Source organism: Chiloscyllium plagiosum, unplaced genomic scaffold, assembly GCF_037043375.1.
Source record: "Chiloscyllium plagiosum isolate Xiang-an unplaced genomic scaffold, Cpla_swu_hap1 HiC_scaffold_16, whole genome shotgun sequence".
Taxonomy (NCBI): Eukaryota; Metazoa; Chordata; class Chondrichthyes; order Orectolobiformes; family Hemiscylliidae; genus Chiloscyllium; species Chiloscyllium plagiosum.
In genome coordinates, this window is record NW_028270154.1 from 38,254,370 (window position 1) to 38,326,458 (window position 72,089).

Genomic DNA, 72,089 nt, shown 5'->3' on the forward strand with positions numbered 1-72,089 from the left:
CATTGGCACAGTGTGGATCCAGGGCCTGGTGTGGACTGGAGGCTAGGTGCCAGCATGGTCTGTTGTACTGAACTTTTATTTCTATAATGCTGGACGTTTCATTTCATTATTGTCTAAGATCTTGTGACAAAAGAAGCCGTGCCTACATATTTTTGTATCTAAGTCTGCACTGTAAGTGGCAATATATGAACTTTTCTCTATCTCATTGACTATCTGTGGCAATAAAGACTATTCTATTCTTAGTGTGGTTGTGGTAGTACTAACTGCCTCTTCTACCTTCTTTCCATTTCAATGAAGTCCGCTGCTGCCATAGATCAATCAGTCAGAAAGTCGTTTGTAAACAAGACATAATCTATCTACATCTGTTCGCAAACTCCTTGAGTGGGTGGGCAAAAATCTGGCACATGGAGAATTATGTGGGAAAATAGGAAGTTGTTCACTTTGTCAGGAAGAATAAATAAGCTGAATATCATTTAAATGGAGAATGACAATGTAATTTCTAAGTGCAGGGAGATCTCGATGTTCTCGTGCATATGTCACACAACATTAATATGCAGTACAACACATAATCAAGAAAACTATCTGGATACCCTCCTTTAGTATGAGAGATATTGAATATAAAAGTAGGGATATTATGCTTCAGTTATACAGAGCATTGGTGAGAATTGGGCTGGTTCTTATAGGACCTGGAATGACAGGGGTGATGGTGACTTTAATGGGAGAAGTACACATGAAGTTCCATCAAGACTGATCGCAATGTCAGGAGCAACTCGCTGCATCCTTTATGCATTTGCTGTTGTCAAGCCGAGTTTCTTTCCATGCAGAACTGAGTTGTCTATTCAGGAGAGTTATTGCACATTAAGCACCTCATTAACTGCACATCTCATCTCATTAATATGCACCTTCCTATCTTAACAACGCACCAAACAGACTAGTCACAGAACTCTCAGTATGGAAGTCAGAGCTGGTACTCAGTGACTTCAGCTCAAAGTTTGCTGCAAAAGAACTCTGTTGGAAACCGGGCACCAACATCTCTGGGCATGCCCCATGGGCACCTGACACCCCCACCCTTCCTCCATGAGCATTGGCATTTGACATATTCCCAATTTGAAGAACGTTCACATCACCTGTCTAGCTAACTTGTAGCATGCTTCTGTACTTAAATGCTGCAACTTGGGTTACACTGACAACCATCATTGTAATGCTGTAGCAAAGACATTGTATGCTTCGGGACATACACTCCAGCTCATGGACTGGATTGGGATGCATCTCCAGCTTGTTTGCTCACTGTCATAGTGCTCACTCAATCTGAGCCTCCCTAGATGCTGGCAACATCCCTACCTCACCTTGCTTTAACTTTCTGCACTTTGCCGCTTCAGCGAGAGGTACCACCCCCACAGTTCTGCTGTATCACTGTGCTGCTTAGCACAAACCCAATGCCAAGAAGCTTGTCATGGTCATCAGCAGACCTCAGTCAAATCCAGGGAGCTAGCATTTGTTCAAGGCTCTACACATCGAAGACAGCCTCTGATACCAGTCTGAGGGCTTGGACATGGTCACTTGGTGTGGTCAGAGTGAAAATGCTGTCCACATAAGGAGTGAGGGACTGAATGTCAGGCAGCCCACCACCCATCTTGACTCTTTCTACCCTATTGTCAGCTGTTTTCCTCCTGGAATGAGGGAATTGCATGTCTTCAGGGAGAAGAAAATGGGTGACAAAATTGTGACTGTTAGTGAGGTATTCTGAGTGAGTGAATAGCTAGTACTGGGGCAAACAGAGTCGTGGTGTCAGGGTTGTGGTATGTGACTGTAAGTGAGGAAAGATATTAGGACAATGCTGTGAACATGCACCTTCTTGGGAGGGTGAATACCGTTAAAGAGGAGAGAGTGTCAGATTTCAGAGATTTCACTTACATTGGCAGAGTGGAAAACATCATTCACCTTCTTGCTACATTGCTAGGCCTCCTTCAGGAGGCTGAGACTGTGCTGACCTGGGCAACAAACCCAGACCAGACTGGGAACTCGACCCCTCTAATCACAAGAGGGAAAGCACCCCCCAGTCCTCACCTTCCACCCCACCAACCTTCACATACATCGCATCATCCTCTGCCACCACCGCCATCTGCAATTAGACCCTACCACTGGGAAATATTTCCTTCCCCACCCCTATCTGCATTGCCTCTGCGACTCCCTCGGCAGATCCATGCCCCCCACCAGTCCACACACCAGCCCACAACCTCCCAACCCCCAGCACCTTCCCCTGCCACCAAAGGAAGTGTAAAACCTGCATCCACACCTCCCCCCTCACCACCGTTCAAGGCCCCAAAGGACCTATCCGCATCCGACAGAAATTTACCTGTACTTCCACACATGTTATCTACTGTATCCATTGCACCAGATATGGTCTCCTCTACACTGGGGAGACAGGACGCCAACTTGAGGATCATTTGAGAGAACATTTCTGGGAAATCCACACCAACTAACACCAGAACCCTATGGCTTCAACTCCTCCTCCCACTCCACCAGGTCTGGGGCCTCTTCCATCACCAAACCCTTACCACCCGGGAGGAAGAATGCCTCATCTTCTGCCTTGGGACCCTGCAATCTTATGGGATCAATACAGATTTCACCAGTTTCCCCATTTCCCCTCCACCCACCTTCTCCCAGTCCCAAGCCTCCAACTCAGCAACACCCCTTGACTGGTCCTACCTGTCCATCTTTCTTCCTTCCCACCCAGCTCCTCCACCCACCTCTCTGACCTATCGCTTCCACCCGCACCTTCATCTACCTATCACATTCCCAGCTACCTTCCCCCCAGCCCCACCCCATTCCCATTTATCTCCCAGCCACCTTGGCCTATAAGCCTCATTCCTGATGAAGGGATGATGCCCGAAACATCAATTCTCCTGCTCCTCCGATGCTGCCTGACCGGCTGTGCTTTTCCAGCACCACACTCTCGACTCTGATCTCCAGCATCTGCAGTCCTCACTTTCTCCTGGCATAGTCTAGTATCATTATCTCCTCCATTGGTCCCGGAGGAAAAGGGTGTCCTAACTGTGCAACATCCCATCCACCAAGACCTCCAGTCCCTGCCCACAAAGCGAGTTGCCAAATTTTCCTTCTCTTCCTCATTCAGGCAAATGTCAGGAACCACACAGGACAGCTCTGGGCTGGCAGTACTTGCCTGGGTGCAAAATGGCCTTTAAAGATGGTGCCAGCATCAGAGATCCCAGTCAGTTCTGGAATATCTTGAGCATGGCAAATTGTTCTGCGAATGGTGCATGGTAAGATAGGGCTGGAATCAGGCAAGAGAAGCCACATAGGTGTGGGGTAGGTAGTTAATGAGGCGAGTTTGGTAAGATACGCTGAGAAAATACTTTGAACCCACTGCAAAAAACCCTCCAGAAAACTCATGCAACCGCCACTTAGTCTAAAAAAAATATAAGATTAAGCTCCACATCCTGGATACTGTGCAGTTTTAGTCTCCCTATTTAAGGAATAAAGTAAGTGCTTTGGAGGCAGTTCAGAGGAGGTTTACTGGATCCAAAGCTGGAAGGAATGGGTGGTCCAATGAGAATATGTTGGATAACCAGGTTTGCTTGGAACAGGGTTAAGGGTAACAGCTGACTTGATCAAAGCGCACAAGATCCTAAATGGTCTTTACAACGTGAAGATGGAAAGCATGTTTTCCCTTGCAGATTAATCCAGAAGTAAGTGGGGACTTTAAAAAAAAATTAACAGTACCCATTTTAGAACTGAGATAAGAGGCTTGTTTTTCTCTCAGAGGATTGTGCAACTTTGAAACTCTGCCTCAGAGGAAGTGGAAATAATTTATTGAATACTTATAAGGTCGAGGTAGGTAGATTCCCATTAGCTAAAGGAATCAAAAGTTATCAGCAGTCGGTGGGAATGTGGAATATGAAACCCAAGCTGATCTGTCCCGTTCTTACTGAATAGTGGGCTCAAGGGGCCAAATGGCACATTTCTGCTCCTATTATGCCTATTTGTATACATGTTCAATAATCCAGCATCAATTACTCTCTTTAAGTCAGAGGCAAATGTAAGCAAAATGCTTTTGCAAATTTCCATTTTAGAATAGGCTTTCTGTATACACATTGTAATTTAATGAGGCTGTGAAAGATTGAAACCTTGTTTATTGAGGCTGTCCTTGGAGTGATTTGAGTAAAGGAAGCAACTAGGCTCTCGTAATAGCTTTTGTTTTGTAGGATGATTTCAGAAACATTATTGATGGGAGGTCTTCCAGGAAACAAGGTTAGTTTTTAATATATGTAAGCATAAATTGGAGCATAGATGTTAGAATATTCTTAGGGTGAACCTGAACATGCTCGAGGGGCAGTAAGGCCATTTGTATAGGATGGGCCTGACGGGCTAAAATTGTTGGTGATATTCAACAACTGCATGACCTTGAATGAGTCCTGTGAACATTCCTGTATGGGCTGCAGACAGCATAATCTAAATTGGCTTCCTATAATTGCAAGCAGCTTGTTTTCTGTATCTGCTTTTCTGTGCTGGCTGTTTGTTATAGTTTAAAATAGAGAGAGGTTCATTCCAAGTTTTTGGACTTACCTTCAGACTGGAATCATGAACAGTGCTGGGAACAAACCTAAACATCCAGACCAGCCATCAATTGAGGGATCCCCAGTGTTCAGGAGGGCATGAGGCTCATCGCTTTCTTTTCCTTCCTTTCTCATCTTCATTTATTACTTAACAGATGGTTATATTTCAGTCTTTCTCCCCCTGTATTTCCATTTTTATTATTATTTAATAAATGTTCATATCTAAACAAATTGCTATTGTTTCCTTTCTTAACTACATTTAACCAAATCCGATAAGAATTGCTTGGATACACCCTGTGAAAGACACCATTCGACATTGATCAGCTCAAAAACTTGCAGATGTTATCAAGTTGAGTGTTTTTTAACTGACTGTGCACAACATATTTCTTTCACCTTGTTTCTTATATTGCAACTTTAATAACATATAAGTGTAAAATTAATTCCATTTGATTTTGGATGCAAAGGCTGTGATTCACATCTGAAAATTAAGCAATTAAAGGACAAAATTCATCTACCCAATTCATTCCCATGATAGAGATGTGGCCATGAATGGCTTCTGTGCAGCCCAGAAATGAATAGACGGGATCTTACTACCTTAGAGACTGAGCAAACATTCTCTGTCTGGACCCAACTCTCCAAATGGCACATCTGACACTTTATTTTTACCAGAGCAAACTTATTTTCAGCACACTTAGACCAGGGGGATCTAGCTCACTGAAAGGTGAATTCACAAGTGAGTCCTGCTACAGAAGACCAAGCTGAGGATGACAATGGGCCAGAATTCAAATGAATGCTGACAAACATGTTCGCAGACACACTTTGTGCTTTAGCATGCCTGCCACAAGTCTGGTATCTCTGTGAAGGAGTAAGGAGATCACGCATTAAAATTTGGTACAGAGTTTAGCTCAGAGCCTGGAACCTCAGCTTTCCAGCACGGAAGTGGGAGTTAACCTCAAGACAGCGATTGCAGACTTAACCAGTATGTAGCATCTGTGGTCAATGTCTCAGCTTCAGTTGCTGAAGTCATCCAACATTGTAATACCGCAGTGAAATTTCAATTGAGTTCACACTTGCATGCTGGTTGCCAAGCAAGTCCAATTTATTGCCATTCAGGCTTATATAAACTGTCACGATTCCAGACTCTCACAGCAATAGCGATCTGCCCTCCAGCAGATTGCAAGGAGTGCCCAAGTTCATCCTAGGACATTGAATGTGAAGCACAAACTTGCTGTTTTCTCACAGGATTACAATGACTGTGCTCCCTATCCTCCACTCTGTCAGCATCCCTGTTATTTCCAGCCAGTCCGGACTGCTATGCTGAGACCGTATCATCTGTAACTGGGCTCTTAATAACAGAGTTGCTTAAGGTCATCCCAGAAGGTAATCTGCAGTTTTCTGAATAGCCACTGTTTCACCATTCATGGTGTAGAAGCTCTGGAACGAAGGTACTCACAAAATAAGCACAAAAGAATACACAAGGATGATCAAGTTTTTATGGAACTTTTTTTTGTTCAAGCAGTTGTTTTGCTAATCCTTAGTGCAAGGAGTGAAAGATGAAGAATTGTGGATCGGTAGTGATAATGGGACATAATGGAAGGAGAGACTCAGTAAATGAGTGAATCACTGTGCATTTTTGAAATAAACAAGGCGTATGGATCACTATCATTCACTAGTTTTATTTTCCTTCAGGGTGGGAGTGGGAAGGTAGGAAAGGAGAGTTCTGTCCCACGATTCATTGCACCCCCACCTTCAATCTCACTCTGAGTTTACAATATGGCCCAAGCCAACACTGATTATCCACTTTGCCAATTAGAAATTCCAGCTGGCATGAGAACAGCGCTTGAGTAAACCCTGATTAAAACTAATTGGCAGCCCATTGCTCTCTAGCAGGCAACTGATCGAATCCCAACCTGCCCTCATTGAAATATCATGGCGAGAAACTGACAGGAAGGCTGTTGGTGCAAAATTACAGACATGTCCACTTTCAATCTTACCACAAACATTATAAACATCCTGATCCATATTTCTGAATAATATATTGTAGTAAAGTTTTCTGTGCAATACATGATTGCCTTTGTCTGTACCTGACCATATAAAATGAAACAAAAGCAATTTAAATCAGAACAGCAAATGGCCAGGAGAAATATGCACCGTTATCAAAATTAAAATTGTATCTAAGACCTTGTGGACCAACTGATTGCTGCTGGAGATAATGACAGAGATGTAGTAAAGAAAATATTTTCTTGGATTATATCTGTAATTTAAAACCGGTCATATCAGGAGACCGTAAAGCACATAAGCAACATAATGGCGACATTTTTGTAGACAAGGGGATATCTTGTCTTCAAAGTCATAGTTACACTGTGTTATCATGTATTTCAGGTTTGGGACTTCCTACTTTCCCAAAAAGATGCTGCTCATACTCATGGTTCTTTGAAGCAAAAACTGTTTGTTTACATCAACATCCTTACAATGCCTATTGCCTCACAACATATGGCTCGTCCCCTTCACAATGATTTTCCTCTTTGCATCTCAGCATTTTGCCTCTGACCCCCACACAACTTGATAATTTGTTCAGAACACAGACGCCTGAACTGACTGTGGTCCACCCACCTCAGCAGCCACAACTGATGAGTGATAAACATCTGACTGATTTCTGTGTAGCTCCCTGTCTGATTCACCACTACTCCCAGGATTGGAAGGACTCAATCTACTGGATGGACAATGGCGCACTTCCCACATTGGAAGGAGGTCATTACTCAGCCCTGATCACACCAAGCTGCCAATTATCCATGGCCAAGCCCCTGACTGACATCCAATGATATCCTTGCCTGATTATGGTTGCAACTCCTGCCTGATCATATCCCCTTTCACTGGACTCAAGACTACACACCTTGGAGTTTGACACTTGCTATTGGTTGAAGCACATGTGTCTATCATGTTTACTAATGCCGCTTGCTGTAGGTGCCGTGCAACATCTCCACATCCTTAACTGATCATTGCAAACAAGCACGACAAGCTGCCTAGCTCTCTGTTTGTGATAAAAGGCAAGGCAGGACAGAACTCCTGTAGGCCTGTAAGTTCTCAACGTAGGCAAGGCAAGGTAGAGGTACTGAGAGCATCCAAATAAGCACAACTTGCATGAGTGTTAAGAAAGCAATCTAACATGCTCTCCATTCTGATGCATGTGATGGGTGCTTGTCCCTGCACAGCAGCATTGCAATTGCAGGTGTTAGTGAGATCCAAAGTTTGACGTGCTGAATTATCTAACAAGTTCCATGATGATATGGTGAAGCTGGTGTCTTGCTAATGCCAACCTCTGTGGATGGTGGGTGCACGTAATTACTGCCCGTAGAGCATGCCCTGAGATGTTGGAGAATGTTGACCAACTCGGTGGTGTGATGGAGCCATCAGCACACCACTCTGACCTACATGTCAGGAATTAGCTCCATTTAGTTTCTCTCTACTAACTTGGAAAATGGAAACCTGGATATAAATGAGGTGATACCCCAAATAATGAAATGTTCGCCCCTTGCCACTCACTAGTGAGCCTGTCATCCTGACGTGGAAACCTTAATTTGAAAATTGGACTTTTTGTCTCATTGAGAATCTCAATGTTTCATTTTCATGGAATTTTCCTAACTGTCTCATCATTTCCTATATTGTTTAGGAGCTGGGAAAATACACCCATCATAACTATTCAGATGAAGAGGTCACAGCAGCCACTGTGCACAGCAAGATCTGACAAACAGAATTTCACAGCGAATACCTCCTTCCCAATTGCCTGACTCAATCTATGGCATCCTTGGGATGGCATCACTGGGATTTTCGACTATGACAGGCTGCCTCTTGGTAGAGATAAGCCTGCCAAGAAATTTACAGAATAAACCTTCACCCAAGAAAAGTCATGTTGGAGTTATGAAAGATTTAAGACAGTCGGAAGTTTAGCCTGAAGTGAAGAATCTGAGTTGACATCTGCACCTGAAATGTTAATTCTTTAATGAAGAGTTCATTTTTTCAGTAACACACCTTTGAATAACTCAGTATTCATACTGGTCAACAAACATGATGTTTAATCTAAAATTTTAATAAGCGAATAGCAGAACTGGATTTTGTTAAAATTTCAGAGACTGTTCAATTTTCAGAGACTGCCTTAACATCTGATCAGCTTCAGTGCACCCTTCTTTTATTCATTCTAGCCCCAGGTTAAGAAGATCATACACACGTACACATTAATATTACTTCATTTGAAATGCTCCTGCCCACAGTCCACTTGCTCATAATTGTTTCATGTAGCGATATTACAATAGCAGAGCAGAATAAAACAAACTCCAGGATAGTTTCCTTAGTAACATGATCTTCTGCCAAGTATTTCAGTTTAATCAACAGATGCTGAATGACATTAGAAAAACAAAAACTTAAAATAAAAATGTAATTATCGTATGTTGTAAAATGTCAATGTTACTGGAGGTGGAAGAGGTGACTGTGAGCTTCATTGTGTTTCCTGATTGTTACAGACAGTTGTGATTAAACAAGGAGACAGGGAGATGACAGAGTGATTAAATTATGAACTATGAACATGGTGCATGAAGTCACTGAGGACTGTTGGAGATTTTCCATACTGCATCACAATATTAACAGAATAATGTTATCTTTCAGGCAGTTGTTACCCCCAGTCCTAATTGCACTAATGTGCTAGATGAACATCATACAAACAAAAAGATTAAATATTTATCCATTGCCATGTTGAATAGCTGGCACAACAAATTGTTCTTCTCTTCTTAAACAGTCCCCCAGAATCAAGGATGAATTGTTTTCACAGTCATTCAACGTATTCGGAGATAGTCAATAAGCTTAATGTATAATCAAACTTTGCCATAGATGAGTATGATGTCGTTGAAGGCTCAAGTTGATGAACTAGTAGGGGATTTGTGTCATCTCTTTGCCTCAACTTCACATCTGCATGTTCAAAAAATGTTTCTAGATGTGGCTAGTATCTTGTCCCAAATGAAGCTTTTCCATTTTGATTGATGTGATGAAAGTTTCTGACCTGAAACGTTAATTCCCCTGCTCCTCTGATGCTGCTTGACTTGCTGTGTGTTTTCCAGCTCCACACTTTTATCGACTCTAACTTTCCGGTATCTGCAATCCTCGCTATCACCATTTTGTTTGATGACAGGCCAAAATACCTGTGAGTCAGCAGGGATTTGATCCAGGAGGAAAACACTGCAGATGCTGGGGTCTGTACTGGAAACAACAAATGCTAGAGATAACAGCGGGTCAGGCAGCAGCCATGGAGAGAAAGCAAGTTAACATTTTAAGTCTCAATGACCCTTCATCAGAGCTGAGGTGAAGTGTGGATGGGACAGCATTTGTGCTTATTGGAGAGGGGAGCAGTGGAGCGCTGGAGGAGAAAGGATGTTGCTAGTTCAGTCTAAGTAATCCTGGGTGGATTTGATGCATGAAGGATGAAACTTGAGTTGAAATTCATACAGGGTAACTCTGAGTCATTAGCAGCCACTGAGAAAGGAAATATGACTTCAAAATCAAGGTTTGGCAAACACCTTGTCGAACACCAGCAGTGAAATGGAAAGCAGCGAAGATGTACACGGTGAAAGAGCCACCCAGAATTCTTGGTGGACATTCCTTGAAGAGATGTGGCAATTGATTAAACACAATGTTGGAGCAAATCATTGCAGATGCTGGTATCTGTACTGAAAACAACAAATGCTGGATATCACAGAGGGTCAGACAGCATCCATGGAGAGAAAGCAAACATATTTGATCTCTTTAGGGATAGTTTGAAGACATCCCCAAAGCCTGCTTTTCCCATCGGAGCCTCCTGCAAGACCAAGTTCTGTCCACACCTTTGCTTCTGACGCTTCTGGGAAACTGGTGTCAGGAAAATGAACAACATGTCCTGCCCAACAGCAATGGTTTTGAGTGATTAGCACCTGAATGCTGGGCACATTGGCTTGTGAGCAGACCGTTACAGAGCAAGTAACTTTAACCTCACTGAAAAATAGAAATGTCGTGTGTGTGTGTGTATAAAAATTGTACATCCTCTAGACTAAGTGGTTATAAATGTGAACTGAATAGAAAGAATAATCTCCTCAATTCATGCAGGAAAAAGATGAAAAGGCTCATTGGGTGTTCTGAATATAGGAAAATGCAGAAATATGTTGAAAGGGTGATCTGAGTTACAGAAATATTTAGAAATACTATCGTGGCAGAGGCTAACATAACAGAAAAAAAATTTCCACACTAAAACAATAATGTGAGAATGAGGAATAGAACTATAAAAGTTAGAGGCTGAAGTTAAAAGCAAAAGGGTTCAAAATAAGGCTGAACACAAAATTACAAGTGAACTAGATGGTTATTTTCTCATTGTATTCACAAAAAAAACCACAACCACGTGAATCCTCCAAGCTCCAAATTCAAAAACCTATTATTTCCACAATTAGAAGAATATGCTCTTTTGATGGTTTCTCACTGAGAGTTTGCATGGGATAGGGACACAAACATGAAGATGGTTTCAGGTATAAAACCTCACAAGTATCTCCCATACACATATCTTATAATGTTTTATTGTTTGTTAATCAAGTGCAGTTCTTTGATGACACTAAACCACCTTTCATTTACAACCATTCAACACGTAACTTTACTCATAACATATTCTTCTTACTGGTCATGCACACAGATATTCATAGCTTTGGAGATTGATACCTTGATCTGTGCTTTTCAGTGTGGACAAAGTATTCACAAACCTATGGTAATGTCTTTTCATGCTTTTCTAATGCATGAGAGGAATAAACACAGTAAGTATAAATGTAGCTTTTTTTGTGTGGAGGGGGTGTTATCTGACACAAGGCTCCCCAATTCTTTTCAAGGAACAGGTCACCAAACTGGCAGGAGACCAATAGGAATATGCTGAAGGGGAGATTGAATATCTACAGCTATTGAGTGAGAAAGCCTCCAAACTCTTACTCCCACCTGCACATCCAGCACCAATGTCTCAATGCAATCATGGGTAAGGGTGTCAATTCATGGATTCCATTCCTTAACCAGGATAAAGAAAGGAGCTAAAGGCTTTAGGTCCACCTCTACCAGCCCCTTGAATCCTACCAATGAGAAAAATCTTCTCAAAGGATGTTTGATCTTTTCTCCCTATTTTCCAACAACACCGGGGCAGGTTCGGGGATCACACAGCTTTGTACTGACATGGGCCCATAGCTAGAGGAGGAAGAAATCTGCTAAGATTTCTAGCAATCACAGAGCTCATGGAGAACATGCTTCTGCTGAACCCAATACAGATGAAGAGCTTATCGACGTGGTTGCCAATGAACTGATAGCGATGCATAGACAAACAGGAAACTCTCTTAGAGAGGTGGCAGAAGTCATACATACACTGGAGAAAAGGGAGGAGTCTACCCATGTTCTGTCTGATATTGTGGATCCAGTATGCATGCCCATGTATGTCCATGAAATGGTGATAGCTGCCATGGAGAGCTAGGTCCAGCAGAAATTCAATGTCTGCAGATATCATGACAGACTTCATTCCATCACTCAAGCCATGATTGCATTGATTTGGTGGTTAGGGGAGCTGCAGATTGAGGATTCAAGTCTCTCTCTCTCTCTCTGTCTCTCTCTTTTTCTCTCTGTCTCTCTCTCTCTTTCTCTCTCTAAGCTATGGTCCCTTGTGGACTATGGACAATTACCTACAAGCTAATTTCAGGCATCAGAAGATACATGTGCAGTATCAGCCAGTGAAGTACAGGTAGGCAATCCTCAGGTGACTGTTAAATTATTTGCAGTTGTTCCAATCATAATCCCCAGAATAAAACATAAACATCTATGTCAGAATAGGGAACCAACTGCAAAATGAGATGAAGAAATTCGGTTTGAAAATCCTATGAGAAAGGTAGTTTCTCAATTTTTTAAAAGGATCAGTCAGTGGCAATTTGAAATTCTCAAAAAGTGTACTATTGGGCAGATTTTTGGCTTTATTTCCTAGAGTTTGAACATCTTTTGGAGAAGAACAGAAAGGAAAAGCAGACAGGAAGAATTGGACATTAGCACAGAGCCAGCCTAATTTTCATTATAATGAATTTATTAGCAGGAACGTCTGCCAGGCACTACAACAATCAACCCATCAGAGTTTCTGTTCTATATCCAGGCACTGCTCAGTGCCCGGAAAGGCAGAAAAGCACCACAATGTTTTTATTTAAATTCAGTTATAAATTATTGGGTTAGATCTTTAAAGCAAGCAGCAAAAAATTCATACATTTGTGACAATGGTGTGTGCATAAAATGAATGGTTGGTGAGGAATTTAGGTTGAAATTCATTTCCAGTGTGTTTCTACTCTTTTCTGATCACCTTTACAAATTCAGATGATAGTTGGGGAATGGGGTGAAAGAGGAACAGAGATGACTTGATCACCAGGACATTCCCCAGGCGACATTCACCCTATTAAATAAATTGCGGTTTCACAGTTAATCCAAAAAAAATCAATTTACTTAATATGTGTGATACTTACTGTGAAAAGCAAGTGTGTAACCCTTGCCATGATGAGTAAACAGAGTCATCCATACAGTTGTCATAACAAATGATTAGTGTGTTTAATTCTTATGCTAATTAATTTGACTGCATTTTCTCTTGTCCTTCAGAACAGCAGCAGGGTTTTTGCAAAAACTCAAATGCATAAAATGAAAGGTTATAGCTTTGATTCATGTGTAAGACATATTTAAATAAGAAAAGTTTACATAAATATATCATTCCTAACATGAGACTTTGTGAAGAATATCCTTTGCCCAAAAAATAATTTGCAGTTAAAATGTTTATATTTTTTCTGTTTTTAATGTCTTTTGTAAATTTAGTCCTGTCCTGAATGTTAGAAGGAGAACAAAGTTCAATTACTTGTTCAATTACAGGCATGATTTAGTGTTTTGGGTCCATAAGACAAAAAGACATAGAAGCAGAATTAGGCCATTTGGCCCATCGAGACTGCTCCACCATTACATCATTGCTTTCTCCTTGCAACCCTTGAGCACCTTACCGATCTACATCTGTATTAAATAAACTCAATGACTTGGCCTCCATAGCCCTCTTTGCAATTAGTACCTCTGGCTGAAGAAATTCCTGCTCATCTCAGTAGTAAAGGATCGTCCCTTCATTTTGAAGCTGTGCTCTTGGGTCCTAGTCACTCCTACTAGTGGAAACATCATCTTCATATTGACTCCCACCAGACCTCTCAGTAGCAAAAGTTTGAGATCCCACCTTATTCTCCTAAATTCTATCGAGTATAGACCTAGAGTGCTCAACCACTCCTCAAGCCCTACATTCCTGGCATTATTCTTTTAACTCTCCTGTGGACTCCATCCGACACCAGCACATCTTTCCTTTGATATGGGGCATAACCTTACACATTGCCACACTGTATTCCCTCTACCACTTCTTTGCCCACCCTCCAAACATGTCCAAGTCTTTCTGCAGCTTCCCCACTTCCTCAATACTAACCGTCCCTTCACCTCTTTGTGCCGTCTGCAAATTTAGCAACAATGCCCTGAGTTCCTTTATTCCAGATCATTAATGTATAACATGATTAGTTGTGGTCCTAACACAGACCCCTGCGGAACTTCACCTATTTACCTGCGAGGCTCCCCTTCCAATAAACTCTGGCTTCCATCCTGGAAAATACTTATTTATACCTACTTTCTGCCTTCTGCCAGTCAGCCAACTCTCTATCCAGACCAGCACTTTGCCACTAACACCATGGGCTGTTCTCTTATTCAACAGCCTCCAGTGTGAAACCTTGTAAAAAGACCTGCTGGAAATCTAAATAGATCATGTCCACTGAGTCTCCTTTGTCTAACTCATTACCTCCTCAAAGAATTCTAAAAGGCTTGTTGGGCTTGAGCTCCCCTTGACAAGGCCCTGCTGACTCAGCCTCAGCTACTTTGTACATCCAAGTACGCTGCAGTCTCATCCTTAATAATAAAATCTTACCAACAACTGAGGTCAGGCTAACCAGCCTTATAGTTTCCTATCTTCTGCCTCCTTCTCTTCTTAAACTGAGGTGTTACATTAGTCATTTTCAGTCCTCTGGAACATTGCAAGATGATTGTAGCTGCTGAAGGTCAATAATCTGAGCTCCAGGACATCTCTGCAGAAATTCCTCAGGATAGTGTTCTAAGCCCAACCATTTTCAGCTGCTTCACTAATGACTTCCCCTCTGTCATAAGGTCAGAAGTTGGAATATTTGCTAATGATTGCACAATGTTCGGCATCATTTTGACTCATCAGATACTGAAGCAGTGTATGTTCAAATGCAACAAGATCTGGACGATATCCAGGCTTGGACTGAGAAGTTGTAAGTAACATTCATGCCACACAAATACCAGGCTATGACTATCACCAGTAAGAGACAATATACCCACCATCCTCTAATATTGCATGATGTTACCATCACTGAATCCCCCACTATCAATATGCTGGGGGGTTATCAGTGACCAGAAACTCAGTTGGACTCACCACATAAATACAGTGGCTACAAGAGCAGGTCAGAGGCTAGGAATGAGTTACTGCGGCGTGTAACGCACCTCCTGACTCCACAAAGCCTGTCCACCATCTGCAAGGCACGCGTCAGGAATATGATGGAATGCTTTCCACTTGTCTGGATGAGTACAACTCCAACAACACTCAAGAATCTTGACGCCACGCAGGACAAAGCAGCTTGCTTGATTGGCACTACAAATATCCACTCCCTCCACCACCAACACTCAATAGCAGCAACAATGTGTACTATCTCCAAGATGCATTGCAGAAATTCACCAAAGATCCTCAGACTTCACCTTCCAAACCCACGACCATTTCCATCTAGAAGGACAAGGACAGCAGATATATGGGAACACCACTACCTTCAAGGTTCTCTCCAAGCCACTCACTATCATGACTTGGAAATATATTGGCATTTATTCACTGTCACTGGGTCAAACTTCTGCAATTCCCACCCTAATGACATTGTGGGTGAACCTACTGCAGTGATTCAAGAAGGCAGCTCACCACCACCTTCTCAAGAACAACTACGGATGGATAATAAATACTGGCCCAGCCAGTGATGCCCACATCCCACAAATGAATACATTTTTTTAAAAGCCCTCCTGACTCTAGTGGCTCCTGAAAGATCACTACTAATACCTCCATAATCTCCTTCAGAACCGTGGTGTGTACAGCGTCTGGTTTGGGTGGTTTTTCCACCTTCAGACTTCTCTAGCACCATCTCTGAATGATGGCCACGACAATCACCTTTGCTCCCCTCCCAAACTCTCCTGAAATTTTAATATGCTGCAGGTGTTTCCAATATGAAAACTAATGCAAAGTACCTATTCAGTTTCTCTGCCTATTCTTTGTTCCTCATTATACTTTCCTGGTCTCATTTTGCAGTGGCAAAAGTGAGGACTGCAGATGCTGGAAATCAGAATCTAGATTACAGTGTTGCTGCAAAAGCACAGCAGACCAGGCAGCATCCAAGGAGCAGGAAAATCAACGTTTCGGGCAAAAGCCCATCATCATGAATTTGGCAGGGAGCCTCCAGGGTGGAGAGATAAATGGGAGGGGGCGGGGCTCGGGAGAAGGTAGTAAAATGAAGCTTCAGGGCAGAGGAGATGACCTGGGAGTTGCAGTGAGAGAGAGAGACTCACTGAGATTCTTGTGGAGAGAGGAGAACTTCTTCAAGGTAGGCATCCTTATAAGAGGATTCGCAGTAAGGTTAAAATCAACTAAGCAAAAGTGAGGACTGCAGATGCCCAATGTCCAATTTTGCTCTCCCACCTTTTAGGTATCCAATAAAACTCTTGCAATCTTCTTTTCTATTACTAGCTGGCTTACTCTCATACTTTATCTTATCTCCCCACTTCTTGCATTTTCAGTTCTTCTCTGTTGGTTTTTAAAAGCTTCCCAATCCTCTTGCTTTCCACTAATCTTCTTTGTATTATGTGCTTTTTTTTTAATGCTCTCCTGAATTCCCTTTTCAGCCAGGGTTGCCTCAAACTCCCCTTAATATGTTTCTTCTTCCTTGGGATAAAATTCTGCTGTGCCTCCCTAACTGTAACCAACACTTGCTATAGTTCTGGTTACTAGGAACCACAATGGGATCCACCGGCTCCCATACCATGCAGCTACAACACAGCATCCGGCCCTCTATTTTATTTGCTTAGTTCTCAACTTGATTTTTGGAAACATTCTTACAGGTATTTTAGTTTGTAACCTGTAAATATTTCCTTTATTTAGCTTCGATCTGAAAGTAGCCTATATTGAATAGTCAAATTAGTGGCTGTCACCAACCAATGAAGTTACAGTTTATCTGTAATATCGTCCTCTTGCACTGGGCCCTGATCCCTGGCTTCAATTAATCCTGTTAAAGAAAACATTACAAACTAAGACCCAAAAAAGCACCTCGTTCCCCTCTGCACCAAATTCCCATGTTACTCCAAATTCCCCGAATTGTATACTCGCTTAGTCTGTGTCTCGTTCCAGGTGAGATCTCTCCTTTCTGACAATGGGAAACTTACTATGTTTCAAAATATGAATTACATTAAGTTGCTGACCCGATATTATGTCAGCAGCCATCAACCAATATCAATTTCCCTCAATTGGTCAATTAGTGTCAAGAGGGCAAACTTATCATCCAATTAAAGATGGCAGAAGGGTGGCTTGAAGCTGCCTGGATAACCAATATAAATTGTTCAACATGGAAGGAGTTGCAGCCCATCTCTTTCTAATGGCAACTTTTATCAACTTTCTTCATGAGATGTCGGCATTGTTGGCAGGTCAGCATTTATTGCCAATTCTTATAAAGTAAAATATGGCCATGGCTGTTGGACCACCATTGTGAAATGGTCACAAGATGGCCATAGATAGGAAATAGAAAGGGACATTCACAAAATTCTTTAGCTATTGGCTCCAAACTGGTCTGCAACCCAAAAGTTATCTCTAAGGAGCCACTGTCCTTCTGACATTGTCTGTATGTGTGTGTGTGTGTGTGTGTGTTCCGCAAACCAACTAGAAAATTCCAGTCACCCTCTAATCAATGTACTTGATTGGCATATTAGTTACCTTCAGCAATTTGACTCTATGTCAAAGTGAAAAACTTGCTCCAATTTTCTTCTGGTGTATCTGCATGGAGTAGTCCCTCAGAATGAGGATGATCTATGTTCACAGTTAGAAACTGCGCGTGGCATCTTTTAACATGGTAAGAATGTCATACTACATGTACCACATGGTATCTGGCTAACCAGGAAACTCTCCCATTCTTACCACCTGCTTTAAGCAGATCATCAGGACTTACAGATTGGTTTTGGTCACATCACAGCACAGTTTCTCTGGCCATCATGCTCTAAGGTGGGAAGTTAATTTGGAGTTTCTTATCAAGAGAAGGGATGATACCATTGTGACAAGCCCAAAGACCATGATTTATTTTTTTTCCAATGATATTAGCCAGTACCCAGGAACAACTTGAGTTCATCAAAGGTTAAGTTCTCCTTTATTAGCCATTTATCCTTCCCTTCAAGTGAATCGAAGGGAAGGCATCTCTACAGAACAGCATGAAGATAGTGACATAAATACATATGGATCCAGGTTGCTGCTCTTTGGTTGGAGCACAGAGTTGGGACATTTCCCAGTTCTCCAGAGCTGACTTGGACAAAGTGCCTTAGAACTTTAGATTTTCATTCCACAGTGAAGGCATTCCTTGAAGTTGACATGGATACCCTTGGAACGAGAGCGGATGTTGCTGTTTGCAGATGTGGCTTGTGCACAAGGCTTATATCTGTGACACAACAATACGTTGCCATTTAAATAGCAAAAACCAAAAACATTCCTTTACCCTAATAATGCCGCTCCTCATGCTAAGCCAATGCCACCTCATACCCACCAAACCAAAACATGCCCCTTTGCTCATCCGTATTTCCGTATACTTCAATGCTATCCAATGCCCACTACCCACACATATTTTACTATATCCCCTATGCCAACATATTTCCTTAATCATTCTTATGACCCTATACCAAATTAGTGCCGTTCTGTCTTTTTGACAATTCATCCACAATACACTATAGCAGACATCAGGAGGTATACTGACAAAATAATTTTGTCTACTGATAACATTGTTTTTAAAGTACTCATTTATTCAAATAAAATTTAAAGCATTGAAATTCCTTCAACAGATCTCATGAAAATGACATTTTTATTCTACAAGTACTTAGAGCTGTCCATCACCATATTCATTGACAGGCACTCCATTTTAAAGGTAAAATGTTACAAAATTAGTTATGCAACATAAATCATGCAATAGCTTAGTACACTGAAATTCTTAGTACTGTTTTTGTTTCAACACTACATTTTTGGTTGGATAGTACCTTGACAACTTTGACAGTCCTTAATGAGTTTATGCACATTCTGTATATGAGCATGTCTATTTTTAACAAATCTAAAGATCACTTCATCATTCCAAATGATACATTACCTCCATCAAAAGGCAGCTACCTCACCCAGATGTGTCCTGGTTCAAAGAGGCACCTTATGGCATCAGAGATCATCAGGTTTAGAGAAAGAATACCAGCCAGTGCAATCTAGAGATTTAAAGGTTTCTACCACCATTGTTAGTTCAAAAGGCACAGGACAATTCTGCATTGAAGAGTATGTGGGGGTGACACAGAGCTGGGACCTTACAGAGATGGGATGGAGTGAGGCCATATAAGAATTTAAAGTAATTGTAATACTTATTATTTACTGATACCAAATACAATAAACTGTAAACAAATTCTGCAATTCCATATTGAAATCTACAATATATAGAATTGCAGTCTCTTTTTTTGTTCATTCATGACATGTGGGTTTGCTGGCTAGGCCAGCAGTTATTCCTTATCCCAAATTGTTCTTGGAAAGGTTGTGGTGAGCTGCCTTCTTGAATTACTACAGTCTGTGGAAGCACACACACTACTGTCCAGGGAGGGAATTCCAAGATTTTGACCCAGAAACAAGGATGAAAGAATAATATAGATGCAAGTCAGGATGGTATGTAGCTTAAAGAGGAACTTGCATGCATCTGAAAGCTTCTAATTAAATCTGAAATTCATTATGAAAACTACTTACGATAAGCATTAGTTATATGATTATACATTCAGTGTTGGTGAGAGTTTAGTTGTTAATGAGCTGATAAAAAGCATGTTAAATATTTTAGGTTCTGAAATCCAAGCTAAGTGACCTGTTAGCCCTTTACTCACTGTATTTGAATAGCTGTTGCAGCATTTAAAGCCAGAGTTCTTCTGTAGGTTTCCTTTTCTGTAACAAGCGCGACAGTGGGAGTATCCAGTTAACCAGTCACATCGAGGCACATTCTGAGGTCAAAGTATTTTTACATTTGTAGGGTAATTTTATGATGCTGCTGGAGAATATATTTTGTTGAAGGGAAATTACTGTGGAATTTTGCTTCAGCAAAAGAATGGCTGGTGATAACAGCTCAAACCATTTTGGAAAACATTAAATGTTTATGATTCTGATTGTAATGAAAACATTCAGGCTCTGTGCGACTGAGGTCTCCAAGAGCTTTTGCACCTCAGGTATTATACAAAAAATGTAATTTCTTATGTTAATTCATGAAAAGGACTCTGCACACAAGTTTTTTGCTCTGTATTTGCTGATTTTTTTTGAGTGAGGAAGGAAACTCACTGCTGGATTCTCCATTTGTTCTCATCCTAAGGAGCTGATAAAATGCATTGACAAGTTCTAGACATAGAGAACATGTATGGATACTCCTCCCATACCTGACTGTGCATCGCAAGCTGGGGCATTATCCATATATCGCATGGACCACACAGCATCCTCAGGTAAAGCGAAAGGCAGAAGGATATACTTCCAAATCAACTCCTCCTGGTAGTCAGACGGTGCAAGCCTGGAAAGCCACTGCTCCCAAGAACAAGAATACCTGACAATAAAATGCCGTCCCTACTATCTGCCATGCGATTCACCTCTGCCATCCTGACAGTCTACATTCCACAGCCTAGATTAGAGTGGTGCTGGAAAAGCACAGCAGGTCAGGCAGCATCTGAGGAGCAGGAAAATCGACGTGTCGGGCAAAAGCCCTTCATCAGGAATAGAGGCAGGGTGTCTGCAGAGTGGAAAGATAAACGAGAGGGGGGTGGGGGTGGGGAGAAAGTAGCATAGAGTACAATAGGTGAATGGGGGTGGGGATGGAGGTGATAGGTCAGAGAGGATGGTGGAGTAGATAGGTGGAAAGGAAGATAGGCAGGTAGGACAGGTCATGGGGACGGTGCTGAGCTAGAAGGTTGGAGCTGGGGTGAGGTGGGGGGAGGGGAAATGAGGAGACTGGTGAAACATTCCACTCCAGGCGGTTGTGAAAAATGACCTGGATGAAATTTACATCAGCACAAACACTCCAGAGACAAAATTCCCTGAGGCCTTATTCATCATGGCCAGCGACTTCAACCTGGCCATCCTCAAGAGGGTGCTGCCAAAATATCACGAACGCGTGCCCTGCTCCACCAGAGGACCAAATATCCCAGACCACTGCTACACAACCATCAAAGATATCTACCGCTCCATTCCCCCATCCACACATTGGAAAACCAGATTGCGGTGCTGTGTTCCTCCTCCCAGATTACAAACAGTAAGAGTTTCCTTCACCGAAAATAATACAATGCTGGACTGAGGCAACAGAAAAGCATCTCCAGGACTGCTTGGAATCGATGGACTGAACCGTTTTCAAGTACCGAGTGGAAGTACGGCACAAGTATGGCACCACCGTCACAGACTTCATTAACAAACGCATGGAGGAATACGTGCCAAAGATGTCAATTAGCATGTTCCCCAACCAGAAACCTTGAATGAAATCCACTGCCGACTGATCTTCAGGCATGCAGTATTCAAGTTGGATTACCCAGACCTATACAGCGAGTCTAGATTTGACCTCCGCAAAATCATCAGAAATGCCAAGAGGCAGTACTGGACCATATGGGCACCTGCTGCCTATGGCAAGGCCTAAACAACATAATGGGATACAAAATGAAGCAGAGCAAGATAGGGGACAAAGACACATCCCTCCCTAATGCATTCAATGCGTTCTATGGTCGGTTCAAGTAGAATCCCAGTGGCCCGATGTTACCTGCCCCAACAGCCCCGGATACACCATTTCCTCCATCACCACTGCAGACGTTAGATCAGTCTTCCTCAGAGTCAATCCAACGAAAGTGATGGGTCCGGACTGAGTCCCTAGCTGTGTGCTTAGACCTTGTGTGGACCAGCTGATCGAGGTATTCACTGGCATCTTCAACCTCCCCTTCCTTTAATCTGAAGTCCTCACCTGTAAGAAATTACATTTTCAAGAAGACCACCATATTCCCAGTACCAAAAGAAGCACATGCAATGTGCCTTAATGACTACACTCAGAGGCTCGACCTCCAAATTCATAAAGTGCTTCAAGAGGCTGGTCATGGCCCACATCAAATCTAACCTCCCAGCCTGCCTCGATCCCCTGCAATTTGCCTACCTATCAAACAGGTGCACAGCAGATGAGATTTCTCTAGCCCTGAACTCATCCCTGGAACACCTGGATAACAAGGACACCTACATCAGATTCCTACTCACTGACTACAGCTCCACCTTCAACACTATAATCCCTACCAGATTAATCTCAGGAATAGAGACCTAGGTCTTGGTTCTGCCCTCTGCAACGGTATCCTAACCCACACACTGCAATCAGTGAAGATAGACAATAACACCTCCACCACAATGACCGCAACACTGGAGCCCCCACTGTACTCCCTGTACACCCACAACTGTGCTGCCAAATTCTAAACAAATGTCATCTACATGTATGCTGATGACACCATCATGGTAAGCCAGATTTCAAACAATGATGAGTCAGAGTACAGGAAGGAGATAGAGGGCTTGGTGTCATGGTGCAACGATAACAACTTCTCTCTCAATGGCAGCAAAACAACAAACTGATCATTTTAGGAGGAAAGGAGGAGAACTTGCCCCTGTCTACATCAAGGGAGTGAAAGTTGAGAGGATTGAGAACGTCAAGTTCCTAGGAGCGACAATAACTAACAACCTGTACTAGACTTCCCACGTAGGTGCGATGGTCAAGAAGACATAACAATGCTTCTTCTTCCTCAGGCAGCTTAGGAAATTTGGCATGTCCTCCTCAACCTTTACAGATATACCCTTAGAAAACTTACTGTACAGGTGCCTAATGCCCTGGTATGGTAACTGCTCTGCCCAGGACTGTAAGGAACTACAGAAGGTTGTGTACATAGTCCAGACCATCACAGAAGCCAACCTCCTTTCTATGGACTCCATTTACACTTCTTACACTGCTGCCAACATCATCAAAGACCCATCCCACCCTGGTAATGCTTTCTTACAACCTCTTCCATTAGGCAGAAGCTTGAACACACACACACACACTAAATGGTTCAAGAACAGCTCCTTCCCTGCCATTAATAGACTGACGAATAGACTCTCTAACTTCAAATAATGTTGATCTTGTTAACGTTGATCTTGTTTCACACACCTCCTGTGCAGTGTAACCTCTATGCCTCACTCTGTCTAAGCACCCTATGATCGGTATGTCCTTGCTCATTATGATCTGCCTGTACTAATCACAAACAAAGCTTTTCACTATACTTAAGTAAACGTGACTACAATAAATCAAATCCAATCAAATCAAAGAATAACATCTCATACTTAATTATTCAAAATAATGGTCAGCCTGTGACTTTAGCCCCAAATAAGATGAAAGCAGGCTGTAGCGAGACTTGATTTTTGTCTTAAATTGAATAAATGCTTTGGAGAACCTTTGATTATTGTGAAGGATATGTCTGAGTGAAGACCAAATGCTGTGAAAATGATTTACAAGGAAAATAATACATATTCATTGCAAAAAAACACAGATCAGAGGAAAAATAAGCATTGTAAAATGTAAATAGGTTTCAGAAAAAGATGTTGGTATTTGAACCTTTCTACTGAACCTGTATTAAAACAGAAATTGATCGCTTGGTTCATTTTCTGTTTAGTGGTGAATGTTAACCAGTGACTTTTAATGGCACCGATGGGACAGCATCTTATTGTTAGAGGTAGGAGGGCTAGGAATTTCAGAAAAGTTCAGAAAATTCCAAGTTTTCTATATAATCTTGCCAGAGGTGGGATTGTATCAAAAGAAGTGGATAAATGACTATGTGCGGTAGGTCAGGACTTTGCTGATGACAGATTGGTAACTCTCTGAGCCAAAGCCTAGTATGTGTCTGGAGGTGACTTCCAGTGACAAGCTAGGGGTCAGAAAGACGTCCTTTTCATTTACCTCCTAACCTTTACACAAAGGAACATAAGACTGTTGTGTAGAGTTTTATTGAGAGCATAGGACCCAGGGCTGCCACAAACATTTTCAGAGAAGGCATATCTTGATTAGGGGGTGACAAAATGAAAAGGAAGTAACTTGGAACAAAAGAAGGAGTTGAATTTCCATGGAGAATCTTTCACTTGTCCACCATCTGTTGCATTTGTTTATGTTGCTCTGAGAGGGATCTCTCTGGTGCCCACTTGCTCACATTGCAGCTACATCTCTACACCTTCCTTTCTCCTTCAGTTGCTACATTTAATTCTCTTCTGAAAGTACTAAAAAGGGTCCCCTCAAAGACCAATGTCTGATGTCAAAAGACCTTTAAGCATTAGATTACACCACAGCAACTTTGATTCATCAGGTAAAAAAATAAATTTGTAATGCATGCAAAATATTTTCCAAAACTCTCCATGGTCTCCTAGGAGGATGAGAGCAACTTATGTATGGAAGCAGCTTCAGCTCCAAGTTCCTCTCCTAGTTACACACCGATTCCTCCACCACCACTGGTCTCCTCACCTCAGGCTACATTGATTTCAAGGTAAATGTTGACAGCCATTTTTTCAAGACAATGAGCGATGAATAAAATATCCCACATTTGCCAGCAACTCAAATCTGCATGCTTAGGATGAATTTAAAAGAAACCATTTATTGAATTATAATCACCTTAAATAGACCTTTTTCACTATAAGCATGCAGTTCTCTCCACAGCCCAGTGGCCCCTTGCAGTGAGTCATTGACCAATGTCACATGGGATCAAGAACATTCACCACTGTAAGAAATGATACAATTGACATGTTGAAGATTATTGGGAATCCATATACATATTCAAGGACTGTGAAGGAACCTGGACAAGACAGACTTATTCAAACATATTGTGCATTGGAAAGGATGATATGATTTCTTGGAATTGTGTTCAGCAGCATGTGAGTTCTGCTAAACATTGAAGTCAAAAGTTTAATGTGTGCTAGAACGCACTGTTTTTCTGGACTTTGGAGAAGCAGACAAGAGTAATTTTCATGGACATCAGTTGTAATTCTTAGGGGAAAGAAATCTCTAGCTTTGAGAGGACTTGGCCCTATGCTAATGGTTGTCTAGCAATCCTCTCCAGCCTTAGAATGCAAAATCGAAAATCTTTGAGTAAAGAAGACAACCCAGAAGCCAGCTCTTGGAAACAGGTCAGCAGCTCCAGAGCTTTGCAAGGAAAACACTGCCAGTGATTTCATCTTTAAGAGGTGCAGCTTAACTTTAAATAGTTCATGCAAGCTATAAGTGATGTTTGCCTTATATGAACATGAGCTTCCCACTAATATTTATAGGTTGTAGAAAGCTCAGTGTCAGCTGCATGCCACAACAATTATAATTATCAGACAATTATGTCTTCAAGTGAAGTTTGTATGATGCCTGTATCAGTTTATAAAGGTGCAATTTAGCCCCCAATATCTATTGCATATGAAGAGTTTCAGATCAAAAAAAGATCAATCAGTAAGTGAATCTGCGTTTTGGACAGTGTCATAATTTCAGCTGTTAAATCACAACAGGATAGAAGTCACAACCCCCCTTTTTTCTTATCATTCCACACTCCTACACTAGTAACATTTCACCGTCTCTAGCATATTAGGTATAAGGCTTTCAATTAATCACCAAAAACAATTAATTTTTCTTATTTCTAATTGCTTCCAGTTCCAGTTATTTTTCTGGTGTGGTCTGCTGTGGAGGGCAACATATAGGACTAATCTGTGCATTAATCTTGATTCAGAAGTACATTATTCTGAGAGTGTAATCAAGAATACAGAAATGGATCCTTTGAGAAGGATTTAATTTTTCATTGAACATTTGAAATGTCTACAATGTAGTCGATCCCATTTTTAGGGCATCCCTATTTCCTAGTGTCTTGTGGAGTCTTAAATTTCAGTACCACATGACTCTATAGAAGAGTATTCTCCCTCTCTCCACCTTCATCATGCTTCCTTTGCTCTGCACCAAATACCATGGGCAAAATCTTCTAAGGCCCTGATCAACATGGGTTAAAGTGAGAAGTTTGGGGGAATTGCACGAGAAGTTGAGTGAGGCCTTTTTCAACATTGGGGCAAACAAGTCTAATTTTCCAGATGCTATGCAGCAACAGGCCTATTAACAAAGATTATCTCTCATTACCACCCTCATAGCTGCCTAATCTTGTTTAAATAATAAGCAGGCTCCTACTCCACCACCTGCTAAATAGAAACTCGATGCCAAGAACTCCCAACATGAAAATCGAAGCAGGTACTTGGTGCCTATTTGCTCCTCCGGACCTCCATTTTGGACACCTGACATCAACAACTCAGGTCATGCTCCATGAGTCACAACCACACACACCCCACATCCATGGACACTGTCATCTGATGCATGGGCAATTTTAACACCATCGTGAAAACATTCCTAATTCTCTAACATTACAGTTCTGCTCTTTAATGTTGCACCATGGAGCCGGCTGGTAACTATCATTGAGAAGCTGCAAGGACATTTACACACAGGAACAGGCACTCAGCTCCCAGACTGAACCAAGCTCAGGGCTGCTCACTCACTCTCTCAATACTCACTCACTCAGCCTCCTACCCAGATGCTCATAAGATCACTATCTCACTGTGCTTTGTGTCCCCTCCATCAGAGCTTAGAGGCTTACACTACTTCTGCCTTGACTTGCATTTTCACCCAGATACAAAGTCACGAAAGCTTGTTCATAGTTCAGCACCAAGAGCCTGGGATATCCCAGCAGTGAGGAGAACAAGCACGTGGTGAGGACAGGGCAGGAGAGAGAGAGAGAGAGTTACTATCTTTGCTGTTTTGAATTCATGTATCGCTGGACATCGGAGTATGCCTGGGAAAATTAACAAACCATGAAATTCACAAGTAATCTTGGAGGAACCTGTTTGGGTGAAGTTCACAACACAGAATCAGGTAGGTTAATTATTGTTTTAAGTGTGTCCAACAGAAAGGCTGCAGTAGTGAGTAGAGTGGATTCTTTCTTGATTATATGTTTTTAGAGATGTGTCTCTTTATTAAACTTAAAATATAAGCCATAACTATTAATCTAACCTGGACAGTGTTTGTAGAGGAATAAGATGGTGTTATTTTCCGCGTCTGTAGATTGTGAAGGAGCAAAAATGGCCTTTGCAGCGATATGTACTTCTTGTCAGATGTGAGAGTTGAAAGAGAGTTTAAGGGTTACTGTGGATTATATCTGCCATAAAAACTGTTGGATGCAAATTTTATCAGATCAAATGGATCAGTTGGAGATACAGACAGAAGCGATGAGGAATTTGCAACAGCAACAGTATGTGATTGATGGCAGTTATAGGAAGGGGGGAAAGTCTCAGATACAATCACATAGATGGGTTAACTCCAGGAAAGATAAGAGAGGTAGACAGCTAGTGCAGGAGTCTTTTGTGGATATACCCATTTCAAACAGATATGCTGTTTTGGGGGTGATGGATTTTCAGGGGAATGTAGCACAAACAGCCAAGTTTCTGGTATTGAGACTGGCTTTAATGCAACAAGGGATACGTCAGCTTCCAAGAGATCAATTGTGTTAGGGGACTCTCTAATCCAATGTACAGACAGACATTTCTGTGGCCAGCAGAGAAAAATCAGAATGGTGTGTTGCTTCCCTGGTGCCAGGATCAAGGATGTCTCAGAGAGGGTGCAAAATGTTCTCAACCGGGAGAGGGGTCAGCAAGAGGTCATTGTGCACATTGGAACCAACGACATTGGAAGGGAAAAGATTGAGATTCTGAAGGGAGATTACAGAGAGTTAGGCAGGAATTTAAAAAGGAAGTCCTCGAGAGTAGTAATATCTGGTGCTACGAGCTAGTGAGGGCAGGAATAGGAGGATAGAGCAGATGAATACATGGCTGAGGAACTGGTGTATGGGGGAAGGATTCACATTTTTGGATCATTTGAATCTCTTTTGGGGTAGACGTGACCTGTACAAGAAGGATGGATTGCAAATAAATTGGAAGGGGACTAATATACTGGCAGAGAAATTTGCTAGAGCTGCTCAGGAGGATTTAAACTAGTAAGGTGGAGGGGGGGAAGGAGGTGGGGATGGTGGTGGGAACCAAGGGAGATAGTGAAGAAAGAGATCATGCTGATACTAGTACAGTAGAGAACAGAAGCGAGTCAAACAGTCAGGGCAGGCAGGGACAAGGTAGGACTAATAAATTAAACTGCATTTATTTCAATGCAAGGGACCTAACAGGGAAGGCAGATGAACTCAGGGCATGGTTAGGAACATGGGACTGGGATATCATAGCAATTACAGAAACATGGCTCAGGGATGGACAGGACTGGCAGCTTAATGCTCCAGGATACAAATGCTACAGGAGGGCAGAAAGGGAGGCAAGAGAGGAGGGGGAGTGGCATTTTTGATAAGGGATAGCATCACAGCTGTGCTGAGGGAGGATATCCCTGAAATATATCCAGGGAAGTTATTTCAGATTTAAAAGCCCCATCTCAGTAAAGGTGTATGGAATGCTCAGCCTCCGATGCAGGCTCTCTGGCCTAGCTGTGGCCTACAGCTTTTTTGCTGACACTGCCACCTCCAATCGCCGGGAGGAGCTTTGCTGCTTTCCACTTCTGCATAAACTCAAGGAACAAGAAGTTAACTGTTTAGATACTTTGCAGCCATCCTTCATCATCATAGAATTCAACAATTTATGAAAGGTGATGATTAAGGTTTCCCCATTTATCCTCTTCTGTACACTAGCTTTTGTTTTTTTATTTGTTCCATAACAACATCTTTTTGCCTTTCACTATCTCCTGCTCACTGGTTCATCTTTTTGGCTTTCCACTGTGTGTCTGTTTGTTAAATTCTCCTTTTCCGCTTTCCATGCCTTACTTTAAAACTCATCTCTGAGCATTCCATTCCATGAGAATACCTTTCACGGTCACAGGAACTCCCAAGATGCTTTGCAACTATTTTTGAGGTGACCCTTCCTCAGAACTGACCCAAAACCTTAAGTCTGATTTCTCTCCACAGATGCTGCCAGACTGGCTGAGCTTTTCCAGCAATTTCAGTTTTTGTTTCTGGTTTACATCATCCGCAGTTTTTTTGATTTTTACTTTTGAAGTGTATTTTAGGAAATGCAGCAGATGTCAAATCCCACAAACAACAATGTGATAATGATCGAGCATCTGTTTGTTTTTCATTTTGGTTGCGGGATAAATTATTGTCCAGGATAATCAAACTCTCCACTGCTCTTTTTGAAATAATATTACGGAATCCTTTATATTCAGTCTGATGGGCAGAAAGAAGGCACCCAGAATAGTGTAGTACTTGCTCAGTTTCGCACTGGAATGATAATCTTGATTTTTTTTTTCTGCTTCACTCATGGAGTGTGTTTATGTCCCAATCGTGTGACTTCAAGAGCTGAGAGTGAAATTCCTTCCCAGCCACTGTGATGCACAGCAGTTCGCAAGTTCCTGCTCATGCCATTCACAAGTGCCAAAATGCCCTTGGACTCCAGAGAAATGAGTGAATATGTTATGTGAGAATAGTACTGATGCAGCCACAGCTAACACCTGCATACCAGTTTTAACCCCAGATCCTCCCAGAACTCAAAAAGAAGGAAGCATATGTCAGGTATAGACAGGATAGATCGAGTGAATCCTTAGAAGAGTATAAAGGAAGTAGGACTATACTTAAGAGGGAAATCAGGAGGGAAAAAAAGGGGACATGAGAGAGCTTTGGCAAATAGAATTAAGGAGAATCCAAAGGGCTTTTACAAATATATTAAGGACAAAAGAGTAACCATGGAGAGAATAGGGCCCCTCAAAGATCAGCAAGGCAGCCTTTGTGTGGAGCCACAGAAAATGGGGGAGATACTAAATGAATATTTTGCATCAGTATTTACTGTGGAAAAGGATATGGAAGATATAGATGGTGACATCTTGCAAAATGTCCAGATTACAGAGGAGGAAGTGCTGGACGTCTTGAAATGGGTAAAGGTGGATAAATCCCCAGGGCCTGATCAGGTGTACTCAAGAACTCTGTGGGAAGCTAGAGAAGTGATTGCTGGGCCTTTTGCTGAGATATTTATATCATCGATTGTCACAGGTGAGGTGCTGGAAGACTGGAGGTTGGCAAACGTGATGCCACTGTTTAAGAAGGGCGGTAAAGACAAGCCAGAGAACTACAGACCAGTGAGCCTGACCTCAGTGGTGGGCAAGTTGTTGGAGGGCTCCTGAGGGACAGGATGTACATATATTTGGAAAGGCAAGGACTGATTAAGGATAGTCAACATGGCTTTGTATGTGGGAAATCATGTCTCACAAACTTGATTGAGTCAGTACTGGGTCCTCTACTTTTTGTCATTTACATAAATGATTTGGATGCGAGCATAAGAGGTACAGTTAGTAAGTTTGCAGATGACACCAAAATTGGAGGTGTAGTGGACAGTGAAGACAGTTACCTCAGATTACAACAGGATCTGGACCAGATGGCCAATGGGCTGAGAATTGGCAGATGGAGTTTAATTCAGATAAATGCGAGGTGCTACATTTTGGGAAGACAAATCAGAGCAGGACTTACACACTTAATGGTAAGGTCCTAGGGAGTGTTGCTGAACAAAGAATCCTTGGAGTGCAGGTTCATAGCTCCCTGAAAGTGGAGTCGCAGGTAGATAGGATAGTGAAGAAGGCGTTTGGTATGCATTCTTTTATTGGTCAAAGTATTGAGTACAAGAGTTGGGAGGACATGTTATGGCTGTACAGGACAAAGGCTTTTCCCTGGGGTTGGGGAGTCCAGAACTAGAGGGCATAGGTTAGGGTGAGAGGGGAAAGATATAAAAAAGACCTAAGGGGCAATTTTTTCACACAGAGGGTAGTACGAGTATGGAATGAGCTGCCAGAGGTAGTGGTGGAGGTTGGTACAATTGCAATATTTAAGACGCATTTGGATGGGTATATGAATAGGAAGGGTTTGGAGGGATATGGGCTGGGTGCTGGCAGGTGGGACTCGATTGGGATATCTGGTCGGCATTGATGGGTTGGACTGAAGGGTCTGTTTCCATGCTGTACATCTCTATGACTCTATGACTTCTGGCTACAGTGAGTGGAAGAATTGGGCTAGCATTGTACATAAGAGACATCATAGATGCAGCTAAGGTATTTAATGAGGAAAGCCTTTCACAACAGCAGGAGAATACTCACTGGCTCTTACTGAGAGAAACCCTCTATGAAACTTTGTTAAAATATGTTAAGGTATAGTTCCATTTATATGCAGTTCTATGATTTGCACTACTGGGTGGGTTTTGTACTGAATCTTGCAACCAGTGGACCTAATTAGACTTACACATCTTGCCAGGTACCCACACATGCCTACTTCATGAGCCTTAAGCTTTGCACTGTTTTTACTAGAGGACTGGACACAGGTCAAATTGACAGCAAACCTCAAATTGACAGTTTTCAATGAAACGGTCAAAACAGAAAATAAATTCAGATGTCACAAAATATATAAATGACATTCTTTTGGAAAGGACATGTGGCTGAATTTTACAAAACAATCGGTTGTGTCAATTTTGGGGTTTTCGTAACAGGTTTCTCTCAGTGAGTCCGCATGAGATATCTCACGCTCTTCTTCAAAACTCACCTCATTAGGTCTGCACCACATTGCTGTGATGCCTCGCTTCATTCACTATGTACCACGTCTGTGTGGTGTCTCGCATGTCCTATCTTCCCTCTAACTGAGGTAGAAGTATTCATCACTGTTGATACCTCCTGGGGTTCACGGCATTAGAGCCACTTTTGAAAACCCAGGCATGCACCTGACTGAGTGCTGTCAGCCAGATGTAATCTTTCACATATAGTGCGCATAGTGGGAGGAAACTGAAACCAAATGTTTCTGAGAGTTGATGGCTGACAGAGCTGACGCATCATTGCAAATACAAGAACACATTTAGAAACCTGTTGCTATTTAGGGACCAAACTACACAGGTTACTTTGTCTTTAGTCTCATCCTATCTTAGAACCTTGTCCAAGGGAATCCTTCTCTTCCCATAGTGCCCAGTACAGCTTAACACTTTCTTATTTTCTAATGTGACACTATCACATTCTGGAAAGAATTCAAACATTTGAAACCCTTCACTTTTATTTACCAACAGCAGAAGTGAAGAAAAATCAAAGAAACAGAAGCTGCATTTCCTTCTGGGAACAGATAGAGACCATTTGCTTTGCATGCAGCAACAAATTTACAGTCTCTGAGCATAGCTTACATCTACTGGAACTGGACATAATTAAGTTCTGTCCGGATTGTGCCAAATGCTGCACTGGTCTATCATTCGGAAGACAACATTCATCCAGTCAGTGTCCTTGTCTTCATCCTCAGAGGGCAACTACCACTCTCTCAGTTCTTCACATCCCCACTTGGCTTGCTGTAGTTGTGCAGAACATAGCCTGCAATGATAATGCAGCACACTCTTTTGGACTATACTACAAGCCCCACCCTGCACTCTCTCGTTCCCAACTGATCCAAGCAATGGAACCTTATCTTCAGCAAACCCAGCGTTTAATCTGTGATGACAAAGGTTGGATAATTAGCTGCATTGTATCGACCATTGGTTTCAGTTAGCCTGTTAAAGTCATAGAGCTGTACAGCATGGAAATATACCCTTCAGTCCAACTCGTCCATGCCGACCAGATATCCTAAATTAATGTCGTCCCATTTACCAGCCCTCTAAACCCTTCCTATTCATATACTCATCTAGAAGCCTTGTAACTGTACTAGCCCCCTACTTCCTCTGGCAGCTCAAACCATACATGCATCATCTACTGCATGAAAAAGTTGCCCCTTAGGTCCCTTTTAAATTTTTGCCCTCTCACCTTAATCCTATGCCCTCTAGTTTTGAATTCCACTACCCATGGGGAAAATACCTTGCCTATTTACCCTATCCATATCCTCATGATCTTATAAACCTCTATAAGGTCAGCCCTCAGCCTCCTGTGCTCCAGGGAAAATAGTCCCAGCCTAATCAGCCTCCCTCTATAGCTCAAACACTCTAACCCTGGCAAATCCTTGTAAGTCTATTCTGAATCCTTTTCATTTCACAACATCCTTCCTATAACAGGGAGACCAGAATTGAATGTGTTATTCCAAAAGTGGCCTTACCAATGTCCTGTACAGCTACAACATATCCTCCCAACTCCTATACTCAATGCACTGACCAATAAAGGAAAGCATAACAATCACCTTCACTATCCTATTTACCTGTGGCTCTACTTTCAAGGAGCTATGAACCTGCACTCCAAGGTCTCTTTGTTCAGTAACGGTCCCCAGGACCTTACCAATAAATGTATAAGTCCTGCTCTGATTTGTCTTTCCAAAATGCAACACTTCACATTTATCTAACTTAAATTCCATCTGCCACTCTTTGCCCATTGGCTCATTTGATCAAGATCCCATTGTACTCTGAGGTAACCTCTTGGCTGTTCGCTATTTTGGTGTCATCAACAAACTTACTAACTATACTTTCTATATTCACATCCAAATCATTTATATAAATGATAAAAAGCAGTGGACCCAGCACCAAGCCTTATGGCACACTGATGGTCACAGGCCTCCAGTCTGAAAAACATCCCTCCACTAACACTCTCTGTCTTCTACTTCAAGTCAGTTCTTTATCCAGCTGGCTAGTTCTCTCTATATTCCATATCATCTAACCTTGCTAAGCAGTCCACCATGAGGAACCTTGTCAAATACCTTACTGAAATCCATATAGATGACATCTACACTCAGCCTTCATGAATCCTCTTCATTTCTTCAAAAAACTTGTTAGTGAAATACTATTTCCCACGGACAAAGCCACGTTGACTATCCTAAATCAGTCCTTGCCTTTCCAAATACATGTATATCCTGCCCCTCAGGATCCCTTCCAACAACATGCCCACCACTGATGTCAGGCTCACTGGAATTTAGTTCCCTGGCTTTACCTCACCACCTTTCCTAAATAGTGGCACCACATTAGCCAACTCCAGTCTTCTGGCACCTCACCTGTGGCTATCAATGGTATAAACATCTCAACAAATATCTGGCACTCCCTGTTGACCCATGAATACCGAATTTGCAGACATTCACACACATCACTTTATTTGATTTCATTTATTATTGTCACATATACTTAAGTACAGTGAAAAGTTTTGTTTTGTGTATAGTACAGACAGATCATAACATCTGCCTGTACTGCATGCAAAATAAAACTGAATTATGACTTCATTTCCTAACAATAGTCCCTGACCATACAGCTTAGTCATCTGAACCATCTCACTATATTGTCCCCTATTTTGAAGTTAAGGTAGATCATGGATATCACCTATCTCCCACAATAACCCTTGTCCCACAATTACTACTTTCTCTCCCCCTTATGTATTGAGTGTCCCCTTCTGCATCTCAACATGCTATTCTAATCACCACAATTAACTTCTCTATCTTTTTCCAACAGCAGTGAGCCCTTGATCAATCCCTGAGCTGACCCAGCATTGACTTTGGCCCATCCCTTAACCAACAGCTCTGACTGACCTGACTTCTGACTGATTTCTGTGCAGTTTCCCAAATGACTTAGAGTGACTATCTGACTGCACTGCACCTGTTGGACTCACCATGACCCACTCCTCAACTGTAGTGATATGGAACCATTGACTCATAATGTCCTAAGTGACCAGCTGACAATGTTCAAGCTCATATGGGTGATGTCAATCCAATGGTTGGATATCAATCATTGTCCATGACCTTCTGGGCTAGGACTTTCTGACTGATGGCAGTTACCTTTGACCTGACTGCCTATTCTCCTTAGACTTTGAGACATAGCTATTGGTTTAATGCACATATAGTGTGTTTGCTGAGTAAGCTACTGTTGCATGGTGTAGGTGTGAGATTGATATATCACAGTGCTGTACAGCAATATATCAATCTCCTTGTCTGACAACTTGACAACCCGTAGCAATCTGCCTGGTTTTGTGTCTCTGCTAAACAATGAGACAGGACAGAAGTATTGTGAGCCTTGTGAGCCAGAGCTGAGGGACAAAGTACAAAAGGCAAGCCAAAGATGTTGTGAGTTTCAATTAGATGTAACAGAGCATGCAAGGAGCCCTAAGATATATATCCTGACAAGCAGCATTATAGTGAAAGGTGTTGAGGAGCTCCTTAGTGCATTATTAAAATGCATCATCAAATGACATGTGGATGGCACTGGCTAGGCCAGCATTATTATACATCCCTAACTGCCTTTAAGAAGGCAATGGTGAGTTCCATGGTAGTATGATTCATGATACGTTTGTAATGCTTTGAAATAAATGGGTTAAAGACGTGCATTGAGGGTATGGTGAGGTCCATGTCTGATGCCAATGTCTAGAGAAAAATTCAGTAAAAACTCTTGAAAATGAACCTACTTGTTATATTGGAGATTCACTCTTCGGATATACATGATAAGTTGGACTGGTATATCTCATATGGTTTACTATGGTTTCCTTCTATGGACAGTTGATGTGACGATGTCGAGTGTGCAATGCTGGAAATTCACAGCAGGTCAGGCAGCATCCGAGGAGCAGGAAAATCAACGTTTCAGGCAAAAGCACTTCATCAGGAATAAATTCCTGAAGTGATGTGATGATGACTACCCATAGAGTGTGCCCTGAGATGTTGGGTATTGCATTCTAAGATGGAGACTCAGAAGAGCACACGATGAACGGAATCAGCTTGTACCCACTCTGATTTTCATGTCAGGGATTGTCAATATCTAGTTTCTATCTGTCAACTGGGAGAATTGGAAATTGCATGTCAAAGAATTGAGATTGGGTAATAATGGCATATTAATGGACAAATCAAGACAAATAGGCCCCTTGCCACTCACTAGTGAGATTCTTGCGTCACCATTCAAAGTGTAAAAGAATCTCACTTTTTTTTCTCAACGTTAAGCATCTTATGTCTCTGCTCTCACCCTATTTTGAACCACCAATGTCCATGTTGCTGAGGGGCTGAGAAGATTCTGCCCAAACATTCTGGAAAAAGAATGATATTTAGATCTCTGCAATGCAACATTTATTATAGCTTTGCTGGTGAACTGGCCAGGAATGATGGGGAGGTGTCCACAATTTTCTTAGTTACATAGAACCCAAGGCTCAATTCGAACCTGATTACAGACCTGCTAGTTGTATCATGGAGGTCATTCCCTTCAGTCAGGTTTGTACAGGCTGCTAGCTCAAACAATTTCTATCTGCCGCTCATAATCCTGTTCAAATATGTTTAACTAAAATCTCTACAGACAGCACTGATTGTTTACTGAAATATAGCGCATGAATGACCCACACTGACCTTGGCGCTCTGCACTACTACTGATTGGTGGTTTAAAACTGTTAATTTCCAACCGTGGCATCTGTTTTCAATCAAACTGAAGACTACAAAATTTCTACACACTTCATCAGTGTTACTGGAATAATCAGAGTCCCTTCAGAACTTTCCATTTGTAAGCTCTTGTCGATAACACTATTGCTTGGTCCAGATGACAAATTGCTTTCTTCTTAAGTTGGATTTGGACTTATTTTAAAGTATTACAAACACATCATGAATCATGATACCATCGAACTCATCATTGCCTTCATGAAGGCAATTAGAGTTGTACAATGATTTCTGGCTTAGCCAGTGCCATCCACACCTCATGAATATGGGACAGCATAATGATTAGCACTGCAGCTTCACAGTGTCCTGCTATCATATCCTTTAAAAATGAATCCAGCATTCTCCCCATTATCTATATCAGGCTAACAGATTTATACTTCTATGTGGAGTTAAAGTTGAAACCTTCAAATTTGCAAGATCTTTTCCAGCATCAATAGAGATGATGATAGATTGTGGAAAGCAGTCAAACTGTAATATTTAAATAATGATAGCCCTTTGCAGAATGGCAAAAAACAGCTATTGTAATTGTTAGAACATTTGTTTTTCATCTGGCATGGGAACAGGCAGCTCTTTTCTTTTAATTTGGTAAAGGACAGGTGAATTAAATAACTTCAATACTGGAATAGTATTTACCTCTCACTGACAAAGACAGCATGCTTTGTTTATATTTTTAAGTAGCTAAGAACTTGGCTAACTTCACAGTTCGAAAGTTCTGCAGATTACATTCATCTGTTAAGACAATTTAAAATTGTGCTTAAAGTATGTGACCCCTAACTTGTGGGCTAAGCACCTTGCTGCAGCAAAAGCACCGAAATGAACAATGAATTCAAATGCCATGTCATTCTCTTAGAGTCATAGAGATGTACAGCATGGAAATAGACCCTTTGGTCCAACCCATCCATGCCGACCAGATAACCCAACCCAATCTAGTCCCACCTGCCAGCATATCCCTCCAAACCCTTCCTATTCATATACCCATCCAAATGCCTCTTAAATGTTGCAATTGTACCAGACTCCACCACTTACTCTGGCAGCTCATTCCATACGCGTACCACCCTCTGTGTGAAAAAAATGCCCCTTAGGTCTCTTTTATATCTTTCCCCTCTCACCCCATACCTATGCCCTCTAGTTCTGGACTCCCCAACCCCAGGGAAAACATTGAGTCTATTTATCCTATCCATGCCCCTCATTAATTTTGTAAACCTCTATAAGATAAACCCTTCAGCCTCCGACGCTCCAGGGAAAACAGTCCCAGCCTGTTCAGCCTCTCCCTATAGCTCAAATCCTCCAACCCTGGCAACATCCTTGTAAATCTTTTCTGAACCCTTTCATGTTTCACGACATCCTTCTGATAGGAAGGAGACCAGAATTGCATGCAATATTCCAACAGTGGCCTAACCAATGTCCTGTACAGCCGCAACATGACCTCCTAACTCCTGTACTCAATACTTTGACCAATAAAGGAAAGCATACCAAACGCTTCTTCACTATCCTATCTACCTGCAACTCCACTTTCAAGGAGCTATGAACTTGCACTCCAAGGTCTCTTTGTTCAGCAACACTCCCTCGGACTTTACCATTAAGTGTATAAGTCCTGCAAAGATTTGCTTTCCCAAAACGCAGCACCTCGAGTTTATCTGAATTAAACCCCATCTGCTACTTCTCAGCAACTTACTAACTGTACCTCTTATGCGTGTACCATTGTCTGTGAGACATGCCCACCTTCTTTATCTTTCAAGCAAAATGGGATCTGTTAGAAATCAGGGTAAGACTTCTGGATATGGATCCTGCTTGCCATTTCTAAATTTCCAACGACAGTCCACAATATCAGTTATATACAAGATTTGGATGTGAACGTAGGAGGTATAGTTAGTAAGTTTGCAGATGACACCAAAATTGGAATGTAGTGGACAGTGAGGAAGGTTGCCTCAGAGTACAACGGGATCTTGACCAGATGGGCCAATGGGCCAAGGAATGGCAGATGAAGTTTAATTTAGATAAATGTGAGGTGCTGCATTTTGGAAAGGCTAATCAGGGCAGGACTTATACACTTAATGGTAAGGTCCTGGACAGTGTTGCCGAAAAACGAGACCTTGGAGTGCAGGTTCATAGTTCCTTGAAAGTGGAATCGCAGGAAGACAGGATAGTGAAGAAAGTGATTGTTATGCATTCCTATATTGGTCAGAGCATTGTGTATAGGAGTTGGGAGGTCATGAACTGTACAGTGTAGCTGTACAGTGCATTGGTTAGGCCACCTTTGGAATAGTGTGTGCAATTCTGGCCTCTCTCCTATTGGAAAGATGTTGTGAAACTTGAAAGGGTTCAGAAAAGATTTACAAGAATGTTGCCAGGGTTGGAAGGTTTGAGCTATAGAGAGAGGCTGAAAAGTCTGGGGCTGTTTTCCCTACAATGTCCGAGGCTGAGGGGCAACTGTTTAGATGTTTATAAAACCATGAGGGGCATGGATAGGGTAAATAGACAAGATATTTTCCTTGGGGTAAGGGAGTCCTGAACTAGAGGGCATTGGTTTAGGGTGAGACAGGAAAAATTTAAAAGGGACGTTTTCACGCAGAGGGTGGTATGTGTATGGAATGAGGAAGTGGTGGAAGCTGTACAATTACAACATTTAAAAGGCATCTGGATGGATAAATGAATAAGAAGGATTTAGAGGCAAATGGGACTAGATTAGTTTAGGATATCTGGTTGGCATGGACAAGTTGGACCAAAGGGTCTGTTTCCATGCTGTACATCTCTATGACTCTATGACTCGAAGTGAGTAGTAATGGAGGAAGGAGTTGTTCTATCAGGGAATGACAAATGCAAACTTTCAGTTATAATATTAAGTGCAAACTCATTAATTTGTTTATGTCAAAGTAAAATTATCTCTGAACATTAGAATGTATCAATTGTTAAAGTATGTGTTGGCTGCTATCACAGATAATAAACAACACAAACGTAATGATACACTTCAAAGATATGAAACTATATAAAGATATCAGCAAGCGATGATTTCAAACCAGTAATTTAATCAGAGTTCAAGACAGAATATAAATGAAACAAATAAAATGAATTTTGTGGCTTATATGATCTTATCTGGAGTTATTGAAATGATTACAATCTCACAGTTCACTCTTAATTTGTACCAGTATCGATGATGAAATATGCATCTCACTGTACAGAAAGAGAAATATTAATTCTGTTCCTGTTATAAATGTAAAACAAACATAAATACTGTTTTATACAAGACAAGGAGGGATGAATGTTAATCAATGTTTGCGGATGCACTGTGAATAGAAAGCTGCTACTGAAGCATGAGGACAAGATGCAATTCCACCACACACATTATTCAGAAGGTTCTGTCAATTATGTTGGACACATGTATTCTTAAGAACTTATCTATTTTATAAAACTGAGGAACAAAATAATAAGATTTTCTACACTTTATTGCATTTAGTTTTGAATTTTATGGTGCAAATTAAGAGAATATATGCCTAGTAATAATTTTACTATTAAGTATTGGAATAACATACACACATCAAATTTATAGCATAATAACTGTACACAAATTCAACTGTTTATTGCAGAATTTGTTAAGCATAATTGCTTTCAACATTTTATATATAACAATGATCACTACATTGCAAAGCCATTCATTGGGGTGCTCCATAAATGCCTTTCTTCTTTCTTTTTACATTTTGACCATTCTGTGCAATGTCTTATAGGATAAATTCATCAATCATGGTGTTAACCCTGTTTACTGAAGGTGAAATTTAGCCCCATAAACAGTCTGGCAAAATTGTAGAGAAAATGTTCCATATTCAATCTCCTTCCATTATTTTATTCTAATCTATCATTAGATATTTAAATTTGTCCATTATTGTAGTCATTTTAATGGTATTTGTGCTTTTTATGTAATTTATCTATAATATTTTATCTAATTTATTTAAGATTCTCAACCTAAATCTCCTTTGTACTGTTCAACACTTTATAATCAAATGGCACTTAATCAGAACATTTGATCCCAACGATTTCAGTGTTTCTGCTGCACATGAGCCCCCTTCCATCTCTACACATTCTCAACAAATCAGAGACCATCTGTGGAGAGAAACAGAGGGCTGGAGATGACCACCTGAAAGATTCAAATTGTTTCTTATCACAGATTGTTGCTGCTAAGCCCATTGAAAAATTGTAGATTTCTAGTATTTGCAATATTTTACTTTTGACTATTTGTATATTATTCGAGCTTTTTTCAACCTCATAATAAAATTCCCAATTGAGTAATAGCCCCTTTTCTATTAGTGCCAACCAAATAGATTGTTCCACTTCACCACCTTTCTATGTTTTATTTCAGCAATGGAATTTTTAATTGATATTTTTGTGCACTATCCCTTCAGAATACTTCCCATCCAGGAAATTTTATAATCCTGTCTAAATCACATCTCTGTTAATGTTAGTCAATAATGTTCCATAACAGTCAATGCTTTCAGTTTTATTCAGAATATACTTTCCACATCACATGAATGCATCTCAAACCTGTCTTTTATTCTTTTTCATTTCTACTTGTTTATTTGTATTTACCTTCTCCCTCTCCAACATTCCTTCTCCTTTATGCTTTCCCTGGTGATACTTCATCCAATTTCTTCTCTCCCTATGACACTAATTAAAATACTCCCACACAAAACTATTTATTCTCTCAATGATATTTGTTTCAATGGATTCTGGTGACCTATATAGGCCATCCCTATCATAGAATTAACTCTAATGGTCTAGGAATTTCTATTATTCCTTCTTACATAATCATTTATAGCATGGATTTACCACTCTTACTTCATAAAATTCATGATCTTGTTCTTCTAATAAGAAATATTCACATGATCTGCTGAGGTAAGAAGAACTAACATTATTTATATCAGCTTACAATTGTTTCACCTAGTACTAGATCCCCTACACAGAGAACAAGATCACGTGATACTGCATAATTCCCTCTGATGATGTATGTGATCATGAGTATACCATGGAATTAGAATTAACTCTTTATACTATTCGTCACCGAGGTCTTTAATTCTACACAAGTATACTACATTTGTATCATATTAATCGTTGTAAACCTATGAGCATATTGCATAGATCACCACCAACTTCAAGTTCCCTTCCAAGCCACTCATCATCCTGACTTGGAAATATATCATCGTTCCTTCACTGTCACTGGGTCAAAGTCCTGGAACTCCCTCCCTCATACCATTGTGGGTCAACCCCATGGACCGCAGTAATTCAGGAAGGCAACTCACAACCACCTTTTCAAGGCAACTAGGGATGGACATTAAAAGCTAGCCAGCCAGTGACCCCTAACCCCCACAAATGAATATTTAAAACAAGACAATAAGCCTAATATTATTATCCTTTAGGTTGTGTTATCTAATCTATTTCTGAATTTCTTTTGCAGATCTCCAGTTGTCTGACAAGAAACAGAAATTTTAGAAGTGTGCTTTTGCTCTGAAAATGGTTGTATCCACTCCACAGACCCCTTATGCTGTTACCTGGGAGGCAGCACAACATTCAGGATTTTCGGCCACTTGTCTATGCCCTTGGAAAGTGAATTCTTAAATAATACTGCAGTTCCACACTCTACCTCCCTCTAATTTAACAACTATTTTCTGTACAGTTCCCTGCTCTGCTCTGATTTGGTTTCTGATTTATATCCATGGTATGCCCTTAAACAACAAGTTTGTATTTATTACCCATCATTAAATTCCTTAGAAAAGTTGATGATGCCTTTTGTTCTATTTTGTCTTGTTGCTTGAAACACCTTAGCACGCACCCAAGCAATTGTAATAATGTTTGATCAGAGCTTTATCTCACAATTCTAATATGAATGCCCATGAACAGAAATTGATATCTCTTTATTACCATTATTTCCTTTGACTGTTATTTCTCATGCATATTACAAATAAATCAGAGTGAAAATAAAGGTACATACAAATACTGGTATATTCAGTAAACTGTGGTGAAACTAAGATCAATGAAACAAAGGGTTTAACAAATGCATTGTGAAGTGAGAAGATATTATGCTGGATCATTTCGGCCACATGTTATCAGGTCAAGGCGGCACATGTAAGTTCAAGTATATCAACTGAGGCAGTCCCGAGGCAGTATACCAGGAAGGTTTCAGAACAGGAGGTTCCATGTCACAATAATGGGCCCACAGGGATGACATGCTACAGCCCCAGATGTCAGTTGTCCTGTACCACCCCTGTAACCCCACCAGCCTCGCGACTCCTTAATTCAAGCAATCAAGAAGTGCCTCCAAATTGATGTGTCCTCATCCTCCTCCAGTGAAGCTGTCAGTCTCTGACTGGGCTGGCAGGTCAGGATATTTAGGAGGTTGTCTCCGAGAAGGTTATTCTAGTGGGTGCACTGATAAATGGACTTGGGATCTTCACATTGGACTGTCGATAAGATCCCAAATGCCACTGGCAAATCCCACTGCATAATCTAAGCAATAGTTATTTTTTAAATAGTTACAGAGTAAAACCAAGGTAAGTTAAACTGTGATGGATTGTACATGCATCTTTAAATTATAGTTAAACATGCATGCGTACTTCTAAAATGAAGCCTTCTCAATCCTCTTCAATTATTCTATCACTATGACAAATGTGACTATATTTAATTTTGTACCATTCCTCATGGATTTCAATAATCAGATAAGCTTCTTTTTAAACCAGTAGGTGCAAAGCTGACCTTTTCCTTTCAGACACTCCATTAACTCCCTCATTACATAGATCCTTTCCATGTGTCCCCTTGCATAGTTTATTACTTACGTTAACCCTTACCACACCATTCAGCTGTAAACTGTTTGAACCCATTGTAGGCTGGTTTAATGTGTGTCACATGGTTAAAATATTTTGGAATGGATTTTTTTTTGAGGTCAGAAGGAAAACATTTTTATTCGTGCTTAATTACTATTCAAGGTGAATAGAGGGGAAATGTCTGTTTGTTCATACTTCTGAAGCTGTCAATGTATTGTTGAAAGAAAGTTTTGGCCACTCCCAAGACTCCAGATCTTGCCACTTCAGATAATGGCCCACAATTAGTTCAAGAAATTTACTGAATCTTACAGGTTTGTCCACAGGACCAGATCATTGAGATACCCACAAATGAGTTTGAAAAGGAAGTATAAACAGGCTTTTTTAAAACTGAACAATAACATAAGCTTAGCACTGCTAAGTTATCACTTAACCCTGCTTCAGAATGGTCTGGCTTCATACAAGCTTCCAATGGGAAAGAGGTTCTGGTTGAAGGGCTCCTTGATTTCCTCCCCATCACCCTCCTTTTACCACTCCCCTCCAATCTGCATTTTTGCTTTCAAAGACTCAAAATTTGCTGCTTGAAGGTTGAGAGTAACACCATGTGCCTAAGAAGAAGAAACACCCCGCCAACACTTGATCTGCTGCTTATCAAGCAACTCAGGCATTCACACTGCCTGAACCTTAAAGGAAACAAAGCTAGAATCACACATGGTGAATCATTGACCATGTGTGGGCTGCAGCAAGGCCATGGAAAAGGGCAGTTTGAGTACCAGCTCATACTCTGGCACAGAGGACTCAGTTAAGGACTTCACTGGGGAGATATACAGAAGGCTGATGAACATATACATAGAGGTACTAGGTAGATTCACGGACCTGTTGTCACTGCCAAAAAACATGGAAAAAACCAGTTCCAAATGGAACAGGGCACTGTGCAGAGCTTGGAACCCAACTTTCCAGTGTGGAAGTAGTGACCAAATCCATGAAAGCACTTGCAGACTGAGCGGTGATGTAGTGGATGATGGCTGCTATCACATTCTCTCTGCCATGATAGTTAGAAGCCTCCAAACTACTCACTGTGGGGGTTAAAGTTCAAGCAGAGGGTATTGAGATCTTTATTTGTTGTTATTCAATCTCAGCTTGGTATCACACAGGCTCAGGCTGCCATTCTCATGATTGTGAATAATTGTATTCCAAGAAGAGTGCAAACTCTCAAAACAGTCTAGCAACCTCTTAATAAACAAACTTTAGGATGCTGAGGATTGTGGTATTTTCCCAGATAATCACTGCTGCCGTTTTGTGGTTTTGCCACCTCTACATCTTTATAATACTCATTGCCACCAGCCCTCTATCTCTTTGCTTTCTCTTGGGCCTTTCTAGTAATGAATGATAAAAGGTACACTACTGCAGAGTATCTACAGGGAACTGTTCTTCACTACGAAAATGTTTATTGGATGGTAGCAGTAAGTACAACTGTATTGGTCAGACATGGTTTCTAGAACCTGAGATACATTTGCTCCTTCCAAAAGCTAGAATATATCTCCTTGTCAACACTCACAGACAGGGTGTGACATCTGTAGAATGGCTGGAACAAAAGTAACAGGCTATTAATTCTTTAGAACTATTAACTGGTACAATATCTCCCCAAAACTTTTTGTCCCAATTTTTAATCCATTACACAATCATATACATAACTATATCACATTTATCACTGTCCAATCTCCCTGAGTCTCTGACTTCACAAATGCAGGCAATCTGTACATTGAACACAGTTTTAGAAAGCACTGACTCAGACTTGGAAGAAGGTGAGGTCTCTTATTTGAGGATCATTAAAATGGTTCTGATCTGGAGATCACTTCTGCCCTGGAGGATCTTTTGTGTCATGTGTAGCCTTCATGGGTGTTTAATTTCTTGTACAGCCATTACCTTATTACCTAATCCCCCGAATTTTCTTCACAGAGGAACTCTTCTCTGCTAATTCAGGTTGCCCTCTAATATCATCTGAGAGACATTTAACCCTGTAAATAACCATCATCAAAACAGCTTACTCTGTTGGAACAGGTACTTTCTTTATTGTAGTATCCAGCACTTCTGGATCAGATGCTTGGTATCTAATGAAACAGGTCATCTCTCTTCTGTCAGATCCAGGATGTTTAGACCAGTTAGTTTCCTTTCCTTGATCGTATCCTGAATCTGTGGGCCATTAGCCTCATCACCATTGATTTAGATGCGACTTATCTTCCTTGAGTTGTTGCTCAGTCTGGATGCCTTCAGTTAGCGACTATAGTTGTTTGACTGATGAAGGAGACTTTTCAGATTCTCAGACAAGTTACTGAAAAAAATGCTGCTCATCCAGCAATATCTCTGTCATTGGCATTAATTATAGAGTCATAGAGATGTACAGCATGGAAACAGACCCTTCGGTCCAACCAATCCATGCAGACCAGATATCCCAACCCAATCTAGTCCCACCTGCCAGCACCCGGCCCATATCCCTCCAAACCCTTCCTATTCATATATCCATCCAAATGCCTCTTAAATGTTGCAATTGTACCAACTTCCACCACATCCTCTGGTAGCTCATTCCATACACGTTCCACCCTCTGTGTGAAAATGTTGCCTCTCTGGTCTCTTTTATATCTTTCCCCTCTCACCCTAAACCTATGTCCTCTAGTTCTGGACTCTCCCACCCCAGGGTTGAAAAGTGTGGTGCTGGAAAAGCGCAGCAGGTCAGACAGCATCCAAGGAACAGGAAAATCGACGTTTCGGGCATAAGCCCTTCTTCAGGAATGAGGCTGGTGTGCCAAGTGGGCTAAGATAAAAGGTGGGGGGGGGGGAGCTTGGGGGAGGGCGCTGCGAATACGATAGGTGGAAGGAGGGTGAGGGTGAGGGTGATAGGCCGGAGAGGGAGTGGGGGCGGAGAGGTCGGGAAAAAGATTGCAGGTCAAGAGGGTGGCGCTGAATCCGGGGGTTGGGACTGAGATAAGATGGGGGGAGGGGAAATGAGGAAGCTGGTGAAATCTACATTCATCCCGTGTCGTTGGAGGGTTCCGAGGCGGAAGATGAGGCGCTCTTCCTCCAGGCATCATGTGGCCAGGGTTTGGCGATGGAGGAGGCCAAGGACCTGCATGTCCTTGGCGGAGTGGGAGGGAGAATTAAAGTGTTCAGCCATGGGGCGGTTGGGTTGGTTGGTGTGGGTGTCCCAGAGGTGTTCCCTGAAACGTTCTGCAAGCAGGCGGCCTGTCTCCCCAATGTAGAGGAGACCACATCAGATGCAGCGGATACAGTAAATGATGTGTGTGGAGGTGCAGATGAATTTGCGATGGATATGGAAGGATCCATTGGGGCCTTGGAGGGAGGTGAGGGGGGAGGTGTAGGCGCATGTTTTGCACTTTTTGCGGTTGCAGGGGAAGGTGCCGGGAGTGGAGGTTGGGTTGGTGAGGGGTGTGGACCTGACAAGGGAGTCATGGAGGGAGTGGTCTCTCCGGAACGCTGATAGGGATGGGGAGGGAAATATATCCCTGGTGGTGGGGTCTCTTTGGAGGTGGTGGAAATGACGGAGGATGATATGATGTATCCGGAGGTTGGTGGGGTGGTAGGTGAGGACCAGTGGGGTTCTATCCTGGTGGCGATTGGAGGGGCGGGGTTCAAGGGTGGGGGTGCAGGAAGTGGAGGAGATGCGGTGGAGAGCGTCGTCGACCACGTCGGAGGGAAATTGCGGGCTTTGAAGAAGGAGGCCATCTGGATTGTTCGGTAGTGGAATTGGTCCTCCTGGGAGCAAATGTGATGGAGGCGAAGGAATTGGGAGTATGGGATGGCATTTTTACAGGGGGCAGGGTGGGAGGAGGTGTAATCTAGGTAGCTGTGGGAGTCGGTCAGTTTGTAGTAAATGTCTGTGTTGAGTCGGTCGCCCAAGATAGAAATGGAGAGGTCTAGGAAGGGGAGAGAAGAGTCTGAGATGGTCCTGGTAAATTTGAGGTCGGGGTGGAAGGTGTTAGTAAAGTGGATGAACTGTTCAACCTCCTCGTGGGAGCACGAGGTAGCGCCAATACAATCATTGATGTAGCGGAGGAAAAGGTCGGGGATGTTGCAAGTGTAGCAGCAGAAGATGGACTATTCCACATATCCGACAAAGAGGCAGGCATAGCTGCGGCCCATGTGGGTGCCCATGGCTACTCCTTTGGTTTGGAGAAAGTGGGAGGATTGGAAAGAGAAGTTGTTAAGAGTGAGGACCAGTTCAGTCAGTTGAAGGAGGGTGTCAGTGGAAGGGTACTGGTTGGGTCGGCGGGAGAGGAAAAAGCGGAGGGCTTGGAGGCCTTCGTGATGGCGGATGGCGGTGTATAGGGACTGGATGTCCATCGTGAAGATAAGGCGTTGGGGGCCAGGGAAGCGAAAATCATGGAGGAGGTGGAGGGTGTGGGTGGTGTCCTGAACGTAGGTGGGGAGTTCTTAGACTAAGGGGGACAGGACAGAGTCAAGGTATGCAGAGATGAGTTTGCTGGGGCAGGAGCACGCTGAGACAATGGGTCAGCCGGGGCAGTCGGGTTTGTGGATTTTGGGCAGGAGGTAGGAACAGGCGGTGTGGGGTTGTGGGACTATGAGGTTGGAGGTGGTGGATGGGAGATCTCCTGAGGTGATGAGGTTATGGATGGTCTGGGAGATGATGGTTTGGTGGTGGGGGGTGGGGTCATGGTCAAGGGGGCAGTAGGAGGAGGTGTCCGCGAGTTGGTGTCTAGCTTCAGCGGTGTAAAGATCGGTGCGCCAAACTACCACTGCACCTCCCTTGTCTGCTGGTTTGATGGTGAGGTGGGGGTTGGAGCGGAAGGAGTGGAGGACTGCACGTTGTGAAGTGGGTGAGAGGGGTGGAGAGGTTGAGGCAGTCAATGTCGCGGCGGCAGATGGATATGAAGAAATCGAGGGCGGGGTAAGAGGCCAGCATGGGGTGTCCAGGTGGATGGGGTGTGTTGGAGGCGGGAGAAAGGGTCGTCAGAGGGTGGGCAAGCGTCCTGGTTGAAGAAGTAGGCGCGGAGGCGAAGGCGGCGGAAGAAATGCTCGATATCTAGCCATGTGTAGAACTCATTGATCCGGGAGCATAGGGGGATGAAGGTGAGGCCTCTGCTGAAACTCCTCTCCCACCCCAGAAAAAAGACTTTGTCTATTTATCCTATTCATGCCCCTCATAATTTTGTAAACCTCTATAAGGTAACCCCTCAGCATCCGACCAGGGAAAACAGTCCCAGCCTGTTCAGCCTTTCCCTATAGCTCAAATTCTCCAACCCTGGCAACAGCCTTGTAAATCTTTTCTGAATTCTTTCAAGTTTCACAACATCATTCTGATAGGAAGGAGACCAGAATTGCATGCAATATTCCAACAGTGGCCTAACCAATGTCCTGTACAGCTGCAACATGACCTCCCAACTCCTGTACTCAATACTCTGACCAATAAAGGAAAGCATACCAAACACCGCCTTCACTATCCTATCTACCTACGACTCCACTTTCAAGGAGCTATGAACCTGCACTCCAATGTCTCTTTGTTCAGCAACACTCCCTTCGGACCTTACCATTAAGTTTATAAGTCCTGCTAAGATTTGCTTTCCCAAAATGCTGCACCTCGCATTTATCTGAATTAAACTCCATCTGCCACTTCTCAGCCCATTGGCCCATCTGATCAAGATCCTATTGTAATCTGAGGTAAACCTCTTCGCTGTCCACGACACCTCCAATTTTGGTGTCATCTGCAAACTTACTAACCATACCTCTTATGCTCACATCCTATTCATTTATATAGATGACAAAAAGTAGAGGACCCAGCAATGATCCTTGTGGCACTACACTGGTCACAGGCCTCCAGTCTGAAAAACAACCCTCTACCACCATCCTGTCTTCTACCTTTGAGCCAGTTCTGTATCCACATGGCCAGTTCTCCCTGTATTCCATGAGATCTAACCTTGCTAAGCAGTCTTCCATTGGGAACCTTGTCGACCGCCTTACTGAAGTCCATTTATATCACATCTACTGCTCTGCCCTCATCAATCCTCTTTGTTACTTCTTCAAAAAAACTTAATCAAGCTTGTGAGACATGATTTCCCACATACAAAGTCATGTTGACTACCCCTAATCAGTCCTTGCCTTTCCAAATATATGTACATCCTGTCCCTCAGGATTCCCTCCAACAACTTGCCCACCACTGAGGTCAGGCTCACTGGTCTATAGTCTTTACCGCCCTTCTTAAACAGTGGCACCATGTTTGTCAACCTCCAGTCTTCCGGCACCTCACCTGTGACTATCGATGATACAAATATCTCAGCAAGAGGCCCAGCAATCACTTCTCTAGCTTCCCACAGAGTTCTAGGGTACTCCTGATCAGGTCCTGGGGATTTATCCAACTTTATGCGTTTCAAGACATCCAGCACTTCCTCCTCTGTGATATGTACATTTTGCAAGGTGTCACCATCTATTTCCGTACAGTCTATATCTTCCATATCCTTTTCCACAGTAAATACTGCTGCAAAATACTCTTTTAGTATCTCGCCCATTTTCTGCAGCTCCACATAAAGGCCGCCTTGCTGATCTTTGAGGGGCTCTATTCTCTCCCTGGTTATCCTTTCATCCTTAATGTATTTGTAAATACCCTTTGGATTCTCCTTAATTCTATTTACCAAAGCTCTCTCATGTCCCCTTTTTGCCCTCCTAATTTCCCTCTTAAGTTTACTCCTACTTTCTTTATACTCTTCTAAGGATTCACTCGATCTATCCTGTCTATACCTGACATATGCTTCCTTCTTTTGCTTAGCCAAACCCTCAATTTCTTTAGTCATCCAGCATTCCCTATACCTACCGGCCTTTCCTTTAACCCTGACAGGAATATACTTTCTCTGGATTCTCGTTATCTCATTTCTGAAGGCTTCCCATTTTCCAGCCGTCCCTTTACCTGCAAACATCTGCCCCCAATTAGCTTTTGAAAGTTCTTGCCTAATACCATCAAAATTGGCATTTCTCCAATTTAGAACTTCAACTTTTAGATCTGGTCTATGCTTTTCCATCATTATTTTAAAACAAATAGAATTTATGGTCGCTGGCCCCAAAGTGCTCCCCCACTGACACCTCAGTCACCTGCCCTGCCTTATTTCCCAAGAGTAGGTCAAGTTTTGCACCTTCGCTAGTAGGTACATCCACATACTGAATCATAAAATTGTCTTGTACACACTTAACAAATTCCTCTCCATCTAAACCCTTAACACTATGGCAGTCCCAGTCTATGTTTGGAAAGTTAAAATCCCCTACTATAACCACCCTATTATTCTTACAGATAACTGAGATCTCCTTACAAGTTTGTTTCTGACTATTAGGGGGTCTATAATACAATCCCAATAAGTTGATCATCCCTTTCTTATTTCTCAGTTCCACCCAAATAACTTCCCTGGATGTATTTCCTGGAATATCCTCCCTCAGCACAGCTGTAATGCTATACCTTATCAAAAATGCCACTCCCCCTCCTCTCTTGCCTCCCTTTCTATCCTTCCTGTAGCATTTGTATCCTGGAACATTAAGCTGCCAGTCCTGCCCATCCCTGAGCCACGTTCCTCTATTTGCTGTGATATCCCAGTCCTATGTTCCTAACCATGCCCTGAGTTCATCTGACTTCCCTGTTAGGTCCCTTGCATTGAAATAAATGCAGTTTAATTTATTAGTCCTACCTTGTCCCTGCCTGCCCTGACTGTTTGACTCGCTTCTGTTCTCAACTGTACCCGTCTCAGATTGATCTCTTTCCTCACTATCTCCCTGGGTCCCACCTCCCTCCACCTTACTAGTTTAGATCCTCCTGAGCAGCTCTAGCAAATTTCTCTGCCAGTATATTAGTCCCCTTCCAATTTAGTTGTAATCTGTCCTTCTTGTAGAGGTCACTTCTACCCCAAAAGAGTTTCCAATGATCCAAAAATGTGAATCCTTCTCCCATACACCAGTTCCTCAGCCATGTATTCATCTGCTCTATCCTCCTATTCCTGCCCTCACTAGCTTGTAGCACTGGGAGTAATCCAGATATTACTACTCTTGAGGACCTCCTTTTTAAATTCCTGTCTAACTCTCTGTAATCTCCCTTCAGAATCTCAATCTTTTCCCTTCCAATGTCGTTGGTTCCAATGTGGACAATGACATCTTGCTGGCCCCTCTCCCGGTTGAGAACATTCTGCACCCTCTCTGAGACATCCTTGATCCTGGCACCAGGGAAGCAACACACCATTCTGCTTTTTTGCTGCTAGCCTCGGACTACAGAATCCCTTAACACAATTGGTCTCTTTGAACCTGATGAACCCCTCATTACATTAGAGCCAGTCTCAATACCAGAAACTTGGCTGTTAGTGCTACATTCCCCTGAGAATCCATTCCCCCCCCACTACATTTTCCAAAACAGCATACTTGTTTGAAATGGGTATAGCCACAGAAGGCTCCTGTACTAGCTGCCTACCTCTCTTACCTTTCCTGGAGTTAAACCATCTATGTGACTGTATCTGCAACTTTTCCCCTTTCCTATAACTGCCATCCATCACATACTGTTGCTGTTGCAATTTCCTCATTGCCTCTAACTGTCTCTCCAACCAAACCATTTGATCTGATAGGATTCGCAACCAACAGCATTTATTGCAGATATCATCCACAGTAACTCGTAAACTCTCCTTAAACTCCCACATCTGACAAGAAGCACATATCACTCTACTAAAGGCCGTTTTTGCTCCTTCACAATCAACAGACCCAAAAAATAACACTGTCTTATTCCTCTACAAACACTGCCCCAGGTTAAATTAATTGTTATGGCTTATACTTTAAGTTTAATCAAGAGACATATCTCAAAAAACATATAATCAAGAAAGAACCCACACACTTAAAACAATTCACTTATCTGTTTCTGTGCTGTGAACTTCGCCCAAACAGTTCCTCCAAGATCAGTTGTTAATTTTCCCAGACACACTCTAACGTCCAGCGATACATGAATTCAAACGGCAAAGGCAGTAACTGTGCAGGTTCACTGTGGTGTCAGATTCTTTCTGTCTTTCTCTCCTGCACTGACCTCACCATGTGCTTCCTTTGTCTGTACTTCTCCCTTTTAAAACTACTGTTGTTTTTACTATTTTTTCCAAAATTCCAGAACAATGCAACAGCATATAAAACAGTAATTGCTGCTCCTGGAATTCGAGGAAATCACCTCCAACAACTAAAATACCTCAAAAAAGGAGCAGCTGTTACAGCCAGAAACTTTTCCCGTCCTCCATCTTGGATTACCCAGAATTGTACAGTTGTGTGAAGATGATCAATGAAAAGATTCTGAAATGGCTCAAATGGATTGGCCCATTCCTTGCTCTCAGTATCCTCATGTTCATAGAATCATCACAAAATCCCCACAGTGTGGAAACAGGCCCTTTGGCCCAACAAGTCCACGCCGACCCTCCGAAAGGTAACCCACCCAGATTCATTTCCCTATCTTATATTTACCCCTGACTAATGCTCCGAACCTACATATCCCTGAGCACTATGGGAAATTTACCCTGGCCAGTTCACCTAATCTGCACATTTTTGGATGGGGAGAGGAAACCGGAGCACCCAGAGGATACCTACCCAGACATGGGCAGAATGTGCAAACTTCACAGAGAAAGTCACCTGAGGCTTTCCGGCACTGTGAGGCAGCAGTTCTAATTACTGAGCCACCATGCTGCCCAGTGTTCTTGCAGGTTTTCTTAAATTTTAACTTCTGATCTTGCTTTAATGATAAAATAAGTGTTTTTCAGGCTTGACAATCCTATATAATTGGAGATTTCACAATGAAACATGAAATTTTCAAATGTCTTGTGCGACCTTCAGTCACCATAATGCAGACTGATTTCTGGCTGTATACTTGATAAAACTTAAGTACATCTGGTATTTTCTTTCCAATATATCTCTCTGAAGGCAAGCTGCCATAATTCATCTTTTGTCATACACAATCAACTCGTCTACCATAGTGAAAATGTCATCAGTGCTCATAGTATGGGGTAACAGCCAATTTGCTGGACATTTGGTCTGGTCATCCTCCAACACAATACTTGGAAAAGGTAGCGCACTGTTAGTCATTCTATTGTTTTGTTGTTCTTTTATTTTTATCACTAAAGGAAGATCAGAGGTTAAAATTCAAGCAAAAATTCTAGAACATGAGAATACTGAGAACAAGGAGTGGGCCAATCCATTTGAGCCATTTCAGATTCTTTTCACTGAATATCTTTACACCACTGTACAATTAATGCCAATGTCAGAGATATTGCTGGGTGAACAGCATTTCTTCAGTAATTTGACTGAGAATCAGAAAAGTCTACCTCACCAGTCAAACAACCATTTTTCTGATCAAATTTTGTTGAGCTTGTTTAGTTTGCTGGCCACTGTTTCTTCTCAGTCATATGAAACATTCCTTTTATGTCATTGTCGGTAATCTTAGTGGATTCTTTAGTCTTTTTCCTTTCATCATGAGTCAAGGAACCCAAAATAAACTTCCTACTGGTCATCGCTTGACCATTGGGTTAAGAATGGTTTGTTTTTCGACCAATGGTTCAAAACTATTTGTTTCTGGGGCAGCTGTTCACTCGAACTAATGGAAGTCCTTATGGCTTCGTAAGGAGGTTGAGGGTCAAACATGCTTATTATCTTAAAAATAACGGGTGTTGATTGTGAGATACATATACATTTTAAGTGTTCTTCATCTCCTTGTATTGCTATGTGATTTGGAACATGATAGGCTCTTGATAGTTATCCCATCCAGACAATGTAGTCTCATCTCTTGTAGGCAGTAGCTTGTGCTAATCTTCTGGTAACTGGTCTAATAGGATAGTGACCCCCTCCCCCACTTATATCATGCTTAAATTCAATAGGATGTCCATTAACATATAATAAGTTCTGTGAATTGTGGATCATTAGGATCACCAATTTCCCTTTTAAATCTCTTGTTAAAGTCTTTGCATGTGTTATCTCTGTATTTTCTACAACTGTGCTATTTTTGTGCTTCAGTGTTTGATTTTGAAGCAATACTGTATTTTAAAAACTGTTCTCTCTGTGAAATCCAATCTTGTATTTTGCATAGTTCATCCCTGACCATGAATGTACTTAAAAGTGTTATATCTTTTTCCATTTCTTCTCAATGTGCTAATTAATCTTATTACCATGAAGCTGTTATAAATCTGTATCAATGCCATATTCCCATGATTCAATGGTCCTTAAGCTTACTTTATCATATTCACCAATGCTGTTTTAAATTAAATTATTGTGAAGTTTGGTGGATTCTGTACTGCAGCATTATTGCAGTATTTCCTTAATTTGTCAGTCTTTTTAACCCCGTACTTCTCTAATACACTATTGAATTCTTTAATAAGGTTTTAAATTCAATTACTGGCTATGCTAGTAAGTTTCTGCTTTCAAGCTCTTAAAATCTATTTTCTTATAATACTGCATCACTATGCTGCTTCATAGATTTACCAGTCCACTTCAGGACTATTCCACCTTCTTTGAAATCAAAATGGTAATGATCCACTTGTAGGATTTTCCAGATTTCTTTGCCAAGGGGAACTTTTCCCACTTCTTCCTAAGAATGGAAGATATTTTGCTGCCTTTCATGGTCTAAAGCACTTCCTTAAAAAGAAATTCTCATCTACTTGAGGACTTTGTGAATGATCATTCAGAAATCATGGCTAAGTTATTTATTCTTAGTTCTTGAAATCTTTACTTTCCTCCTGACTTCTTCTTCTGCTGGATTCATCCATCAGATTTCTTTAAACGTTGTTAGTTTTCAGCTTAAGTAAATCCTGGCCCTCCCTAAATCTGCAGCCCAACTTAAATTTATTTACTTGACGTTTCATTTTTCCTTGCAGCTGACCCTCAATGGAGCCTAATACTTTGTTGCTGACGATACTGGTTGAGAGAGGCAAGAACTCTTGAGTACACTCCTTCGCTTTCCCTTTCCACTTGTTGCACCACTTTTCATAACTTCTTTTACTTAGGGATCTCTAAATATATTTGCTTTAGTCTCACTTTATGGAACCCCATTTGCTAAGGCCTGTGCACTTTTTAAATATGACTGACTTTTCTCTCTTCCTAGTGTACCCTCTTGCCACAACACTTCTTATCAGATTCTGAATGACGTACTGCTTTTGGAATGCCGTGCTTACCCTTTTACTGTCCTCTCTCTCTCTCTCTTTCTCTCTCTCTCTCCCCTGTTGATAGCTCATTCTTCTGAAGGAAGTGATGCCCCAAAAGAAAATCAATAAACTCACTCGCTAGATTCTTTTTTCTTTTCTCCTGGGTCTTCTGGATATTTTTTCCTCATATTGGAATGAGGTTCACATCATTGCTAACATATGGTAAGTTCCCACATGACTACTGTGGTGTTTTCCACTTCTATCGCTATGTGGTGCTATATAAGGGTTGTTTAATGTATTTCATTGCCATCCATCCTCCTTTGTGTTTGCTTTGTCTTAAAGTTTAACTCTCAAAAAGGCAAGGCACACAACATGGCTGAAAATCCTCACCATTTAAGAGGGAAAGTAAATCATGGCCTGGCACACAGGAGAATTTATGAGAGGCGGTTAGAAATGCATTGGAAGGAGAAGGCTTGTAAAGACTACAAAATGCACATCATAGGCAGTCTCAGATTTATTTCTTAAACTATCACAATGCCCTTACATTCAGTGACTATTTCTTCAAGGGAAAAATATCGCCTGTGTACAACTGAACAAGCTGTTTCTTATCATAGGGAAGCAGCTGACAATGCGATGACCCATTTTCACTGGGGGATTAGCTGCCAGAATGACATCTTCAATTGCTGTTATATCCCTAGCAACTGTGCAATGGCATTTAATTGTAAAAGCACCAGCACAGTGATACATGAATTGAAGAACTGTGTACATGAGAGAATGTTACATAAGAATTGAAAAGGAAAGTGGTGTTGCTTCTTGGAAGATAGGGAAAAAAGAATGCTCTTTGTCAATGAGTTCAGGAATCCAGATTTCAGGGACCTAGTCTCCGAAAGAAAAGAGAAACTGAACTCACGTGAAGGCAGTGAAAATGATTTCCATTCATATGGCTGAGTTGACAAATGACAGGAGTTCACTACATACATTTATAACACATTTCAGAAAATGGCAAAACCTACAGAAAACTTTGTAAATAGTGACAGTCCAGGATGTTTGTATAGCATTATCTGCCAGAAACAAGTTCGGTGGACATTGATGGTTTCTGCTGTGATATCTATGTAGAATATCTGTGTTCTGGCACAGATATTATGAATAGAACTCATACACAGGACTTCAATACCAAAACCTCTTGGTCGGCACTAATGGCGACCAGATGCTGACCTGAGTCTGTCCAGCTCCATTAAACTGTGAGGACTGGGCACAGATGTTATGCTGGAGAGTAGTATTGTTCCTGCTGTTTTAAAGTTCCTTCCAGTGGGAACACAAGAAGCAACTTCACACACAAAAGGCTCCCAATGGAGCCTTGCCACTGGCAGTGGCAGGAAAGCAGCCCTTCTCAGACATGTTTCATTTTTGTCAGAGCAGCTATTACTTGCTAGTCTGTGGGCATACAACAGAGATTAGGCTTTCGAAATTAAGAGGTTATTAGTGACTGTTTTTGTGAGACAATCATTTGAGTTATAAATTCAAGATGCAGGCTTTATCAGCAGAAGCACATGAATGCTTTATTGGCATTCATTACCATCCAGGCTCCAATTTAAAAAGCATAAAGCTTGTTCTGAAGAATTTTAGTGCTGGTGCCATGTCTTGTAGAAAATACTGATTAAATGAATGGACTCAATGGCAATATTCAGATGTTGGTCCCACAGCTTACGCAGTTTGATTGTATTTATGTTGTAGATTTATTCCCATTTCCTAATTCTTTAGGATTTATGCATGCACCATTCAGAACAGTAGATGAGCCTGACAATCAATTTTCATTTCATTAATCGAACCACAACACTTTCTTCTCTTTATCCACACATTAGTCACTCTTTAACATGTCTCCCCTGAAGTTGATATGTGCAGCAATAATGCTTGGATACCATTAGGCCTCCAATACATCAACATCATCAGCATTTTCCATTAGCAAGCTTAGGATGTGAATCAGTTTGTCAGACCCAGGGTGAAAGAAGTGAAAAATCATAGCTGACCTCGCAACCACACTAATAAACATCCATTTCTAGTATTGAACATAGATATTGATGAGAATTCTTGGCTGCTTTCTTGTCTTCATTAATTGATGAACACAGAGTTCTGTCGGACATCAACTAATTGTGTTTTAAGTGAACGGCCAATATTTTATACCAAACATCTATGCTTGTGAGTAAGCTTCCCTTTCATGTGGGCATTAACCCATAAAGTGATCCAGTTAAATTTTAACATTTGAACACATTTGCTGGCGGGGATGCCAGTAGTAGATTAGGAAACCAAAAATAATAGGAGCAAGTATGTGATAGAGTTTTAATTCAGTAATGGTATTAATGTTCAATTTGTAGGAAAAGCATGAGCCATATCTGACTATTGCATTATCATTGAATTATTGATGTTTTTGACTACAAGTTTTAGAATAGATTTCTTACATATCTGTCAGAGCAGAAAGTACAACTGCAGTGATGGCAGCTCAACCAGGGAAGGCTGCCCCTTCTGGTCCCCAGACATCCTGGACCACCATTTTGGGGGTTGTGTGAGAAGTATTTTTGCCAATGCCCATTCGTTTTCTTGGCACTTTTCCTCTATGATAGAGATTTAATTCATATCCTTACACACTTTTGCCCCTTGCTTGGTTTATAATTTTGGAACGCTGTTACTATCTTCTCATCATGAAGACTGACACAAAGTTTTTATTCAACTTCTCTGCTATTTCTTGGATCCTCATTATTATGACCTTGGCCTCATTCTCGATTTTCACTTTGATCTCTCTCATTTTCTTTCTATATTTAAGGAAGCTCTTGCTGTTCATCTTGATGTTACTTCCAAGATTACTCTCAAAGTTTATTTTCTCACACTTTATAATCTTTTTGGTCAGCTTTTGTTTGTTTTTAAAATCTTTCCAATCCTTTTGACTTACAAATATCTTTGCAACGTTGTACATTTTTCTTTCAATTTGAATCTATCCTTATCTCCTCTGGTTAACCATGGTCTTCTGCTTCCTAGATACCCTTTATCACACTGGGGTATATCTTTGTTGTGAGCTGTAAGTATTTTTTTAAAATGCCTGCTTTTGTTGTTCATTTTGTCACTAAATTCCTTTTGTAATTTACAACAGTCAGTTCTGCCCTCTGTTCTTGATAATTATTCTTATTAGGTTTAGCAAAGTTGTTAAACATTGCTAAGTAGAGACAAGAAAGTGAAGTTATTTCTCTTGCTCTCATCAGAACTTGGACCCAAGAAACAAAGTTGACAAATGTCACAACATTTTATGCAGAGTAAGAGGGCACTGATTGGTTGGGCAATAATTGGTATGGAAATACAACAAAAACAGATAACAGTCAATCTTAATTTCAAGACCAGCCAGATAAATTTGGATTGGTCAAAGCATTGCCATGGGGATGCACCAAAGTTTAGTCATATCCATGATGCCATTTTTGTTTGGAAAAAGGTGCAAAGTATCTACAACTTTCCTCTCATTCATTTTAATGCATCTTTAAAATTCTCTTCCTGAAAAGGCAATGGATACCTTTCTAAGGCAAAGGTAGATAAATCCTTCATTAATATGGAGATGAAATATTATTGAGGATAAATAGAAATGTGGAGTTCAGGTTAAAATTAGATCAGCCATGATGTCATTGAATGGTGCAGCAGGATCAAAGGGCTGAGTGGCCTACTCTTGTTCCTTGTTCGCAAGTTCTTTCTACCGAAATAAATCATGTCTTGTGTATTAATATATGTAGTTTCTAGCATTCATAAGTGTGGCACAGTTTGGGCCCAATTGACATTATAAAATTGATTTCTAGTCCTAAATCTTAGTACGGTCTGGATTGTTTAATAAATTATTTCTAATGGGAGAATCGCAACTAATGGTGGATATATTTAACTGAGGTTTGCAGCCACAGTCTGGCTGAGCACAAATGATCTACTGCTAGCTGTGAATGATCAACAGGATGTGGTGTTTGATATAATCCACCAGTTGTTGGGACTTACACCCTACATATCTGGCAACACACTGACACTGAAACTCAGATATCACATTACTCATTTGTGGTGAAGGCAATTTTTTTAATGGTTTGACAGTAGAATCCTCCCAGAGAGAAATTATTTGTGGATTTACTGGGTGTTCAATGTTTGACATAACTTCCTCTTCCAAGGTAATCTGAGGTAGACCGGCTCAGCTCAGGGCCAAAGGCAGTGGCTCTAGGCCCTTTGCTCAGTTTTTGCAATATAAAATTAGTCATGAGTTAATCAGGATTTCCTTTATCATGTGAAATACTTTTGATATACCCTATCTCAGCATCTAGCTCACACAGTGAGCAGATGGCAAGGGCTCAATCATGATGTTGATAATATGATTGAGCTAGAAGCATGTAGGACTGTAGGAATCCAAACCTGTAAATGGATCAGAGAGTGTACACTTTGGGGCAGATGGTAGTTAACAATCCATTGTCCAACTTTTCAACTGATACATCAGGAAGGGAAGTTAATTTTTTTGCCCCATTTCAGTGGTAAGTTTGAGTGCAGGATGGACTTTGTGTAAAGTTGTGTAAAGAAATGTTTTGATATGGCTTTTGTTTAAAAATTGTAAATATGTTATTTAGATTAGATTACTTACAGAGTGGAAGCAGGCCCTTTGGACCAACAAGTCCACACCAGCCCGCCACCCATCCAGACCCATTCCCTTAACACTACGGGCAATTTAGCATGGCCAATTTACCTAACCTGCACATTTTTGGACTGTGGGAGGAAACTGGAGCACCCGGAGGAAACACGTGCAGACTCGGGGAGAATGTGCAAACTCTACACAGTCAGTCGCCTGAGGCAGGAATTGAACCCGGGTCTCTGACGCTGTGAGGCAGCAGTGCTAACCACTGTGCCAATTTACTTACTGTAACTATGAAAGGGGTAGGAAACTAGTGATCTTTCCATCAAAAATACACTTCTCATGGCAAGCAACAAAGTTGTTAGTAAGAGCTGGACTTAAGGAGTATCACATGATAACACCACCTATTTGGAAGTACATGGTGTCATTGAAACTGTACTCAACTGCTCAAGTTGCTAAGTTCATGTGTTCTGAGGACACAGATTCAGACACAGGTAGTATAGCTAGATGGCCACGATATAGCGACATACTGTAAATATCAATAGCTTTTTTGAGCGATATGTTAGTGCATAAGCTGGAATTATCGAAAGAGCACATGGACATGCTGTTACTCACAGAATGTAATTCTTGTATAATCTTAATGAATGTGAAGGAATCATTTGCTGTCGATTCAATTAGATCTTGTTGCAACAGCTTACACAGACAATTCATGTTGTGCAGAATCAGTCATAAGTAGACTAGGACATAAGGAGATATTTGTTTCCAATGCACATTTCTCCCTCTCAGACTGAAAGATAAATTTTATCATGTATGGTCATTGCTTTTTGGAACAGCTTTTACTCTGAGATTGTTTATTAAGTCTGCCTCATTACACACTGAAGGAATTCATTCTCCACACCATTTATGCGGAAACAAAAACAAAAACAGCAAGTCTGCTAGCATCTGTGGAGAGAAAGCAGCTTCAGAACTTGGTGCCAACTTGGTTTACCCAGTCCTTATGCAAATTCAAATCAGCCACTATTCTTGTATTACCTATGTTATTTCCAAATCTAAATTCCTGATTTAAGTACACCCAACCTTTTTCAATGCAAGTTGAGTTGACTAATTGGCTGAAATCCTTTGAAGAAGTGGTTCACAACCTCACAGCGCCAGAGACCCGGGTTCAATTCCCGCCTCAGGCGACTGACTGTGTGGAGTTTGCACATTCTCCCCGTGACTGCGTGTGTTTCCTCCGGGTGCTCCGGTTTCCTCCCACAGTCCAAAAATGTGCAGGTTAAGTGAATTGGCCACGCTAAATTGCCCGTAGTTTTAGGTAAGGGGTAAATGTAGGAGAATGGGTCTGGGTGGGTTACGCTTCGGCGGGTCGGTGTGGACTTGTTGGGCCGAAGGGCCTGTTTCCACACTGTAGGTAATCTAATTCTAATTCAAGTAACAGGGAGGGTTGAGATCAGTATAATTGATATGGCTATGGACAAAAGGTGTTTGATACAATGCAATAATAGCAAAATTGAAACCCATACAAATAAAGGAGCTACCTCGGGATGGATATAACATTAGGTAAGGAATGGAAATTAGTGGGTAGTATTTAATGGTTGCTCTATGGGGTAGAGGGAAGTATGTAGGGATGTCCCTCAGGGGCTAGAACTGGAACTAATGTTCTTCTTGATATGTTTTAATGACTAGGATTTGGGTGTATAGGCAGTACTTTCAAAGCTTTCACTGATAATGTAGTAAACTATGGAGAGATAAGGTAATAAACTTCAGAAGAACAGAGACAGGTAGAAATAATCAGAATTTTAACTCCATTTAGATCAAATTTGAGATTAAAGCATTGAAAATTTAATTCTAGACCCAAACCAATTTGCCAACTTCCAGTTTTAACTGGGTGTGGGGTGAGAAATAGATGGGCAACTAACTGAGTCAGGGGAGATCCTGCAGCTACGTTCAGCTCAGATTGTGTGAACCAAGGAAGTGAGACGCTTTATTCCTGCTAGCAGGATCGTACATGCTTACCTGAGTAATCGCTGTGATGCATAACACCCAGGCTCTCAAACTAATCTTCATGAAGAATGTGCCTGACCTCATCCAACCCGAACACAAACTGTGACCCCACTCCCTACTTCAAACCTCTGATCCCATCCTCCACATTCCTGCATCACAGACCATTGATCACCCACTTCCTCTAACCACTCTACAATGAGGTCTCCAACTTCTTCTTAACAGCACTCATACTCAGCACTTAACAGCACACTAGCATTGGACTTGCATCGGGCTGGGTGTATCCCCTCTATTGATATCCCTCAATGCTGAAATTAGTTCCTTTCCCTCAAAGCTTCTCCACTCTTTCCCATCTCTCCAATCATTAAATCCTACACACTACACTTTAGAAAGCAAGTTAGAGAGGGCAGAGTGAAAATTTACTGGAACAGTATCAAGAGTGAAAGCTTGCAGTTAAATGGAAATATTAGAGAAACCAGGCATGTTCTTCTATAAAAGTTAAGGGGAGATTTGCCAGAGGGGTTCAAAATCACAAAAGGCTTTTGACAAAGTAAGTGAGGAGAAACTATTTCCAACTGCAGAAGGTCAGTAATCAGAAGACTCAGATTCAAGCTGACTGACAAAAACCAAGGTGAAATTAATAAAATAGTGAATTGATAATAAATAGTGAATTGATAATAAATAGTGAATTGTTCGCTGGAATGCAAAGTCTGAAAGCATGGTTGATGTACATTCAATGGTAACACTTAAAAGAAAATTGGATGAATACATGAAGGGAAAAAACTACAGAATAAATGGGATTAGCAGTGGGATTAATTGGACATATAGTATGTACCAAAAACTCAACAGAGCAAACAATGGGCCAAGAGATTTTCATCTGCCCTGTATCTTTACCCTGAATGTTTATTGAAAAGTGTTGGCCACCCTCCAATAAAATTAAAATCCAGCCCTGCTCAGACACTTCAATCACATATGTGATCAATTTGCAGATTTTCAGAAGCCTTAATGAGCCTTGTACACAAATTATGTTCCAAAATCTAGTGTGCATTTGGGGATATAGTGTGCATTGGACATCTGACATTGCACTATTGAGCCCATTTCAAAAAACTACATTTGATAAAAACAAATGAGCAACAACTTTGAATATTTGTAATGTTAAAAATACTTTTTGTAACAAAATGTGATTCATAAGGAAAACTGTGAAATGAATGTCTTCATCAAAGACAGCTAAAAAGGATGATACTGGAGATCTTTTATAAGCGATTCTCATGTGTCACATCTTCCTCATATCCTTAATTTAGAGCTTCATGGATTCCCCAAAACCCAGCCCATCCCTGCTTGCAAACTCACCTGGTCAGTTGGAGAACCAGACAGGAACACGAGATTACCACATCCATCACTGTACAACAATCAGCGTGCATATAACACCAAGTTGTTTATGTATGGAAATATGTAACTCCATTTGTTCAGCCTCACTGATATGCAAAATAATAGCATTTATCATTTGAATAAGGAAGCCCAATTGAGGATTAGTGTACTTTTTGAAAAAAAAAGGTAAATGCAATACAATTGTTCAGAACGCCCTTGAGATTTACAAATCATCAATCAGCTTCACTCCCAAATTGCTACCTAGTGATGCATGTCTAAGAATGTACATGGAATGAAGGCTCCCAGTAATCAGTCAGCTTGCCAACATTCACTGTATGGATTCAGATAGTGAAATGGCCCACTTGGGTGAGTTACCACAATTGCTGATAAACTGATCACAGAGGGAAGTAAAGAAAATTGTTCACTTATATTTACTAAGTCATTAACCACAGTCCCAAATAATTCCTAACTATCTTACAGAATCTGAGCTAGTCAGACAATAAAATTAATGAATTCTAAAATAAGAAGTTTCAAGGTTGTTGAAAATAAATCAACTGAGGCCATTTGATACATATGCTCCAAAGTTTAATTAGTTGTTTGAAATAATTCTCACCTTATCTTTTTCATGGCTCCGTTAACCTGGTTACCTTGCTTGCCTTGTTTTTCCCTTTTTTTTAAATCACAATATGTTGATGTATTCCAAAGTGGCACCCAATTTAGAAATACTGCCAGTGGCAGGAAAAATTAAATTAAAACTTAAACTTTAAATATGGGAAGGAGGAGAGGCATAAAATAGAGTTAAGTCTTTCAAAGCAATCAAATGCATAACTCCAGATAAAACTTGGCATAAGAACCTAATTTAATCATATTGCATTCCAGTGTGTTTTATTTTTAAACAACATTCAACTTAACAAGATATCCCAAGACCCACAGACATTCAACTTGACAAAATAAATATATGAATGTAGCTTAAATGTAATGAACAATATGAATACACAGTGTGAGGGGGTATGTTTCCATGGTTAGGTAATGGGATATGGAAAAGCACAGCAGGTCAGGCAGCGTCTGAAGACCAGGAAAATCGTCATTTCAGACCAAAGACCCCAAACAACATTCCTGATGAAGGGCTTTGGCCTGAAACATTGATTTTCCTGCTCCTCGGATGTTGCCTGACCTGCTGTGCTTTTCCAGCACTACATTCTTGACTCTAATCTCCAGCATCTGCAGTACCCACTTTCACTTCGATAATGGGATATGCCCATTACAAAGTCGACAAAGGCCACAGGATTTCATTTATTCAAGTGGTGATGCCCGATATTGGACTTTGGGGCCTTATTTCCATGAGGCAAAATGTATGAAGCATTTAACAACAGGCCTGGAGTGAGGGCAAGGGTTAAGGGGGTCAGAAAGAATTCCTCTTTCAGTTAAGTATGAGAGACGTCATGTATTGTGCTCAGTGAAGTCATGGACATTTAAATATTGAGAATGAGAAGGGTGAAATCATAATTTAAAAGAAATATTTCCACCTTTGAATGCTTTGACTAATTGTTCCTTGTTCCACCGTAATGAGATTCACCACTACAGCAGCAGTGCAATTCCAGCTGGAAATATGTAAGCACATACTGTATTATAGGTATTGAAGATGTTTTGTGTCCAAAAGAAGGGCACTGTGCTGTAGAATCTCTATATTTATATCTGAATAGTTGGCAGTTTGAAAATGCATCCACCCACATAAGTACCCTGAAGAAGGGCTCATGCCCGAAATGTCGATTCTCCTGCTCCTTGGATGCTGCCTGACCTGCTGCGCTTTTCCAGCAACACATTTTCAGCTCTGATCTCCAGCATCTGCAGTCCTCACTTTCTCCACAAGTACCCTCCTTAAAGTACCCATATACATTTTTTAATTCAATCATTTCCAGCCATCCCTGGATTGGAGACCCTGCTCCTTGAACTTTGACTCCAACTGTCCCTAAATAATATACCTTTTTATGGCCCACAGTGATCCTCTATAGTCCCCCATGTCACCTCTGTGAAGACTATGTAACTGACTGACGGTGGAACCCCCTTGACTGGACTGAGGACTGGACTCTATCAGTTCCCATTATAGTCATTCAGTTAAATGGATATGCATTGTGCCGCAACATTTACAGCTGGCCACATGCTGCAGGACTTTATGCCATTAACAAGCTATCCCAAGACCCACAGACAGATCCATGTTTATCTGCACGAAAAAGCATGTCAATATGACAGTACTGATAGCCTTTGGCCCTAGCTGGAGTGTCAAGATGCTAACAGCTATGATATAACAATGCAATTCAAGGCATGGATGACGCAACATGCAGGTTAGTGCTAGGTGAGCAAGCAGTAAGAGAGCAAGCGAGCAACCTGGTTCAATCCATGAGCAAGGTGCCAGTCTGAGCACTCAATGTGTCCCAGCCACTGCCTTTCAGTGCTGATTGCCCACATTCCCTGCAATGCAAGTCTACGTTTCCTGAGTAGCCTGCACTTGAATCAGAGATGACATAATGGCCGTGAAAGATTGGCACATGCTGAATGTCAATGTCTGTGCATGCAGCTGGTGCCAGTGCATTGTGTTGTCAGCTGTTCTTTGGCTGTACACAGCACAGAGTCATTTAGATCAAGCAGCAAGCTGAATCCATCAGGTATCCATTCCGGTTTCCATGTTGAGTTGTCTCACTCTTTGACTTATTTGATGAGTTTGGCAAGGTCGAAAGATAAATATTAATTAGGTGAGTTCAGCTGTCAATGAGGTGTTTAACAATAGTAATAACTCTCCTAATTGGCATTTTGTCACTGCCTAGTGAGAAGCATGCTGTCCTACGTGTAAAAAGCATAAAAGATAGAGCAAGATTCTCCCACCATTAAGATGGCCCTCACCAGACTTACCATCCAACTTTACTACTAATCTGGTCATTGGCCACATTGCTCAGATCATTGTAAAGTTCTAGCCAACAGCTTGAAGTCATATGGTGCATTTCTCATAGAAAAGTACTTTCCAGATATATAGTCAGAGAAAATGGAATCCAGACCTGAAGATATTAAGAAATATCACCACAATCTTGCTCAAACAAGTGGGCCTGAAGAAAGGTCAGAAAGAATGAGAACAAACTGGTGACTCAGAGAGGTTTAGGGAAGAAAGCCACGGGCAAGGGACTAAATTAACTGAAAGTAACATTTCTAATAGTGGGACGCAGGTTGGGTTAGGCTACATAAGAAGTCAAAACCAGAAGAGTGGAGAGTTATGGTGGACTATAGGCCTGAAGAAGGTTCAAGTTAGGACATGTCAGGATATAATGGGACTTGTAAATTAGAAATGTTGCGAGAGTGGAAGCCAGTGGAGGCCAAAAAGGACAGATGGAATGAGTGCATGAATCCTATCATGCACTAAGTCTAAATGAGTAGAACTTCGTGCATGATAGGATTTTAACAATGGATTTTAATTTAGTGAAAGTTTATTGCGATGAAAGTTGGGAGGATAGCCAGAAGAATATTAGAGCAGTTTTGTCTGGATATGATGATTGCATGAATGAGAGTTTTAGCAGCAGATTGAAAGAAGTATAGGCATAGACATGTAATATTACAGAACTGGGAGTGAACTGTCTGTCCTGCAGACTATTGGAAATTGGAAACACAGCTGGGGACTGAATAGAATGCAAGCAATCTACATCAATCTGAACCAGCTTCAATAAATCACCATGTCTGAAAGTCAAAAAGGAGCAATCGTCATGGGGAGAAGGGGCTATCACCACTGCCAGTCAAGGGACTTGTCCTATTCCAGCGCAGAGAGTTAGTCATAGTCAATCAAGCCTTTAGTCCTCCCAGAGTCCAGGAAGCCATATCCCAGCTGTCTGGAAATTAGGCCATGCTCAGTCCTGCTGGACGAGAGCAACCAGTGTGAAGGTTACAGATAAATCAGTCAGGGTGTAGAGAAGATATTTGTCCGGCGTGGACCACTTTCTCCCATAATGAGACCAAAGGAGGGATTGAGTATGATGGAAATGGATGCAGTTATTGATTTTGCAGGAGAAAGGAAGGTGATGTGGTGGTCCTATTGAAAGAACAGGAAGCACAGAGGGCAGGAAGGGTTAGTAATTTGGGAGGATGAAGTGGATGAGAAATATTATTTGAAAATGGAACATGGAATATTGAGATTTGTAGTCTATGAGCCCTGGTAAGAGGCATGTGCTGTGGCAGAGTTAGTGTGGATGGTGGTTCTGAGAGAAAGTGGTGACACTTAACCTTCTGGATTTCAAAAGATCACTAACCTTCTCTCTGATCTGCTGGGCATCTCATTTACCCCAGGATACAGTATTGACGGAATTTGGGTCCAGGCTCAGTTGGTCTTGTGATATAATTTTCTGTGGCAATCATGGAGATAAAGGACTGCCCTCCCCTCCTTCAACCCATCCACCAACATCTCCAGCTCCCTGTCTGTGAAACACAGGGTGATTTTCCCTTTTCTCTTGGCTCAGTCAAGAGCCATAGTGTGATGGGCAGATCCTGGCTCTGCAGCATGTGTAGTGGTGAGCAGCTGGACTTTAAATATGGCACTAGAGGCATAAACACCAGGAGGTCTCAAGACTTGCAAGTACATTCAGCTCTCAGGCTGCAGGATTCCCTCAGAAAGGTGTTCAGCAGCCCAGTTACTTAAGTAATGAAGTAAGGAGCAGAAGATTGCAACTCTAGTTGCTCCAAGCCATGGCAGACTTGGTGTTGTGAATCGCACCCAGCAAAACTCTTTAACTGAAAATGGGAAAATTCCGTGGAGACTGAAGAAACTTAAATGGAAAAACAACTGTTCATTAGAGAGTTGGTCCAGGGACTACATAATTGAGGTAAATGACATAAATCTAAACCTTTCCCTCTACAAAATGGTTCTGCTTTGATTTGTCTTTTGTACGGATAATTCAATGACATTCTGTGAAAGAATTTTCTACCAGTGTGTATGAGCCTGAAAATGATGATAATTACTTTTTTTTTCTCAGTGTGCTGACAATATCAAAGATGGAACACAAATTGTACCATAATTGAGGCAAGCACTGGGTTAATCATGGTTTACCTGTCATTTTCATGATATACAAATGTTTTTGCCAGCATTCAGTAATACACTTGAAACTGTTTACTCTCTGTGGGATGGCCTGCAGCCTTGTATTCACCCTATTTTTTCTGACTAAGTGACTTGCCACATCAAAATGCAGTGAAGCCTTTCTGTTGAATTACAGTCACCGTGTGCAGACAGGCATGTCCTGAATCCATTGTTTCTCTTTTTATATCAGTATTTCATTCCTCGCTCTTGATGTAAAATGTTGGTCTCCTGCATAGTTTGCTCTCCTATCTCAGTTATCCTGTTGCCATGGTATATTCCATTCCTACAGGACGAGAAAGCAAATTCCAAAGCTATGCTAAATTGATTCGTCGTAGAGTGGTATTTTTATTACTTTATTGCAACAAAAAGTACTATTTCAAGTTTTCAGGGCCACAAAGCATCACTAAGTCCATTGGGCATCATATATCATGAAAACTGATTATGGCACCTGCCTTAGAACAGCTGAACAGTGAAACTCCTGCCTTAGGTTCTAAATTCGATTCGCAAGATTTCTGAAGGACTTCCATGGTAAGAAAGATTTGTTTTAAAACTGGAAAGAAACTGACAAACACAACACCGGCAGAATTATTGACCTCAGCTCAAATGCCCCAAAACATTTCATAAGTACATTAAGAGCAAAAGGGTTTCCAGGGAACGAGTGGGACCTATTCGAGACCAAAGGGGCAATCTGTCTGTAGTTGAGGTCTTAGATGAATATATTTCACCTGTATTCACAAAGGAGAAAGATATTGTTGCTAGGGATTTCACTCGGGATGGTGAACATGTTAAGATTAGTAAGGAGGAAGTATGAGAAGTTTTAGAGGACATAAAGATGCATAAACTCCCAGAGCCTAATGAGATGTATGATTGCTAATGGATGTTGGAGAGGAGAATGCTGAGGTGCTGGTGGAGACATTTAACATTTTTCTTTCCACAGTTGAAGTGCCAGGTGACTGAAGGATAGCTAATGTGGTTTCTTTCTTCAAGAAGAGCAACAGGGATAGGTCAAGTAATTACAGGCCTGTTAGTCCGACATCAGCGGTAAGGACATTATTGGGAAAAATTCTGTGGGTCAGGATTAATCAACACTTGGAAATGCATGGATTGATTAGGAATAGTCAGAATGGGTTTGTTAGAGGGAAACCCTGAGTTTTTCAAAAGGTGACTGAATGTACTGATGAGAGTAGTGCAGTTAATTTGGTTTATATGAACTTCAGTAAGGCCTTTGAAAAGGTCCCACATGGAAGGATGGACCAAAAAGATAAGAGCCAGTGGAATCTGAGGCAAGTGACAAGCTAGATCCAAAATTGGCTTCTGCATAGGAGGCAAAGGGTGATGTGGTTGGAAGTCTGTGACCAGTGGTGTACCACAGGGATCGGTGCTGGGACCCTTGCTGTTTATTATGTACGTTAATGTCTTGGATATGAATGTCGATGTGTAATCATTAAATTTACAGATGACACGGAAATTGGTGGTATTGCTGTTGGTGAGGAGGTAGTCTCAGGCTACAGTCTGATATTGATCATTTGGTAAATTGGGCAGAGCAATGGTAAATAGAATGTAATCCTATTAAGTGTGATCACTTTGGGCGATCTTATAAGGGAACGACACAAACAATGAATGGTAGGTCCCTAGGGGGTACTGAGGAACAAAGGGACTTTGGTATGCCAATTCATAGATCCCAAAATGTGTCAGCCCAGGTAGACAGGGTGGGGTAAAAGGCATGTGGGATGCTTCCTATCATTAAATAGGCTGTGGAATATAGGAACACAGAAGTCTTGTTATAATTTTATAAAACATTTTTGAGGTCACAAATGGAATACTGTGCACAGTTCTGGTCACCATACTATCGGGAGGACGTGATTGCTCCAAAGACAATTGAGAGGAGATTCATTAGGATGTTGCCTGGGATGGAACGTCTCAGTTATGAGGAGAGACTAGATAGACTGGGTTTGTTTTCCTTGGTGCAAAGGAGGCTGAAGGGGGATCTGATTGAGGTATACAACATTATGCATAGGCAAGGTAGCTCATGAGAATTTTTTCCCACTGAGAGACGTGTCTAAGACCAGATGGCACAGGTTTAAGGTGAAGGGTAAGTAGTTTACAGGAGATCTGAGGAAAGGTTTTTTTTCACCCAGAGTGTGGTAGAAATATGGAACACATTGCCTGAGAGAGTGGCACAAGCAGCTCCTTTTACAACATTTAAGAAACACCTGAATGAGCATGTAAAATGTCAAAGCATAGTAAGCAATGGACCAAAAGGAGGTAATTGGGATTTGTGTCATTTGGTGTTTTTTAATTGGCAAAGACATAGTGGGCCAAAAGGCTTGTGTTTATGCTGTATGACTCCCTACGAACTCTCCTGTGACCATTTCTTTGGCCATTTCTTATTAATCTCTCAAATTTTCTCTTTTCTCCTCTTTCTCAACCTTATAGTTTTATAAGAACCCTCTACAGAGGGTTGGTCAAGAACGGATATCTCCACAACTTCATCCGCAGATCCCTAACATACAAGCAACGCGGCAAGGACATGCTATGATCTAACACACTAGCCACAAAACCTTACATAAGAAACCTCTCGGAACTGACAGCCAGACTTCTCCGCCTACTGGGATTCTTGACAGCCCATAAACCGACAGCCACACTCAGACAACAACTCACCAGGATAAAAGACCCTATACCCATCATGTGCAAGACAATGTAATTTACAGGATTCCATGCAAAGACTGCACAAAACACTATAAAGGGCAAGCAGGCACACAACGAGCGATCCGCATCCACGAACACTAACTAGCCACTAAACACCACAACCAGCTGTAGCATACGCACTGATGACAAGGACCACAAATTCAACAGGGACAACGCAACAATCATAGGACAAGCTAACATAGGACAGCCAGAGAATTTGTAGAAGCATGGCACTCATCCACGGACTCCATCAACAAACACATAAACCTAGACCCAATATACCTGCCACGGCAACAAAAAATCAGAATCGATAACCAGAAGCAGCAGAAACAGAACCAAATAAATTCCAGAACACACAGTACAGAAGCGCTTCACAGGAGGCTCCAAAGCACTGAAGGTGTCACCTAGACAGGGGACGAAACGTCTGGAAATCAGTTTCCCAGCTCAGCGAACATACCCACAACCACGAGAACGGGCACCTGAGTTACAAATATTCACACAAACCTTATAGTTTTATCTCCTTATCAATAAACACTTTCTATACTTGAAAAGTGAAATTGCAACCAGATGCTTTCTATGCTTCTATAACTCGGATGAACTAAATCCACCGAAGCTCAATGATGGCAAAATCTAACCTCAGTGAAACTGATTGTTTTGGTGCTCCACCCACTGGTTTAAACGGAAAATGCCACTTGAAAGTCTACCCACTTTCACTGCGGCATGTGCAAAATGCCATCTTGTTGTGTACATGAGAGCAGTATTACATACAAACATTGGAAATATGTAGAGCAGGATAAATGAGATGTCAACTAGAGTTTAGTGTTGACTTGACACCCAACCAGCCAGTTTTGGTCTCACCACACTAATTAATGCCCTTTCTTATTAATGCAGACCCCTCCTATACCCTCACAGACCACTGGT

General features: G+C 41.5%; 1 long non-coding RNA gene across 1 annotated transcript; it reads right to left on the reverse strand.

The window, feature by feature from the left end:
• Positions 1-18,101: 18,101 nt before the first annotated feature.
• Positions 18,102-41,268, reverse strand: LOC122556912 (uncharacterized). The gene is made up of 2 exons (XR_015759645.1): positions 41,238-41,268; positions 18,102-18,403 (listed from the first exon to the last, which is right to left on the reverse strand). It is a non-coding gene; the product is annotated as an uncharacterized LOC122556912 (long non-coding RNA).
• Between the last annotated feature and the right edge of the window lie 30,821 nt (positions 41,269-72,089).